This window comes from Brienomyrus brachyistius, chromosome 20, assembly GCF_023856365.1.
Source record: "Brienomyrus brachyistius isolate T26 chromosome 20, BBRACH_0.4, whole genome shotgun sequence".
NCBI lineage: Eukaryota > Metazoa > Chordata > Actinopteri > Osteoglossiformes > Mormyridae > Brienomyrus > Brienomyrus brachyistius.
Window position 1 is genome coordinate 12880347 of NC_064552.1, and position 72089 is coordinate 12952435.

A 72089-nucleotide genomic window follows, 5' to 3' on the forward strand; every position below is an offset into this window, starting at 1 on the left:
TTCGAGGCCAGTGCATTAGTGCATTTCTCTGTGCCCATTGTAAGCACTGACATTATTAGGCTCTGCCATATTCATACCGGCATTTTTTTAAATAGACGCACGATGAGAGAGCAGGGTCATGCGAAGAAAATGGACGGCTGCAGTTTCATCTTGGAGGTACAGTGCTGTGCCTTAGGCAGTCAAAGAAAACGATGTTTAAATGATCTTCATGTTGGTGTAAAACTGTGATAGTGAGTCTGTTAGTGTCTGTCAGCTTAAACATTTCAAAACCTCCTAAAATCACCCGTTTTTGCAGAAACCATCCAACACACACACATGTATTTTTTGACTCATCAACTATACCCCACCATGTTTGGGTATAATTAATACCTCATTGAGTTATTTAACTAATTACGTTCATTAATTAATTGAGTTAGTGGCGACGTTTAGGAAACACACTGAATGGCTGAGGTGCCCCTGAGGACAGGTTTGGGAACTGAAGCTAAGTGTTCATCTAAGCCATCCAACAAGATATCAGCAACATTTTGGAGGGCAGAAGATATTTCAGTAGTTCTTATTGTGTTCATTTTAATCTGCATATGTTCTAATTTTAAACTGTGTTTTGTTTGAGCAAATATGCACTTATTACCCAGATAAATAGCCTTAAACATTTTCTTTGACTGCCTAAGACTTTTGCACAGTGCTGTATAAAACAGGATGTTCCAAAATGCTAAACCGTGGCTGGGCAGTGTTGATTCAGATCACTTCTGAATCGGCTTCAAAATCTCACAAAATCATTTTAAGGCAGCTGTGCGGCTTATACTGTAATAAAAATAGACACCGGACAAAGTGTTTCTCCTGATAACATAGCAGCCATATCGTAACCACCATAGCTCATGTCTGTCTCGGCAAAGCAACTGCAGATTTTAATTTCCCAGAATCCTTCTGTATTACATATTTAAATTGCTCACAGACAAATTTAGAACGAAAGAAAAAAAAAAAAACTAATTCTTCGAGACAGAGAAGTTATCTCGATCCCATCATGTCAAACCTGGCTTATCAGATTGTTTGGAGCAACACATTCTCCACACTTCCACTGAGGGAACGGAATAAACTAAGGTGGTGATCAAATGGGCTCCAAAATCGATCTGCTTCCCATTGGAGGTTAAGTGAGGATCCACACCCTAGCTTTCAATAATAATCCTCCTTCGTTCTTTCTCTGCAAGGGAGCTGTTACTTTATGTGAAATTTCTGCCAAAGGACCAGTTTCAAGGAAATGTGTAAAAGTACCCCGAGCTATAGATAAGACTCGCAAGGCCGCTGCTCTCCAATGGAAGATCCATCCTAGCATCTGTCAAACCCATCTGTCCTGTCGCAGCACAACTGACCCACTCCTGTCCCATCAGCCAGGCTCAGTGTAATCACCGACAAAATGGGCTGGCAGTTTTTCTGACAACTTAATCAACTAAGTCATTGTGATTTTGCTGTGTGTAAAAATGACAGGTTTTTTGGCAAAAGAATCACACTGACTTCAAAGCCATGTTTTACAGCTCAAACAAAAAAAACAACAATCTAGAATTCCGTTGAATTAATCCTAGCATTTAACACAGAGTCTCAGTAATTAATTATATTCTATCTTTTACTTGGGTTTGTGGCCTTTACATGTGCTTAAATTCATTATGTATATTTTTCCAGATTGGAGAGATGTGCTTAAAATAAATGTTGCATATAAAAACTACTACTTTGTATTATTATTATTTAATTGGTTTAGTTCTACTTATATGATTGGGTGATATTATAGTCGTACATTAAAAAGATCACCCTGCAGTCGTTTGCAGTTTGACCGCGACTGATGCGCGCTCGCCTGCCCGCACGCGGAGCTGCCCACGCTGCAGACCCGGCGCCGGCGCCTCACGTGTCACCCCTTCGGTGCTCGTACGGTGCCAGCGAGGGAGAGCACGTGACGGTGCGGTCTACCTCCGCCTTCTTCTGCAGGCAACTAGGCGCTGGAGGCTGAGGACACAATTAAAGTTGCATCTCATGAGCATATTAACATTATTTTTTAAAGTCGATTTACGGATGTCAGAAAATATGTGTCTATATCAACGACGTCGCCGGAGCGCTATTTACCACCACCCTCTCAAACAAATATACACTAATTAAATAGTGATTAATTTGAACGAAAATCAGACCCCTTTAGTAAAGGATGAGTCTTTTCTATATGTACAGGGACGCGCCTGGTGAGTGTATACGCATATATTCTAGCATATGTTTATGCTATGTATGACAAATGGGAAGTATGTAATTATGTATTGAATGTAGCCATTCCTATGTAGTTCTGTGACAGAAAAATTTGTAGGACTTTAAATACACCAGTTCTTGTAAAACGGCCAAATGCGGCACGCAATATAAGCACCTTCACCCATGATTTCCTTTCAGTCCCATATAAAACAAACGAATGTTACCGTGTGTAATGGAGTGACATTAGCACACTGAATTCCCACGCCGGCAGACCAAATAAATAATGCAGTGTGTTTCCCACTCGTTAGTATGTGACGTATTTTTGCAAGAGAGGGGAGTGCGGGATCCCATTTTCCTTGGCTCACTTTCAGGGGAAGAGGACCCCATGCACTCAAGTGCCATGTACTTCACCTTTGGCAATTTCCAGCATTAATTACTGGACTTTCGTTTTATTATACTTGTGAACGTTTGTGCTTTTATGCGTGACTTTCAAATATTTATAATAGTTTTTAAATAGGCTGCATTTTTCGCGAGGACATATAAAGACAAAGAAAAAAAATACTCTGAATTCAGTTCGACAACTGATAAACGTAATGAAGAATTAAGATAGCCTAAGTAAAATCATTTGAAATGTAGTGCATCCGTTATTTATTTGGAATATCCGGATCTATGCTGTATATGAAAGCAATGCAGTATGCAGCGATTTCATAGAGGCGATCGCAGAGTATGCCGTGCCAAAAGGATTTGGAGAAGACTCCGCTGATCCACTTTTGGGAACAGACTGGTAGCTTCCGTTCCCTATTCATGCATCCACTCACGCCTTAGCTGATTAAGCCTGATTTCTCGTAGCTGTGACGGACATTCCCGCTGTTTAGTCTACTCATCTGAAAGTAGTGACGTGGGATGGAGAATATCTTCTCTTTGGGATATAACTGGGCTTTCTAGCCACGCAGGCTGATGGATATAACCCGCAGTTAACACCATGTCATTTTTTAGCTGCCGGTGGTTGGATACAATTACCGAAACTCCGGATATCTGAGCGGAGCGCATCATGGACACGGCGGAGGTAATTGTCTCTCTCCTGGTAGTCCTGATCATTATCGTGTCGTTGCTGTCCAACGTGCTGGTGCTGATCTGCTTTCTGTATAACCCGGAGATACGGAAGCAAGTGCCGGGTTTATTTACCCTCAACCTCACCTTCTGCAACTTGTTGCTAACTGTGTCTAACATGCCACTGACTTTGGTGGGGCTTGTCAACAAGGTTCAGCCTGGCGGGGAAGGTTTCTGCCACATAATCGGATTCTTGGACACCTTTTTAACCACAAATTCCATGCTCAGCATGGCAGCGCTGAGCATCGACAGGTGGATCGCAGTGGTTTTCCCGCTGAGTTACCACTCCAAGATGCGCCACAGAGATGCCGCGATCGTGCTGGTCTACACGTGGGCGCACTCCATGTCTTTCTCGACCGTAGCCGCCTGTCTGTCGTGGACGGGATACCACGAACTTTACGCCTCTTGCACTCTCTGCAATGCCAGGGCGAATAACAGTCGGACTCAGTTCGTTGCTTTTACTGTGGTTTTTCATTCCCTTACTTTTCTCATGTCTCTGATAGTACTGTGCGTTACTTACCTTAAAGTGCTCAAAGTGGCACGGTTCCACTGTAAGAGGATAGAAGTTATTACAATGCAGACTTTAGTGCTACTTGTGGACATTCACCCAAGGTAAGTCGATTTCGCCGCGACCCTGTCTATACATGTACGTTTTTGTCTCAAGAGGCCACTCTACCAAAATCCGTCCGACTTTCTCCAGTATAAAAATTGACCAATATTTGTTATATAATGGATGAAGGGATGTATGATTTCATAAATGTTAGATTTAATGAAAATGTGTGCAATTAGTTGACTGGTGCTACGAGATGCATGTATCTGTGAGCCGCATTTCCGTGCCATGGTCAAATTCACTAAGCTCTTCATAGGGAACTTTTATCAGCGTCACTCCTGCACATTCCTTAAATAATACTTAAAGGTGAAATATAAAATCTATTATATTTAGATGATGGTGCCTGAATAACCTGCGTACTTATCGGGGACCCACGTAAGTCGACATCGCACAAATCACTAGACTATCTCATATGTATATGCAGATATTACAGTCGAAACGCATTTATTTTAATACACACTGCGTAAAAATGTTCCTAATGTTACAGACTTTGTTTTAGATATTTCGTTTTAAAACGTCATTTTATATTCAAGAGAGAACGGCAAAATGACTGTGTTTCAAAACAATGCTGTTTTGGCATAGAAGGAAAAAATATGATCCAAAAACTAAATCTGTACATCAAATACACTTGCGGGACATTAATAGGCCTACTTAGTTCAACATTTCACAGTTCACTGACATAAGTATTACAAGATATTTTTAAAATGAAAGATAACGGCTATTTTTCCAACCATCTAAACAGATTGCCCAGTATATTCCTGGTTTACGCATTCTTTGGCATGTAGCCTAATATTCACGTGGTAACTCTCGGTCAGCTTTGCGTTTAAACCAGCCGCTTTCGCTTGGGGTATAGGACACGTTCGAAGTCGCTGAATAAATAACCATGTGTTTATAAATGTAACTAACCAGCAGATTTACTCAGCTTTTTGCAGCCTTGTCTTATCTTTGTCACTTTCAGCATAAGTGTGGACAGGCACCAGTGTAATAATGAAATTAAAAACGGTACTTTGGAAATTACAGTACAACTTTAACTTAGGTGGATCTGCATGTTTAACATGCGGCCCCACGCTCTGATTTCCAGAACAGTGACCCACCAGGCATGTTCATGAGCAGCCGCCTTGCCATCTGCCCTCACAGTAGCCTTGCATGGTGTGACGGCCGCGTCCCTGCCCTGACACAGCCTTCTCCTGCCCCCCCCCCCCCCCCCCCGCCCCCCCCCCACAGTGTTCGGCAGCAGTGTCTAGAGGAACAGCGGCGGCGGCGGCAGAGAGCCACCAAGAAGATCAGCACCTTCATCGGCACCTTCGTGCTCTGCTTCGCTCCGTACGTCATTACAAGGTGGGGACAAGCCCATCACACGTGGTGGTCGGGGGGGTGCAGCGATGATGTCATATTCAAACCCTCAAACCCCTGTGTCCTAACAAACCAGTGTTTGGCGTCCCCACTTCCCATTCTATCCCTCGCCATCCCCCACCCTGGTCACCGATACTTCAGACCTACGCAATGCAGTAATCTGACCTCCTGATAATGAATACCCTGGCACTTGCATTTGCACTTTTCCCCCATTCCGGAATCTTTCACAGTGTGTGGGTCATAGCTGCCGACTCCCTCTGGGCCCCATGTTTTTTGGAGGTGGGGTCCCTGTCAGCTCATATGACCCAACATGGGATTATGGGCCTTCTAGTCCTGGATGTGGATCATGCCTCCTGATTGGCCCGATTTGACTCTGGATGCCTCAGTGCTAAGGAGCATTCATGCAGTACCAGATCAGATCAGGCACAAATAAACACAGATAAATTACGGATTTGAACCCCTCTCAGAATCTGCTGTACCCTCCCCCTCAAAAAAAAAAAAACATTTATGGCTACTGGTCAGGTTCAGATACAGTATATCCCGAGCTTAATTTTCATTTGGTTGATTGGTAAAGTAACTTTGACTCCTTGCCCAATAAACTGCAGGAAATAACCTTGTTAATTATTTAAAAAGCAATAAACTCAGGCACTGGGCTAATGTAGAGTTACATGAATGTAGCTGTAAAATCTTTTCTGTTATTTTTGTAAGCCGTATGAAAAGATCACTGAGCCAAAGATCCATATTACGGTTGTTTTTTCACACAATGTTAATCTTTTTGACCTTGGAAACTAAACTGCGATTTAAAAAATCTCTTTAATGAGATATTGGGCAGTTGGCTTATAAATGGGTTACATAGAGCATTAAGCAAGGATAGGAATGTTTCACACTAAAATCCCTTCATGACAAAACCACTTATACTCAGAAAGTCTTATCTCAACACACAGAAAATAATCCTTTTCCACTCCTTGAAATGTTGTGTATTGTTACGAAGCCCAGCTATCATGGTCAGGATCATTTCACAACAACGCGAGGAAATTCTGCGCAAAAAATATTTAAATCACACAAACAGAGGTTGATGTGAATTCATATAAACACACCTGTAGGCTTGACAGCAGGTGGCTGAATCTAAAAAGAAGTTGAGGTGAGTTCGCTTCAGTAAAATCAGCTCTCACGGATAATCAGAATCAGAATCATCAGCGACTCGCTGGAGGGGGCGGAGTCTTGGTGGTCAGGCCCACAGTGACGCAGATGTCCTATTGGCCGCACAACACAGATGGATGTTTATATTACAAACAGACTGACCAGTCAGCATCTAGAGGTCACACAGCACAGAGTGTCTACTTAAGCTTTTGTGTCGAGACTACTCTGCAGCAGAACTCAGCATGGCATTAGCGACCGCTTCTCCGGTTACGTACATTAGTATGATTTTTCACACTTCCTGCATAAGTGCATCCATCTATGAGGAGTAGTGGTGGTCTTGTGTGGGTGCATGTTTGCATGCAGCCCATTCCTTAGCGATATACCACGTAGCAGACATTTATATTCGTGGTGATCTGCGCAGCTTACTGCAAGAACATTCCTGAAACTGAACAGTGAAGCCATTCGGGTGAAGCTGCCTTGTTGATTCTTGAAGCAACAGCAAGAATCAGGAACAGGAGCATGCAGGGAAACGTCGTGATGTTCTCACCAAGGCCTGATCAAGGCTAATTAAGGATCTGAGTCCATATTTGTGAGCAAAACTGTCGCTTTGTGTAGCGGAGATGGTCCATTTTTTCGCTCCCTCTCAGCTGCCTGCCAGACAGTCCACATTTCTCCCAGCTAGACAGTCCCTGGTAGGGAGCTGGGGGGCAGAAAAACATGGACTGTCTGGGGGTCCCTATGGGCCGTGTTGAGAAACTGCCTTAGTGTAACCTGAGTATTTAATTTACTAATTCGAAGAATATGGGAAGACCTATTTTTTCACATTCATCATTAGTGAATTTCTTTTAATATATATTTGTTTTTTTTCCAAAAAAAAAGAAAAAAGGAAAAAAAAGAAAGAAAAAAAAGGAAAAAAAGAAAAAAGGGGAAAAAAAGAAAAAAAGGGAAAAAAAGGGAAAAAAAAGAATATATATTTGTGATGTATGTGCCATTGTATTACAGGTGAATTCTAAGCAGGAGAATGCACTGTGAAGCTTAACAAGAGAGTATGAATCCATCAGCTTTGTTAAATGACATCTATTAGTGCAATTTTTTTCTTTTTATATCGGTAACAGATTATAGTTATTTGTGATATTTAAATGTAAAGGGAGACTAAAAGGTATTTGTTTTACCTACTATAGTACAATAGAGTTGAATGCTTACATTGATATTTCTTTGAGATTAATGTACCATTAGATTTCCATCCATCCATTTTCCAAACCGCTTATCCTATTGGGTCGCGGGGGGTCCGGAGCCTATCCCGGTAGCAAAGGGCACTAGGCAGGGAACAACCCAGGATGGGGGGCCAGCCCATCGCAGGGCACACTCACACACCATTCACTCACACATGCACACCTATGGGCAATTTAGCGACTCCAATTAGCCTCAGCATGTTTTTGGACTGTGGGGGGAAACCGGAGTACCTGGAGGAAACCCCACGACGACATGGGGAGAACATGCAAACTCCACACACATGTGACCCAGGCGGAGACTCGAACCCGGGTCCCAGAGGTGTGAGGCAACAGTGCTAACCACTGCACCACCATGCCGCCCCACCATTAGATTTGTTCCACCATTTCATTTCTTGTCCTTTGCTTCTTGAAATGCAGCCTTTTCTTCAACAGTAAAACTGATGGCAGTAGCAAATGTAACAGTAAACTCCCAGGGCGCATGATGCACAGTCTGATAAGCATTAAAGAGAAAAAAGCAGGAAAAGGCAATTTCTTTTTCATACGGACAGCAGTTTGCTGCTGTCATGAAAATTATTTATTAGTGCAGAAGAGACTTTTATTGAAAAGGCCTAAGTTTTAGACATGAATAGATATGGATATAGATGGAAGCACCAAACTCAAGGATTAAACAGTGACGCCTCTCCTAAGGATTGACCTGGAAGTTAATTGGTCAGCGATCACATTTTGCTTGCCATGACCTGGAAGTGATCTCAGGCGTGCATGTGGAGCCCCGCCCTCCACTTCCTGCACACTCTCAGTCTGTGTGTCTTGGCAGGATTCTGGAGCTGTTCCCGGCAGTGCCTATCAACCCTCACTGGGGACTCCTGTCCAAGTGCTTGGCCTACAGCAAGGCCGCCTGCGACCCATTCGCCTACTCCCTGCTCCGGCACCAGTACCGGAAGACCTGCGCCGACATCGTCAACCGGATGCTGAAGAGGAGCGCCCTGAACGCGTCGGGGCAGGGGAGGGGGAACCACGTGGTGCAGACGGTAGACTGAGGTCGACCTGCAATGGGTAGGGGGGCGGTTTCGGAATGACAGGATGCTGAAGCGAGCGTGTCTCGGAGACATGTGTACCAGGGTCTGCTGGAACAGGCCTGTGTAATGGATCAAGTACCGGCCCCCCCCCACCCCCTCGTTGCCTGCACCCTGCACCATCAGCACCCCATGTCCGCTTGCTTGTGCATTTCCATACTTTCCCTGTGCTGAACACTTATCCCTTAGTCAACAGTGGTCATTTCTGGAGGTCATAAAGCAGACTGGATCTGGGTGTCGGGGACAGGATATCACTGCTGCAGGTGACGACTGGCTCTTCAGAGGACGACACACAACCTGAGGAGTGTGTGATGTCCTTGTGGATCAACGTAACGGAGAGTCCAGAGAAGCGAACCGCTCTATCTTCACACCTCCTCATTATATTTGCTTGGGTGTGTCTGTGTTGGTATGTGTTTCGGTGGGACGCAGGGATGCAACCTGGTTGGTTTCCAATTGAAACGTTTGTCTGCAGGGATGTCAGCATGTAGCCTCTATGTCAGTTAACTACATGGTCATCAGTAGTTTAGCCACAAACCTATGCAAGAACAAAAAATCATCCCTTGGATTTGGTGAAACGTTCTGCCATTTAACCAACCCAAAAATTTAACTGATTTCAGCAGTTTAAAGTCACATAGAATCACAATGTGAACCTGTCCCGGATGCATATGATACAGAAAGTAAACTTGTCTTAAAGCAGTACGTCATTGGTTATCGCCTGTGTTCATGAAGGGGTGTTTTTACGGCGTGACAAAGTTATGTTCGCTAATAATGTTCATTAGTCGCCCAAGTGTTTTATCCAGTGAGACATCTGACTTACACAAGCGTCTGCAGAACTCTTTTGAAATGTCGTGGTTTATTGGCAATCTGTGCAGACAATGTGCATCTTATGTCTTCGAAGAGCTTTTTTGTGTTTTGATAGGTAGCGAAATCGAGGGTTGCCTGGGTTTGCTCTTGTGGCAGAGAGCATGTGTCTCACTATCTGCAGACCTAACTGGTGTTATGGACAGGCATATAGCTATGTAATAAAATTACAGGTTCCAATCACCCCCGTCGCAAAAAAAAAAAAGTATTTGCTATGTTCAAACACAAAGCCAGTCGTGAAAAACTACTAATTTGAACCCCCTTCGAAATCTGATCGCCCTGATTTACCAAGGCAGCCCCTCAACAGTCATCAAAATCGACCCATCCAAATTTACTTCTGCCTCTGGGTATGGTTGAGGTGAGAGCATAACGAAGGGCATCTTAACACAAATCTGGCTGCACTTTTCTCATCCACCTAGCTCTGGTTTATGGGTTTCTGCACACACCTTAATGGAACATCCTGCTAATTAAATAATTACCGAGTGGAGCTTTGCTTTGATGAGAGATGGAGAGGGTTACTCACATTTACACACGAAAGTGTTGCCAATGCCGCTTTCTTCCAGTTTAATCAAGTATTTTTAGACCAACTTTTAGTGTTTTCAGCAAGAAATATACTTTTCCTTATGTTGCAGGACTTACTGTCACACTCATTAAGGATGTAAACGTACAAAAACACAACTGAGAGCCACCGATACAGCAGTTTCAAACATTCACACCCTGCAGTCACTCTTTTTTACTTAGTTTTCGGTGTCAGGATCGTACCCTATATGAGACGAAGCTGCATGTTTTACATTTTACAGCTCGTTTTCTCTTGTCAATTTTAATCTTTTATTTGTATTAAATATACAGTAAGCGATTGCCGCCGCTGTGTCAGGCAGATTTGCTTCTCGCAGTGCATATTGTGCAATTGCACATGAAAGAAGGTCTCAGTAGACGGGTAGGAACTGCTGGTACAGTGCGGACGACCCGGATATCCGTCTGGGACGCGCAGATCGGGTTGCAATACGGGGGGGCTGAGTCATTGAATGAACAGCACTGTTTGACAGATATAATAGCAGAGATAATTAGAAAGTGGCTGCCGGTGCGCAGTCATTGTGCTACCGGCTGCTTTTCGGGTCGCACGGATAACCGAAGCGATCGGTGTGGGTGTCCGGTTAGACCTGGACAAGTGTAGGACTTCACTAGCTTTGCTGCTGGGCGTGACACATCTGAACCCCCGATCATTTTTTATGGGGTGCAGTTGTTGCTTCTAAGTGCATAAGGACACCTACGCATACACTGGGCGGCAATTATGTAATTAATCCTAGAACGTGTTATAAGATTAAGCGATTACTGTGTGATTAATCGCGTGATTCATTAGTGAAGTTGAACTGCTATATAAGGATCACAGGCATATGGATAAACTTTGATCTTTTGATTTGAGAAGAACTGTGATAACAAATACATGCTGTATTATCAGCATTCATTTTGAAATTAAAGTTCCTCTTCAAATGTTTATTCAGCCAAGAATTGAAGAAATGAAAGTCTCTAGTTATATAAATCGTGTTAATCTGTCTATTTTTATAATGCATTGTTCGCGTAATTATCCATAACAAAGACATGACACGCAGAGAGAAAACTGTCAATGATCTGAAAGCTTATTTACTGAAAAGGGCTACAGAAGCCATTGTGCTGTACGTTTCAGATAAGGTTGTTTTGAAGTTAATTACTGCATATGCCATTTTGATAATCTTAATCATTTACCACACGTGGCCGCCAAGACAATGGCGTAGAAATCATTCACAATTACAATGGCAACCACCGTAACCTTTAACAAAATGGAGTTGTAGTTATGAGGCAAAAAAAGTGAATACGAGTCGCGAAAAGGAACATAAATCACTTTCATTTTGCTATAAAATGAACATAGTTTTGTTAGCCGATCTGAGAAGAGTTTAAAGGTAACATCTTCCATTCTACCTTGAATATAATTTCTATACTGCTACCCCTATGTACGTATGGGAGCGTGGGAACTATTTTCGGTTTCATTCCCTATGTGTTTAATGTTACATGCATCTAGCAACGTAGCTGCACTTAAGAACAAACTTTTTAGTTTTTGGAGTTATATGCACAAATGTGGGGGCTGGTAAACTATAGTCTGTATCCCTTTACTTCAAAAAACCTACACAAATTCTATACTCATAAGTCATTTGCTTGTGCATGGTATGTTCCAGGGAAGCTTCACTCTGTCTCAGTCACTATGACCATTAAACTGTCACCAGACTCTAGAAACAATCTCTTTCAGTGCTACCTGGGAATGTTCTCAGCCTTAGACGACCTTAACATGTGTTTACCCGGGCATTCTGCGCACTGCCAAGTGTCCATCTGACTGTTTAACACAACGCAAATATGTGAAGATGAACTGTCATGTTTGAAAATGTAGCATATTTCCAGAGCAGGAGTCACGAATTAATTACCAGCAAGAGGAAGCAGCCCATCACGTGCATGATGTAGCAAGTAGGCCTAGCTGGGTTACCAATTTCCGATTTTTTTTTATTTTTTTTTTAAAAAGGCAAAAGAGAGACTTTTGAACAGTGCAAATGATACTGGACATCGTCCGTCATTGACATTTCCTCACCTTTTTAGTTTCATTAATTTAAATGTTTGTGCTGATCTCTGTATGGATATTGTTAAATACTCAGCAGTGTCCAATACGCAGAATAAGGCGCATAGCTGCCATTCTGCTCACCTAATGATTTCTGCATCACAACTACCAAGGGAAAGAACAATACCTCAGATGCTATCACGAAACAGACATATACCTCCTGTACGACGTGATCGGGATTTCGGAACGCGAGCTACCCAACCAGAACATCTAGGACAATGAAGCTAAGCACAGTGACTTACGAGTAACATGGCCTTATCAGCGCTTATCTGTCTGTAAACTGCAGGATCGGGTGTCTGCATCCGTCGGACTCCGCACAGTTGGTGCCTGCTGAGGATTTCATACATCATTTGCACTAAAAGAGCATTTGTGGACACTCGTGCTTTGTACAAACTAAGTCGTGACTTGTTGCTTTATTAGTCAAAAAGTAGAATAAAATTAATTGGCAGTTATGTATAAAATATATAGAAAGTAACGACAACATAGACTGTGTTTGTTTGTCGGTAATTTGATTACAATGTGATTCAACGATACATACTTTGTACAGAGTGTTCTAGAATGTGGTTTACTATTGTAATTACAGGTTTTTATACATTTTCACAACTTCAATAGTACAGTGACGACTGGTTTTAGCTCTATAATGTGTTGGTTTATGGAAGCTGAAATATGTGGTTTATATTATTACCCTCTGTGAAGAAGGTAAGCTACAGCACCAAAATCATTGTTTATGGACAAAATATTTTTTAGATTAATGCATTTATCCGACCGCAAGCATTTAAAATATGGTTTAAGTTATACTAAACAAAAAAGCATACATATAATGCTCAGTTGTTCATAGTGCATATTTGACATAGAGTTAGATTTAATATTGAACAAATACTTAATAACCAATATAACTTTTCTATTTATTGAAAAACCCACACGTTATTTCGCTGCATCAGCTATACAAAAGGTATTATTTCTGTTTTAAATTATTATTCTTATTGCATTACTGAATTTGTGCTGCCAAAATTATACAATGTTTATTTTTTCCCTTGTATTTAGGTGTCGATGTAAAACATGTTGGTTTATATTTTTGTTAAAAGCAGGTATTGTTCGATTTTCCTAACATATATTTATTGTATATTGTAAATTTGTCAGAATAAATAATGTAATGTTGAAAGAACATCCATTTGTTTCATGGACTGTTTTGAACACTTTCGTCTGATAGGCCTAATTATGCATATTATTTGACGGTAATAATACTACGTTATCTGTTCTGAGGCTTTACTGCATGCGAATTTTTAACATATTTACGGTAATACTGACGGGAAATGCCACGAGCGCTATTTTACGGTGAGCAGAACAGGCGCACGAGGCCGTCACGATGTCACGATGACGTGTCCTTGGCTGCAATAAAAGACGCTGACATTCAGCAAATCCCTTAACAATCTGACCACTAAAGACCCCTGCGATCAAATCACTCTCGCCGTCCTTGTTGACATTTTCTTCCAATTGGCCAGTTCATGGTTGTATAGCAAATGTTTTAAAAGGTATTTAGCTGGTGAGAATATGGGCGGCATGCTCGGGAATGACTCAAGAGTTCAAGAGAGGTTGTGCTTTTTAACAGGCTGGAACGCCAAACGATACTCGGGTATTAAATATACAGTCTTGTACACAGTTGCATGTCACAGTATGGATTATGCAACTGCGCAGTGATAAATGGCCACTTGTGGATCGTCTGCCTTCTGCTTCAGGGATATCTCTCCCGCTCACTCCATGCTGCTCTCTGTAATGGAATGACAGCACAGGCCCCACGATTTGCAGCTGTGATTGCGATCCCGTTCTCTAATGCCAGCCCTTGGCACCCCACCTTTGGGTGGGGTTAAGCAGAGAGGCTAATCGTGGCCGAGAGACAAATCTGTCACCCTCCTCGGAGGCTGCCGCAGCGGCCTGCAAATCGCTGGGATGAATTCAGTCATCCTGTTCGTTTTGACTTTGGGGTCAGAATGTTTACCCTTAACTGCCTGCGAGATATTATACAGATAAAAGGAAAGATGATGCGTTTTCACATGCCTGTTTACATTTAATCGGTACTGTACCTTAAAGCACGAGTTTCACACCATGCCTCTCGCAGAATGATAATCCGGACCTCTTCTTAAAAAGGGCGAACAGTGTTGATGAACCTGACATCAAAAAGCTTTATGTGAATTTAATCATGCCTGTTTAGGTAATCAGTGGTCCATTGGTGTGTCCAGACACAGTCCTCCAAACTTTGGCTGATCATGGGTGCAGAAACATATGCAGTGTAGCAGAAAATGATCTGTACATTGTGAAAAAAATGGACGATGATGAAATTACATCGTTTGAAAACCACTGCGAAATAAGTTTTGAATAAAAGTTTATTTTGTTTCTTTACATGACGCACACACATAATTGCAACGTTTTAGACAGTTTTTAAAGTTTGTTCTTCAATATCCTCAATATCATTTCCATTTTTGACCATTTTTTCACAGTGTACAAATCATTTTTGGCTACACCGTAGCTATTTTCGAGGTTAACAGATGCCGCCCCTCTCCCCCTTCCCCCACCAACAGTGCTCCAGTTATCGAGCGGCCCCACCCGCTTCCTGACCCTGAGCCCTGCAATCCGGTCAATTTTCATTTTTAATTTTTCATTAGGAATCGGGGAACCGCGAGGGGGAATGTCAAGGAAAAGGTGTGATCTATTCGGGACACTGATCCACAAACAAAAAAATTTTTATCAGAAATATTCAGTCCATCCCTTGTATATATTTATTGACAGCATGTTTCTCTAGTATTGCGTGTAGTATAGGGAACATCTGAAATTGCTGTCACCCTCCTGGTAATAAAGGATCCTATCTCATCTGGCTCCATCTCTCCTAGTCATTTTCAGTCTATAGTTCAAGCCCACTAGCTTGACCTACTATCATATATACCTAGATCCAGGCTTACTGTCTTAGGCCCACAAGTTCTCACAACTTCCCCAGGCCGAGGGGGGGCTGGGGGTGAAAGGGGTTGCACAACAGGGGGGCCCTTTTGAAGAAATTTTGTCCCAGGCCTGGGATTTATGCACTGCCTGGAGCAGACCCCCCCCTCCCACCCCCACCCCCAGACACACACCTGTTTATTAACATATTCAGTGCTTTTCATTCTAATGTAGCAATAATTAAATAAAATGACTTGCACATGGGAAAGTGGGCAAAATGTAAGGTACTGATTATTCTGCCACCTATATTTGACTTGTAGACTGGTTTCGAAAACCTCGCAAACCGAGATCATCAGCCTGTTGTTCCTGAGGTCACATCAATTCTAGTGAAAAAATATACATACATGTATTTCGAAGGATTCGAACTGGGCATCTGACTGGTATTATTAGATTCCAAGAAGTGGTATTTCATTTAGCTTTTTGTACGCTCTACCCATGCCTGTTATTTATTCACGTTTTGTCGAATTACTTTCTGGAAATGATTTATCTCGTTTCATCTGCTGGTGCGTGGCGAGATCTTCCTTCTTGTTTGATGTCCATTGACTCATCTGCGTGTCTAATCTGTTTCCCCGACGCGAGTGGAGCAGTCGTGTCCGAGGGCGGCCGCCTGTTTAAGCGTATGTGATGCTGGCGGACCGGTGTCCGTTTCAAAAGCTGGACAAGCTTCTGAGGAGCAGTCGTCCTTTGAACCTCTTTCGGGGGGGGGGGGGGGTCGCTCAGGTTCTCTGCTCTGTCTTACTGCACATCTGCATGGCATTAGAGTGGCAAGGGTGGGAAAGATAGCATAACCCTCCCCCGAGCCTCTTTTGGGGGGGCAAATTTGTCAGTATCCTTTCTATCGCTGAACACGAACGTGTAAATAATTAGATACATTTAGTGAAAACTGCCATGTATATCTGAAGCTACCTATAGGAGGCGCTGTGACGGGGGTCCACACGGCCTCCTGGCCCATCTTCAGAGTGCGGAATCTCCTGGTTGGTTTTCACAAAAAGCAAAGAACAAAGGACCCAAATAAAAAAAAAAAAAGGATAGCCGCTATGAGCAGAAACGGCAGCGCCTCGGAAGGAGATGATGGAAATCAGCGTTGCAGAAAAAAAGACACGGCGCCCCCTGATGGGAAGCCCCAGGAAGAGCACGTCCGCGGCTGGTTCTCCAACAGGCAGAAGTAGCACATGTGGGATCACCATGATTACACTTGGCGTTCATAAAAAGCAGGACCGGATCGCCGCCACGCCCCACTCAAGCTCCCTCTCAGAAATGTCCCGCTTTCCAAAATTAAACCCCGATTCCCCTTTAAAAACCACCCTCCCATGACTCAACAAAGCCAAGAAAAGATAATTGGTAACCAATTACCATTTTTTCTTGATAGGAGTATGGGGTGTTTCTTATTTTTGAATTCCCGGGGGGGGGATACGGAGACGTCGCTCCGGAACGGAGGCCTTCCAGTAATTGTGGGGCTGTGTGACTCGGAGTATGTGGGCGATTCTCTGCTTTTTATTCCTCTTCCCTTCAGCGAGCAGGCAACCATGACAGCTCGCCGGAGCCTGAGCAATTAGGCTCTCCTGCCTCCGGCAGCGTGGTACTCGGGGCCCTGTGGAAGCCGCCGAGCGGGTAGAAAATAGACAACTACAGAGCAACGTATATGAGCCAGGACCCCGAGTCTCCGGCGCAAACGGGAATGAGAGTGGGGACATCCACTGAGTCAGCTTGCATTTCTCTACCCGAGGGAACAATAGCAAACATCACACAGAAAGCGGAGAGAAAGATGGAAGGATCAGTTACAGTCTTCTGGATTTTGTTGATGTGTATAAAATGTTTATTGCATATAACACGTAGAATTGTATAGTACTGCTCAGTATGACAATAAGATGATCATTCATCAAGCCTCTCTGTCGCTTATATCTTAGACCAACTTCAGAATAAATGATTTCCCCTCTGAAAAATGAGACGTATCTGAGAACTAATGCCACAGTTGAATGCTCTAGGATGCATTTCCCATTTTTTTTCCTTTTTATATATATATTTTTCTACATACACATTAATTTTCGGCATTTTTCTTGAATTTACCGTTAACCGTCTGTACCGTCTGTATCTTGGAGATACGGTCGAGGATATTCTAGGACTCAAGACGAATCGTCCGTTAGAGTCCTGAAGCTAATGGAGCAAACCCCAGACAGTTAATACCATACAGCCATCTTAGCTACAACAAGACAAGCTGCTGCTAATTTATGCTCAGATTTGTTAAAGATTTGAAAACAGTAACATTATAGACAATACATATTTTACATAATGAATACATCATACCATTTATACTGTGGATATAAATTAAGTTGTGAACAACATACGTAATAAACTGACACAAATGAGAACAATTAACCCTCAAATGAGAAGGACATTTCAGTACAAAGACACGCCTTTGTACAGAAGTACGACATGTCTGAAATCTTAACTTAGACTTAAAGATACGTCTCTGGTCTCTGTAAGTATAATTCTGATAAATAATCTCAGGGAGAGGGGTCAAGAGGGGCTAATACTTTTGTAAAAAATGATACACGCTGGCAGTTACCTCGTTATAACTCACAAGGTGCTACATGAAACATACGAGACAATCACAAGGAAACCGGATGCTGCAGAATGTAGCTTTTCTGTTCAGCGTTTCAACTGATGTCACCTCAGTGCAGCGGCTGTATATGAACTAATTTTCACGATGACAACAGGGCTTGCATTTCAGCAAACGCCAAACTAGGGTCAGATTCAGTGTGTGGCAGTTACTGGACAGGAGCATCAGCCACTGTCTGACTCTTCTTCAAGCATTCAATCCCGTACATCGCCTTATTATAATTAATAAGTTCTATAAATGCTTAGAGTAAGCTTTGTGTGAGACAATGTATCCGTCAGACTGAAGGGATTATAACTTTTCTGGAAGAATGGACAAGGAACCACAAAAGACGGACTAGCATTCAGCATAACTGTCATTCGGTTACCATAACAGCCAATTGTTATACGAATGTGTATTTTAGAGTTGAAGGGTAGAAACTGTCTCTTTTTAAAGATGCATTTCACCTGTTTGAACGAAACAGCTCTCACATGTGGATTTCTCTGTTTTTTCATTGCTTCCATTTTTTTCCACAGGTCTCACCATAATTTGCATAAAATCATTGAGAAATCCAGTCAGGGAGGGGTGGGACATTTGGTGTCAGCTTCCCAGTCCTTTATATGATGGGTCCAGTCTGTCCCAGTAAGCGCGGCATGCCCCCATGCCTATGTTCCGCGCCGTCGTTGTGGGCGGGGCTGCCGGGGCCGCCTGACAGGCAGGTGGCTGTCACCGTGCTGCTTGTTAAATTTATCCATGATCTCTTTGATGCGTGACAGGTTGGTGCGGGTGATGACGAAGTCGCATCGCGTGGCCCCGATTTCGTAGCCAACCTCGCACACTTTGCTGGTGGAGGTGTAGCCGTCGGCCCTGACAATTACCTTGTACTCCCCGGGGTTCAGCAAACGCCAGTAGTCTCCGTCGGCCACTGGTCAGGCAAAAGACAAACCGACACAATGATTTAACTATAAATGTCAACACTGAGAACACAAGGGACCACTTATCAATTAATGTCCATGTGTTACACGTAGAAACAACGTCTATGAAGTCTAGTGGTTTCCAATGGATGTATTAGCATGTTAGGACATTAGCACGAAACAGTAATATTAGCATGTTAGCACATTAGCACAAAAGAGTAATGTTAGCATGTTAGCACAAAAACAATAATATTAGCATGTTAGTATATTGCAAAAAGTAATTTAACTTGCGAATCCTACTGTGACTATTCAATATGAGTTCCAATGTCATTTTGTGGATGGTGTGTTCCTCTGTGGGTTAATAATCTCTGTGCCCATGAGCAGGAGTTTGCTGTTAAAATCCCATGGCTGTAGCTTGACTGATATCATCACCGGCCATTCAGCAAAACATTTAATCTCAACATATCCAGTGACCCTGCTCTCTGATCCTCAGTTGTATGTTGCTTTGGAAAACGTGTCTACTAAATACATGTAAGTAATACATTTTTTGATTCTACTAACAAAGGTTTTACATATCTTGGTGAGTCCCGTCAGAGCCGGCAAAGTGAGATTAAAAAGATGCTAGGAATAAATGGCAGGGGGAATGCTATTCATGTTACGACTGCACATTACCAAAGAGTTTCAAAACTAAATCGAAATCAAGCCTGGTCACGTTTCCTGGTCCAAACTGCACAATTAGTTGATCAGCCTGGCCTGTATACTCATGCACCACTGCGAGTCTTGTTTAGTTATGGTATTTTCATAAGCTTTCAAAAAACGGGGATAAAAATACATTCTAATCATTTTAGATTCTGCTTCCCAAAGGCGGCTGTGCGAGAGACTAATACAGCCAAGGAGAGGGGTGCAGATTTTAAAGGTTTTCTGTCGCTATTTGAAAGCCCATTTGGAGAGGCTGTCAAGTTACCGTACGCTGTTATTACGGCCGTAAAAGCATCGCTTGGGCGGCTTCTCGCCTTCCCGGAGGAAAGGCAGGTGTGGAAGTGGCAGTTTGGTTTGTTCTTTTTTATTTTATAAATGTTTGTAAGAGAATAATTACAGCACCGCTCAGTGGGAGCACTGCCCTTCACAGACCTCCTACACACCAGGGCTCTTCATTTCTGTGCGGCAACCAGGGCGAGAGATGGACGTGGCGTTTTTCTGCAGGGGCGAGGTGGGAATCCTGGTCCCCGACAGCCAAGAGAAGCCCCACGGCTCAAGTTCCGACGGAACGTAAAGCACACAAAATGAGCACCTCCCACGAAAGTTATTTGGGGCCCTATCTAGCTGGGGTTAAGAAAACGGACGGTAACTAGTCAAGTCTAACGAAGTCCCCAGGCAACCCCACCCCTCCCCCAATCACTCATCACGGCCGGTGACAGGACTGTCGCCCCCCAATGGCTAATTAGTGCAAATGCGGTAGCTGCTGTGAAACTGTCAGCTACTCGGGTAAAGAAACAGCTAACACGAGAAGGATTCCCCCCACAAAAAAAGATTAAAAATAAAATCCAGGGACCAGAAGGTCACATCTGACTCCCTAATGATGACAAAACAGTGTCTCAACGTGACAAATAGCAGAGCGTTAATAAAACTGCAAAGGTTCAGGTGCACTGCGTGTGTTCCCTGGATGTTAAAAATAGCACAGCGTGTCGTCATACTGCATTCACCCGCCTCGCGCCCCCTGAGGGATGGCATCGCATGTAGGGGGAGCTGAAGTCAAACGTGAACATCCCGCGAGCACTGTCGCTGTGTTCCAGTGGGGGAGGGGGTGGCTAATCTCACACTGACTAGCTGCAAATTAGCATTTTCTGGATAGGGTGTGGTACTTCCTGGACAGCCAAGAATCCTAACCGCCGACGCGGCGAGTTCAGTGTCCACGCTGGAGTAAATATTAAACGATCACCATGGTGAAGCATGGCGGTCGTGCGAACAGGGCTTGAAGTTCCATCTGAAGCAGATGAGCAGATGTTACCTCGACAATGAAGCAGACCGATGGGGAACAAGCAGCGTTCACTCTGTCTGCCTCCCTAAAGGAAAATTCTGTGTTTTGATACATCAGTGTACAGACCGTTCTAAATGAAATATAATTTTCCACATAAAAATTGCTATTGGGAAAATTAACAAGCGAAGACAGACAGACAGATGGATAAGCATAGATAGATAAGCACACATGCGCACACACACACATATATAAACTTGAGTCATGTGAGCTATAACTCATATTCTAGACAATGGTACTGTAAATATTGGAGGTTTGTAAAAGTAACGATTGAGACTTCCAACAAGGTCTTTTAAAAATTGCGCTGACTGTTCCTTAGTCAAAGAGTCAAATCTAAGGCACAAGTCAAAGCGATCAACCTTTATCTTGCAGTAATCAAATTTTTCAATTAAAAAACAGTACAGTCAGGCTTCACCACAGTTTCCCCTTTTTCTCTCGAGTTGTTATTATTAATGTCGTTAGCCTGAGTGACAGACCGCGTAAAAATGGAGACTGTCATTAAGGTGGCTGGAGACTGGGCTCTCTCATTCACCCCGCACGTCTGCATTTCAGATCTGATGTGCGCCTGGACACTTTCGTGCGAGTTCTCACGAGACAGAGACCGGCAGGGAGGAACTCTGACTTCACTGCAGTTGCTCCCCGGGTGACATCTTAAGGCGAAGTTGGGTTTTAATAGTCACGATAGAGCGACTATTTACCAAGTATCCTTTACTGACGCCAGACGTTATGAATCGTCATTTATCATTAACGTCACTTTCCTCGTTACGCCACACAGGGCCAGACAGATGTTCCGTGCTCATGGCCACGACCGTGACACGCAGAGAACGGTAACTCCTGCCTCGGAATATCCTATTCAATCATCTAATCCGTGTCACCAGAACTTCTCTGGCACTCGATGAATCATTTTCTTCTTCTCCCTGCCTCCTTCGCTTTCTTGGACTCTCAAGGAAAACTCAGTGTACCTGGCCGAGTCGGGTCGTCGCCTCTACCGGAGCAGGAGAGCCTGCTACACGCAGGAACGCCAATAGGTGAAGAGTCGCTCGGAACGTTCCGGCTTCCAAGGCACTGTCATTACCGGCATCACTTTACGGAAGCCATAACCAGCTCTGACATCTAATCACACTGGCGGGGACATAAAAAACAGGACATACAACAGCGATCCGGGCTAAATGAATGTGCTCTCCAAAAGTTATTTTGAGATCTCGGATCATTGTGGAAAATGGCTGCTAACGTCAATTCTACGCCATAAAAAGGCATTTAACTCAAATATATGCTGGACGACAAATTATTTTAGGGAACCGGTGAGACTCACTCGATACGCAAATGCACATCACAGAATGATTTTATTCCATATTTAATATTGAAAATGGTACATTGTTAAATGCATATCTAAAAGCCTGATAACAAACAGCTGTCTGGGCCGCTTAATCCACCCTGCTTGCCCAGTATAATCACGGTTCATTTATTTACTTCCTTTTCTCTTCTGTTAAACGAAAAAAATTCCACACTAAGATCACGCGCCCGCAGGCAGCCCCGGGGCACGAGGACACACCGGGGCCAGGCGCCTCACTGGTGCCGCCGCTTTCTGACACGCGTGGCGTCATGTGACCAGAGTCATGTGACTTTCAGGGGCGTCCACTGACGGAAGCGTAAGGCACTCCATTCGAGAGGAAGGCATGAAACCGACGTGGGAGTGCACAGTAAGATGTTTACCGTCAAATTTCATTGCATTTGACCGTTTTGCACACGGATCATTCCACGAAACCTCCGCGAATTTCAAATCCTTCAAGTGTAATAATGAAGACAAGTCTTTAAATTACATATCTCTCATCCATCTGGGGTTTGTTGACTCAATTGTCCATTAAAGCTGGTTGAGCGGTGGGATTTCTGCATACTGCAAGTTGCCTTTTTCCTTCCCGTTCCTGACATTGGTAATACTTCTGTTCCTGTGATTACAATGAATACATAGTCATCCCTCTGGGTTCTTAAACACTTGCAAAAAGGCTTCCTGTGCCCCTCCAGAATGTACAATGGGCGAGTGGAGTTCTGTGAAACTCAATGTCCTGTTTCACGGCGTTGTAATGGGATCAAAGCTCAAGGCCAAGCGGGGAAATTCTGGTCTTAAAGTTGCGTTTCACAAGCCGAGCGTGGTTCATTAGCTTTAAACCGGTACTTTGTGTTCTCGGTACAAAATAAGTCAAACCGAGAAATTTCGCAAACCGGCACGTTGACGTGGGCCCGGCTGGCATGATGGCTGCTGCTTTTCGCTTTGTTCTTGGCCTCAGTTTGCGAGAAACTCGTCGCCGAGGAGCTAATAATAGTGATTCCAAATTAGGTGCGAATTGGCCGCGCGTCCCGAATCTGTGAGAGGACAGCGACCCCTCGTTAAATCTGGAGCTGGAAGCCGCATCCACGGCTTGCAGAGATTCGCATTTCGGTGCCCACGTGTCTCCTCGGCGTGTGGGTGCGTCACGCGCTCATGTTGCGTGCATGCAGGGCATTCCAGCGGTCGACATCGCGCCTCGTTGCCACCGTCAGTTTTGCGAGCCCTTTTATTGCGCTGCACAGAGCTTGGCCCGTTTGTGAGTCACACCCCTGATTTCTGTGTCCTCCTTGTTCTCGTACTCAAACATTTACTCACTCCAGTAAACAGTGATGTTAAAGTGTGAAAACCTCACTTCAGATTACAACTGGGAAGGTGAAATCAGCTTTAATGAGGCGTTACCTGAATAAACAGAGCCTTGTGTGACTGGATATCCATGGCATATAAACACTAGTATTGTATTTTTGGGATAATAATATGAGGAAGGATCTAGGCATTTACATCATTATCATTATGTTATTGTAGCTTATTGCTAGCGGGAAGCGAATAAACAATTTTATACTGGCTAAATATTTATCTGTGAATACTCTGATGACAAACGAAGGCCACAGGAAAGAGCACGGAGGTGGAAAGTTCAGGAGCACCAAGTACAAATCCAGACCAAGATTTTGTTCCAACCACCCAGTTGAGTACCCTGTGAATGTGACTCTTTATATTAGATTGGTTGATTGAAACAAAATCTTAGTCTGGATTTGTACTTTCTGAACCTGAACTTTCTACCTCTGAAGGAGCTATGATGCATCTACAGTGTATCTGTGCGGCCGTGTCTGTGGCTGACCTGTAAGGTCGTGTCTGTGCCTGACCTGTGCGACCGTGTCTGTGGCTGACCTGTGCGGACGTCGTGGTTGATTCCCTCCACGGAGACGACGGCGTTGGCGACGCCCCGGCCTTGCGTGTCCCTCACCACGCCTTTAATCCCACGATGCACCTGGACAAGAGAGGTACCGTTTAACGCCAATGGGCTGCATCACTGCCTCGGCTGGGCTACCGTAGCTCGATCCTCCCTGCACCTCATCAATCGTCGGCTGACTCATTCACATGGAGACGGCTCTGCGGTTTAAGCACATGACTCAGTCTTGGCTCACTAGGAACGCAACCTGAAATCACTCTCGTGTGATTAGCAGCACACAACAGCAGTTTGTTCTTTAAGAGTAATGATTACGCTATAGCTCCCCACTTGCCAATCACGTCACTACTTTTAAGACCATAAATTATAATGACTGGTGGTGCAAACAGGACTCAGCAGGTACCTCCGTCGGCTTGCACCTCTACGATTCTCCTGTGTTGTGTTGGTTCCTTTTTTTGATTCCCTCCTGCAATCTAAAGCTATGCAGCCTGGCTAACTGGTGCCTTCAAGTTGCCTATAGCATGTGGGCATGTGTGTACATGCACCAGGGTGGATTGGCATCGTGCCCCGAGGTGGACTGGCATGCAGTCCGTAGTGCCCTGCTGCCTTGTGCTCCATGCTGCCTGGGACAGACCCTGGACTGCGTAAGTGGCTAGAAGATGGAATATTAATAATGCTAATAAATAATAATAATACACTTTGAATGAGGTGTTATTTAAAAGCTGACAAACACCAACCCCATCAGTCCCTGATGTCTTTTTACTCGGCTGTGACCCCGTCAGCTGGTCTCCTGATTTTGGTCAGCGTGAGGTTGTTGTTTTTCCACGCCGAACGTGCAGGGAGGGCAATTCGAAACCACATGCGATGAAACCAAATAACACAAGGAGCTTCCGTGAAGTCGCCCGGATGGCTCCCCACGCCCCCGGACCTTTCTGTGTTCCGTGGCACTGCATTCCGCGGCACTGCATTCCGCGTCGCGCGGCGAGCGGCTGAACGTTTTCACAGCTAAGCCACATTTCAAGTCCCTCGGCGTGAAACCAGGCTGCTGTCCACCTCAATGTTTCATCCCTCCCCTGCTGAACTCCTCACATCCCAAAAGGATTTTTAATGAAAACGAGGTCTTGTTCAAAAGGCCAAAAGCCCTAAAAGGCCAATGGAATAAACAGCCACTCCAAATCAAAGCATCAACACCTCTCCTGTTCCTCTCCATTTTTTGTTCATTTTCCATGTTAATTTCCAAGTCCAAGTACACATTCTCCTTTTATTTTCAGTTCTCAGCATGTAAATCCTTGGGGGTATTTTTATTCTGTTTATTTAATAATAATTATACAAGCATTCGAGGCTCAAAGATTTCTTCTCCAACGGGAAACGCAAAAGCCAGACTCTCTGTCTGCTCTCATCTCAAATACACTTGCGGCCTGCTGGTTACCGCTCAACACACGTTACATTTCGCTGACTGGCAGACAAGCCAGACAGCCCACAGGCAGATGCAGCACATTTATTTAAAACAAGCATTTTATCCTTGTTGATCCGCACACCTGCATGTACTAAAAACCAACGTCGTTATGACTCATCAGAATTAAGGCAGACAGTGAGTCGGATTCTGTCTTGCCGCACATGTGCACATCTGAAATGCAAATTAAAGATTCTTAGGAAGAGATTCTACACTTTATTTCACCCCACTGAGTCTCTGACAGCCTGCAGTACTGACAGCGCTCCACCGGGGGTGGGAATGTGGTGTGTGTGTGTGTGGGGGGGGATTTACGGCTCAGAAACCCCAAAGAGCTGAACAATTTATGTCTTAAACTGTGAATTTGTGGTTCCTATACTTAACAATAAGACATTAAACCTGTAACTGAAGAAATAACTAGTGAAATAAGTACAATACAGGTGTATGATGCATGTACATCTCTGACAAAGAAGTACCTTAACAATGTGATGCGATTCATTTTTATTGTTATAATCGTTAACAATTGCCACCCCCCCCCCTCCAGTTTTTTAGCTACATGGGCTGGGTGTCACTAATGACCCCTAGAATCCACAGGAGGGAAAAGCTGTATAAGGTGTTAGATCGAGACGCCTGGAAAAAAATCCATTTCGCATACTGGATATCAAAGGAAACCACTGTGAGTCCTATAAGCCACTGGGAATGAGGGACTGTCGGCCATTCCAGTGGCACAAGGCTAACATTCTGCTCTCAGATGATGCGAAACGTCACTCCCCCTGTCTCCCGTGCTCAAGCCCCCACCCGACGTCTCTTTCACTGTCCCCCTCCCAAGAGAAAAACCCTGACCCCCCCCACAGTGAATCATGCTCTGGAAGCCCACCGTGTCACCTGTGCCTAGCGTCATCGTTTACAATGGAATGTGCCGGAAGGTCAGACAAGGAGCACAGGAGACGACCGACATACAAAAATCTACGCGCCACACGATCCAAGAGTGAGTGTGATTTGTGCCGTTTTGTGCTTTGATATTAAGACGCCTGATTAGCTTCGACAAATCCACAAGCTCAATCAGAGAAACTACAGTAACTATTTACGGTACCCTCTGCCTCCAGTGTCATTTTAAATAAATCATTTCATTTAGTCTATTATTGTTGACGTGACAAGTCTAATTAGGACCCCCGACTAAGAAAATAACTGTGCGATAACATTTTCTTTGTGCACGAGAAGCACGGGCTTAAATAAACATTATTCCATGTGGTCCTATTGACTTCCAGAGCCGATTAAACTGCTGAATTATATTTATATTTTCACATCTTGTTGGCAGACAGACTAATTACATTTGAACAGAGATGGAAGCGAGGATTTCACATAGACATATTCGTTCAGGAGTATCCCTGTCTGTAATCGCAGTGTAAAATGTAAACTAGCTCAGCATGGTGTTCCAGTGCTCAACATCCATAGTGGCCTTACAGCTGTTTCAGCAAACTATATATATCATGTTAGGGCTGCGACAAGCCAGAGTCTATCACAGCATAGACAGGTTGTACCTTAAACATGACACCAGCCAATCACAGGTTCCTAACCATACAGTACAATATACAAATTATGCTACTAGACCAGCGAATCAGAGGATCCCTTTGAAGGGGACCGGGGCTTCCCACAAGAATGTGGCGAAATCACGGACAGAACATGGAAACTCTAGGTCCGGATTTAAACCCGCAAACCTGGAGCCTAGAGAACCTTAAACAGCCTGTCTCTACGTTATTTATAAACATTTAAAACTTGTCAATCATGCTGTCATTATAAGAGCGAGACTTTAATAATAATAACTGAAATGTTCCCAAACAAGCATATACAATTGCTTTCTTATAGTGGTGTCAAAATGAGCCTAAATCACGTTCTTCTATAATCTCTCCCACGTCTGAAATTAAACTCCCTGCACCGGTGTTTCTCTCACCAAAAACATTTCCTTTAAATGTTTTGTTTACTTGGTGCTGAGCTGGTTTACCTCTCACGTCTATCAGGTAGCACTAGGACATCTCCAGCCTGGGAATGTTGTGCATTTCATGAGTGCGACTTGAATAAAAGAGCGAGGTAATTCATGCGGAGGAACATCAACCCGTCACATTCGCTTAATGCTTTCATCAAGCGAGGATTCGGCGGGGGTCGGGGGCATGTGGGCGGGCGTGTGGATCGGCAGGGGCACGCGGGGGAGGGGCTGTTTTTGGGTTTGTCTGTGTGTGCAGTTCTGTGGGTGTGCGCAAATAGATATGTCTATGACTGAATGCGGAAAGTACTTTTTTTTATTCTTAATTTCACTGTATGTTTGCAACACTTGTTTTTCAGGTCAAATAGGGTTCAGGAGGAATTACATTTATCTATTAATAGAGGCTTTATTTACTATTAGATGCCATTTCATGCTTTTATGCAAAGTGATGTATATTTTTGAGAACCCATGGAGCGACTGAGGACTAAGGATCTTACTCACGGGTCCAACAGTGAAATCGCTCTGCTGACAATGGGATTGGAACTGACAACCTTCCGATCAATGCCTGTGAAAGGGGACAGGCGGCCACACACGCCGCCCTGTTCCCCTGTCGAGAGAGCGCCCCCTACCTGCTCCATGAAGACGAGCAAGGATTCGCGGTTGTTCTCCCACTCGTCGGGGAGCTCGCTCTGGTGGGGGAATTTGTCGCAGCCCACGAACATGGACATCTCGAAGCAGTTGGTGTGCAAGTAGCTGAAATCATTCATACCTGTCAGAAACACAAAGAGTTACCTCCCAGCCGGTGGCTTAATTAGCTCTTTGAGCAGAGGTTTTACGGCCCTCGTTCTGCCCTTCCGTGTTCAGCTCTGAAAGAAAGGCATGCCTCGGAAATAAGCAGCAAGGATCCCTCCCCACCTAATTCCACACTATTCCCCCCCTACTTTGGAAAAAGGACAAATCTCAAACAGAGTTTATTATGTGTTCTGGATACAGAGTAAGAACTCAAGTATTTGAAAATGGGATGATACAGGGGCTGGCCCAAGCTGAAAGCTGATTGGCCTCCTGAGTGCCCCCTCCCGTCACTCACCGATTCAAAACATATTATTGGCTAATGATAAAATTGCCTCCCCCCCCCATATAAGTTATGGCTGCTTTTTGCCCTTCGCCATAAAAAATGCCAAAAAACGGCCCTGGAGGGGGTAGAAATGGAGCTGCCACAAGTGAGTTAAAAACTTCCACGGGCTTAGAAGTTTGAACTGAAAAATGCAGAGACGACCTGTGCTATTGTACTGTCACTGATTTAGGTACCACACCTGATTTTCCTTGGCAAAAGTATTTCTACGTAACCATGTAACTACAACTGCAAAATACATGTGGTTTGAAGAAAAGCTTAAGGAACAATAAACATGATAGCTATTATTTTCTAGGCTTCATTCCAGACAGTCCACATTTTCGCTCCTTCCCAGCTACCAGCCAATCCATCCATCCATCCATCCATCTTCCAAACCGCTTATCCTATTGGGTCGCGGGGGGTCCGGAGCCTATCCCGGAATCAATGGGCACGAGGCAGGGAACAACCCAGGATGGGGGGCCAGCCCATCGCAGGGCACACTCACACACCATTCACACCTACGGGCAATTCAGCAACTCCAATTAGCCTCAGCATGTTTTTGGACTGTGGGGGGAAACCGGAGTACCCGGAGGAAACCCCACGACGACACGGGGAGAACATGCAAACTCCGCACACATGTGACCCAGGCGGAGACTCGAACCCGGGTTACCAGCCAATCAAAAACACCAAATTCCTGGTACAGGCAGGTTGTGAGCTGGGAGGGAGCAAAAACATGAGCTGTCTGGGGATCCCAAAAAACCGAGTTGAGAAACGCTGATATTACAGCAAGTTATAGTATTACAGTATTAGTATTATAGTACAGTATTGTTATTACAGTATTATATTAGAGTATTATAGAATTACAATAAGTTATTATAGAGGAATATATACAGACTCCCTGCAGCCGTGTGCCAGAAGGCCCCGTTGACGGTCCCGTCCTCCTTTGCGAAATCCACCGTGTGACAAACTCGCCGGCTGGCGTCCGTCATCAGGCGATGCGTGGAGGCGTACGAGAAGGCCAGCCAGCGGAAAACGAGGTCGTCCGGGGTGGGCGTGGCCTCCCGCGTCTTGCTGCGGAAGCGTGTCCGGTCGTAGGGGTAGGTCACCACCAGCTCGCCGCCCTGCAGGTTGCCCCCGAGCACGAAGGGGATCTTCTCCATCCAGGCGATCAGCGCCCGCGTCTCCACGGCAACCTGATAATCGAAAACGCCCGGAGTGGGGGACGGGGGGGGGGCGGCGGAGCGATCGTTACGCAGCTACAACGTGTGTCCGGTCCTCGGAATAACGGGCGTCTCTGTGGCTTGGTGTAGGTGGAATTCAAACCCCCCCAAAATGCGAGGGTGGACCGGTGTTTCCTCGAGGCTTTTAGTCGGCTTTACGCTCTATTTCAGTCCCCATTTCCGAGTGGGTGTTTGGTCGTTTCCGTCTGATCGGTCGCTGTCATTACGACTCAAAGCATCCCACACGGCCCCTTGGAGCAGATCTGGGGCAACCTTTTCAAGTGAGTTTATTTCACGATGCAAACAGGCTTGAGCTGAATCCCGCATGCAACCTACAAATAAAAGCTTTCTCAAGTATCTAAGCCACACTACGATCTTTACAGAGAATTTCTGAATAACCAATTCTTGGGATACTTTATATTTCAAAAGTTTTTGGACGGTTTTTCTTTTTCTTGAATTTTAATCTGTATTTTATGATTTTATTTTTCAAACAATATGTAGGAATATAACGATACTGGATTTGCGAAAGGGGTTGCATGTATAATACTAGTTATACACATGAAAAACGTGACACAGGTCATGTGACCATGTGATGTCCCACCAAATCCCTTCTCATCCCCACACTTACCGTGGCATTCTTTGCCAGGTACCAGTCTGGGATGGGGATGTGATGGTTGAGGACTTTCCGCAAGGGCAGCTTCCTCACTTCGGCCTCCCAGAGGATGGAGTTCAGGTCCGGAAAGTTGTGATGGATGTCCAGGCCATCCTGACTCCAACGGCCCAGAGACCAGCCACCCAGTTCCGAGCCCTGATCAACAGGGAAGCATGGCAGCCCATGGACAGGGAAGGGTTAACGGCAAACATGTAGGTGAAGGTTCAAAAGGGGATTTAATTAAGCACATTTTAAGAAAGAACTTAACTGATCAGACCCCCCAAAACCCTGTACTGGGTAGGCAGTTTTAGATGACTGATTGATAGAAGAGCTTATTATCAACAAAAGTCAATTTAGTACGTGAGGCTGTACAGCATCTTTCACAAGGATGACAGTGGAGGGTTGAGCTGATTCCTTGCAGTTCCTGACCTGCTCCCTGCCACTTTGTATGTGTGGTCGAAAATGCACGGAGACCAGACAGACCCAGTGATCTGCTTTAATATGCATGCATTTTTCTCAAGGGAAAAAAAACGCCATGTTCTATATATTATTTATTGTTGTCACACGTCGCAATATTTTGAAGCATTCCTGATGACTCGCGTGTTGAAATTTTTCAGCCTTCTACTTCTACGAAAGTACTACAGAACAGCTAAACGGAATACATTCATAATGCAAATTGACGCAAGCGAATGCTAATTCCACTAGCGTTTGATGCTAGCATAACACAGCAACTCTCACAGACGCGCTAGTGGAAATTAGCGCATAGAAAATCATGATGAACACCGTGTGAACAGTAAATTAGCGTCGCTTCGGTTTCACGTCACTGTCGCTCCCTAAACCCGGCGCCTTTACCGAGCCGACCCTCCTGCAGTGGAAAACCGAAGCGAGCTGGAACCGTGCTGGAACTAGTCTCTCTTGGCAGTAGGGCTTGGGTCGGATCCTGTATGCCAGTGGAAAAGCAGCATATATGTCACTGCAATACAGACACAATATAACGCAAGATGACGGCACTCTATAACTAAAAAGCAAACTCTCAGCTGGGATTTTCCACTGTATTCTCATCAAATCCCTATCATAATTCACAGCTCCTTCTGTCTAAGACCAGCAAAGTCAGATAAGAACGACTTGACTTCACCTCCTCAATCTAGCTTATCAGCCCTGTTGCGTGGCAGCGACCTCCATCCACAAACTCGCATTTCCAAACTACACGCACATCCTCCCTGCTCTGCCTACACACCAAAGGCACTCGTGTTGCACGCAGTCATGATTACCTGCAGATAAATGACCGTGTTTCCCAAATAGTTCATCATAAATGCAGGCGGTGCGGTGAGTATTTCATCAAAGTGTCACTTTACTAGCTCTTTTCAGTAATGCTCTTCCCGTTTGGAACCTGCCCCAGGAAGCACAAGGCAGAAGGCGAGGGACGGCCGATGTGGGATGGCGGTAATTACGGCCTTTTACGAACCGAAAACGACTTCTGTAATTAAACCAAAAGTAATACTAAACACACTTTGGTTTGAATATGAAGGGGAAAAGAAGACAAGACACCAAGCAAAGTGAATAAAAGTGAAAACAAGGAGCCCCCTGAGCGCCCGGTGATTAAGCTGAGCGTTGCGTCCGTTTGCCCGTGCGGCGCGATGTTGTTTCCACGGGGACAGAAACCCTGGGAGGTCCGGAACAAACGGAGCAGCGTGGCGCTGATTCATCCTGATCGCGTCAGCAGGGTGCTGCGTCTGCAGGTAGCTGCCTCCCGCACGGGCTACGCTTTTATTCCACTGGATAGGCACTGGATCTGCCAATCCACTGCGCCACCCGATGTTGTCGACTTTAGCCAGACCTCCTTCCTAACCCGCCTCGGAGCATCCCAGACCCACCACTTCGAAGGCCTTCTCGTAGCCGTCGGGGTTGACGGAGGGGAGCAGGTGGATGCGCGTCTCCTCCACTAGGTGGCGTATGCGTGGGTTTCCAGCCAGGTACTCCTGGCACATGAACTGCATCAGTAGCAGCAGCAGCTCCCGACCCAGCACCTCGTTGCCATGGGAACCGGCAGTGTAGCGGAATTCCGGCTCACCTGACCGAAAGATAGTCCGATCAGTTCGGAACAACACTCGGGAGCCCCGGTAGAGACGTAAACAGCACTGCAAATGGGTCGGCCCTGTCGCATATCGACAAAAACGAATGTGAACTTGTGGCTAAATGGACACTCCTTGATATCGTTTATTCCTCACCCAGCTCGTGCTCCCCTGGGTTGTCAGATATCTCGATGGCGTAAAGTTTAAGGCCATTGAAGCTCTTGCCAATGTTGTAGATCCTTGTGATGTTTGGGCACATTTCATTGACGATCTTCATCAGCTGTAGTGGATGAAAACGTAACTATTTCACTGGGACAATGGATAACAAAATAAATGAAACGGCATTCTTAGCTCCAGCTTACAGCTACCCGGAATCATTTTATATAAATTGGGAAACCACACTGCAATAACGATGCATCGCAAAGAGACTGAGAGGAAGGACAGGTACTGGACAAAGCATTTCTGTCATTTGATGTCTGGTTGAACAGGGCATTAGTTCACATTAGACACAGTAGTTCTGAGAGAGTTTTCCCACAATCTAGATCAGTGGTTCTCAAACTCGGCCCTCGGGCCCCACCGCTCCCGCTTATTTCCCTGCTATCCCTGCCCTACACACAAGTCCCAGCTGTCTTTCAGCTTCTGATTGACTGAACACACCTGATCCAAGTAATCAGCAGTGTGCAGGGCAGGGATAGCTGGAAAACAAGCAGGGCAGTGGGGCCCGAGGACCTAGTTTGAGAACCACTGATCTAGACATAGTCATAATTATGATCTTGTCTTTGGGAAACCTGGATGGAAGATTGGACAGAAGACCGAATGGAAGAGGGGATGGAAGACTAGACAGGAGAGGTGACAGAAGACTGAATAGAAGAGGGGACGGAAGATGACATTTTAGAGGAAAGCTATCAAAAGCAATTGTAGGGCAGCAAGAACATGAAGCACAACATACTATCCTTCTCTTAAAAGCAACCAAACACACTACAGACAATCAAAAAAACACAGGCAACAAACTGTACTCCCTGTTCCATTTCAAAATGGCACTAAACTGCTAGACAAACCACTGACTGCTGCTGAATGGAGGGAGAGTTACTTAATGCATTCCTTTTGGGAACATAATCAAACGGCATAAATTACAGCTCAGACGTCCGTTTGCCTTCAAGAAACCGTGATACGGGGAGAGACTCAGCCACTGTGTGCCAATACCTGGAACATATTAAGGCCGACGCTCAGCGAAAATAGACAAATTCTGCACAGTGCTGGGTAATGTTCAGCCAAATTCGTGCTGACGATTCAGGAGTGAATGTCATTCGGGGCCTGGAATTTCCCCCAGAAAAGTAGGCTTCTGTCATCACTGTTTTAAGTGTTCTAAGGGTCAGTGGAAAAGACCAATGACTATCATAACGTCCCCGACAGATTCTGGGGAATGCAGGGGCACTCTTTTCTCTTCCAGAAGAGCATTCACTGCATAAACACGGCAAGTCTATTCAAGGTAAAACAGTATCACACCATGCAGCTAGTCTAGTTTGCACGCTAGAGAGGACAGCATTATAGACAAAAAAAGAAATACACATTCGTATATCTTATCTGAGAAATGGCTTTGGATTAGTGCTGTTTTTTGTGTTGAAAGTCAAGCAGGACAAGCATGACAAAGAGCTACTGAGATATATTTTATGTATTTCCTCGACTCACACGTTTATCCAAAGAAAACTATCGCACGCAGCTTTCAATGTTGAACACCCACATACCGACGACTCCAGTGGCTGTTATTTAAGAAATTAAAGATCAAGTAAAGTACAACGGTTCAATCGCAGGGATCGGGGCACGTGACAAATCAGCTGACCGCAAGCGGAAAAGCTGCGAGCCGGACGCAGGCACGTCGGGGAAGCTGAACGGGGACAGCGGGACTTGGCCCGAAATTCAGCTCTACCACAGCGCCGTTTTAATCAGCCACAGGCTCCGTCTGCGATGGCGGCTTCACGGATCATGATCCGCCAGACGAAGAGCAGCCCCACCGTCGTGAAATGAGACCAGCAGACCATTACTTAGTAAAGCTGGGTCGGAGGCGCTCCAAAAAAAATCAAGACCCCGGCGTAGTGGTTTGTTCAGAGCCCATATTCGAGTCCTTTTTCCCACCCACATTTTCAGCTGCATGGTCTGTTTTGAAAGGCAAACATTTAATTTTATATTTGTCTGGGGCTTAGCCTACATGTGACGTATGGGGTATTCATAGTGAATTGATGCAGGGGGAAGTGAAGCCTAAAACTGTACCTCCCTGTGACTGTAGAATTTTCCTGAAATTACCATGCTTTTACGCCACGGTAAACCTCAAGCATGCTGAAAAAAGGAGAAAAATACCGGCCAGCGGGTCAGGAAGCGAGTTTCAGCACTCTCTCCAAAACCGGATGGATAAAAAAATGATCCGGAAAAGGCTGACCTGAAATGATTCGTTTTATAGCTTTGGATATAAAAATACGAGCACGCTTTTGAACATAATGTTAAGTGCGAGTAGCCTGAACTGATCCCCATATAATTTTTCTAGTTTTGTGTGAACTGTGTGTCACCGACTGAAAAACATTCTCAGTAAGTCTTGGCGTTCCGTCTTATTTCTGAACGTGTGACTGAAGCTATTTCTCAAAAAAAAAAAACTGGCTCTTAAAATGAGCAACACAACGCGGCAAAGTGAAACGCGGAGAAGCCAATCCGAGTAGCTGTGAAAGGAAGCAAAACACGTTAAAATGATAGAATAGCAACATAAACGGCTTCTCTGGATCACACCAGATGCTGTTGTCCTGGACTGTTTCCATATAACTGAATGGCGGGACGAATCGTATATTCAGGAGTCAGTATGTCTAAATGGGAACCCAAGTAGTGCCAGAAGACAATGATTTAACTGCCACTGCTGAAGGAAAATTCCTAAATGACACGAACACTAGAAACTGGTGACATACAGAAAATAAAAGTTCCCAGGACTGATACATGAAATCACAGGGTTGCCAGCTCTCAGGCATCCGGCGTGACAATCACGCATTCAGACTCTCGTGCTCACGCAAGAAATCTTATAGCAAATCTATGTTATTCCATTATAAACCTAAAATTTGATATATTTAAAACGTTGGGGTTGTTTGCAAACCATACAGACTATTTTCAAGGTAATAAAACTGTTACATACATGTAAGTATGTGTGCAGACTTGTCTCGAACTGGAAATATAACTCCAGCCAGCTGACCAAAGCTGGCAACCCTGAATCATATGTTGATTTTAGAGGCGCCCGTCTAACCTACCTGCCGCATCTCTTTGTAACTGTGATGTTTGAAGTCCAGATTATCTGTGGTTGTTATTTCATTTCTCCTGCGATAATAATTATTGGGGTCTGCAAAGAATTGGAAGAGAGATACTGGGTTGTCAAGAGAAAATCATTAACATCTTGCACTATTCTGCAAACTGTGGACTGAGCGGCAGCAGCGATTATACAGATATAGCCGATTATTTTGGCACCCCAGCCCTCACCTGGCATGGGACACCCCAGGATCTCCACCCGCATGCAGACGCTGCCGCCACTGAACCACGATCGCGGGTTCACGCGTATATAGCGCGCCATCACCGGCGCCGGGAACTCGCACAGCACCGGGATCTCCTTCTCCCTGTTCCCTGTGAAAATCTGCAGGGCATCTCCGCCATCAGTGCCAAAGGCCGTCAAAGACGAAGAACAGAAAAATTTAAACTGTTTGTATTTCATTATTATTGTTTTTTTTTTTTTGTATTTTGTTTGCAAGGGAAAAAAACCTAATTCGATAATAATTTGCTTATTAAATCTGGCAGTGCACTAAAAGAAAATAGAAGTTGGCCAGTCTGCTGCTTTGGCGCTAGGAAGTCTGGAAGAAGCTTGTCCGTCTGGGGAGAATCAATACTCAAAATTAAACAAATGTGTGTGATTTCCACGAAACAAGGGTACTGGTGCATGACCAAAGAATCTCTAATTAAAAGACAACAAACCGTTACGAAATATAATTGGACGCAGCGCTGCGGCATAAATACAGCATATCCGACGTCTCTGCAGCGCATGCCTTAAAAGAGAGCCGCTAAGGAATCAATTACATAAAACCTGGCCAGAAACAAAAAGTAATATCGAAATCTTTTCAACTTCTTTTCAAAAAGCAACGCAAACTTACTTCATGTTAAATGAATGTATATTTCACATACAATGATATTGAGTTTCTCACTTGGTCGGTCTCATTAGGTCATATTGAGTACTTTAAAATGTACTGAAATTTCAGAACTCAGGCCAGTTTCCTCTGATTCTTGGCGCATTATTTCACTGTAGGCCTCATTCTTACGCAACACTGCTCAGATGCTGCATTTCATAGACGGTATATTCAAATACATCACCGTTATTTAAAGTTTTAGTTGTGCTGGATTTCAGCACTGTCTACCTCATGTATGGCCTTATATCTGGTGAAAATATGCCTGTACTTTTTCTTCTTCTGTGGAACATGATCAGTGATGCTGTGTTGGGTCAGAGCTGAGCTCCCTTATGCCAATCGGACCCGACAGCCCCGTTTCAGACGCAGCGCTTCTGCTGCGTGGCAGAAACTGTCAAGCTCACCAAGTCCTGGGATCCGTTCTTCAGGGTGACCCACGTGTGGCTGTCATTGCTGACCAGCACTCGGTACGATGTCACCCAGTCACTTCTGGAAAGGACAGAAAAAGGACAGAGTAAGGCAGCTGATAGAGAGCCTATTTCAGCCAGGTCCGCTGGGTATATCATTTTCCCAAGTATTCTAACGCAGTTTATTATGAGTACTTCAAAAGCTCTTTTGTCCGGAATTATATTAACCGGCACAATTATAAAATGTGAGTATAAAAAGATTTACGTTCACGAACGGACTACCACGAAGCCTATTATGTTAAAAATTAATTTTAAGTACAATGGATCGTAATAACAAAGGCGCACGCTGCTTCGTGACGCTCCTGAAAACATTACACGGTTTAAGCGGTTAGTCGATTTGAGATGCATATATTACACTTCCGAATGTAGTTCTGGTTATTTATACGGTATAATTATTACTATGTACTGTATTATTATTTTTCCAACTTACCTACAAACTTGATTTAAAGACAGACTTAGGGAACGGATGACTGCCCGGGCACTGCCTGTGATAAGTAGTAACACTATTCTATTAAAAATGTACCCAAAACAAACTAAAAATAAGAAAGAACAGGATTGCGTGATATAAATGACAGTTCCTGTGCGTGCTTATAGAGCGGAAGGGCTTGTACCACCGTAAATTACCTTGCTGTCCCTGAGTCGTATTAAATATCCGACTTAAAATAACTCCAGTAATCATTAATGAGTTGCAATTCAGTGTTTTTCGCGAGAAAAATTTTCCTGTATATTAAAAACTGCACAAAATATACAATGGAAGGGAAATTAAACTGAAATCTGATAATTAAGCATGCCTGCTTTATTAAATTGTAACACTGAACATTACATATTTTGTTTGCAAAAGTAATAAATATGGATTTGTGTGGGGGTGGAGCTTATGGCCAGCAGGATTGTGTGATTCTCAGAAGACTGCTTCAGCCATTTCAACACCAAGAGTACATGACAAGCTGATGACTGGAGGAACGACAGCTCCGTCTATCGCCATAAAGATCACCTATCGGGGTGTCGTTCTGAAATGTTAAGCATATAAGTACAAAAATGACAACGAAGATCACATGCATCACGAGTTGACATTTACATCATAGAAATTGCAGAGTGTGAAACTGTTCCACGTGTTAAGGACTCGAGCGGGTTTGGTGTGAAGTCGTAGCATGATACAGGCAGATCTTCTAGTAGCATTCAGACTTTACTGACATCCAGCAATCAACAAACCACTTGCGAACTAAACAGAGGCAGGGACTTAAATACAGAGGGGTAATAAGACTAACAAAGGGCAGGTGAGATCAATCAACAAGGGTTTGGAAAACAGGCCAAAGGTGAAACTAAGAACTAATCAAGAAAGAGGGGAAACAGAATGTAACACTGGGAATAACAAAAATCAATAAAACACAACTAAGGCTCAAAAGCAAGAAACCAAAACTGAAAAGAAAATCACAGGACTAAACTGATACAAAAGAAACCCTATAGTAACAAAACACAAGAACAGAGGGGTTTAGAGGCAGGTGTATGTTCAACGAGTTGAGCCATGTGGCCATCAAAGAGCAGGAGAAAACACAAAGACTAACAACAGGAGGGACGGGACGACCAGCAACACCTGCTGGCCAAACGGGGAAGGTACACAGAGTGGAATAACAGGAGCTGACCCTGACACCATATAAACCAAAGTGTTTCTGTTCATTGCATACAGGGGCCCCGTAAATGGAGTGGAATGAATTAGGAGCCAAAACATGCCAGTAGAGGTTGTGTTTCACCCAAGGTGAGCTACTGCTAGGGGGTCCGGATTTCTAGCTATATGTTGGCAGTTTGCTTTATATTCAGACGACGCAGCCTGGAAGTAACCAGAATTAAATGATTATCATTATTTTGGCTAAAATTCCCCTGTACAATTCAGTTCACTCTACAACCATTTTCGGTGCTATTATCCTGGTGACTCAGAAGATTGATAGCTAACTGTGTTTTAATCTTCAAATATTTTCCTTAGAAAATGATCCACAGGAACACAAAGAAGTCACAATGAATGGATTGTCTAGAGCAACGATTAGCAGGATATTAACGGGCTACTGATTTAGTGAAAGAAAAATATTACAAGCTAAGAAGGCATACGGGATTAGCCGTAAGAAACAGGCAGACAGCTTGTTTTAATTAGCTTTACTTCATACACTGACACGACACCTGGTTCTGCTTTGGAGTCATTGAGAATAACACATGCAAGCAGGCCTGTCTTCACGACCGTGGGGCCTGAGGTATTTGGACGTTCCTCGCAACATAAATCCCTACACAATAAGAGTGAAAAACGGGGCCTATTCAGTGACTGTCCAGGACAGATGTGAGCAGATGAAGACAAATGTACGCTTCTGCTCTTCAGTTTTATTTTCATTTACAGCTCGTTGGCTGCAGGAAAATAGCTCTAGTTCGTGAATCCAGGCTCTACTAGGAGAAATGATGGGGAATCTGCCGTTTTCACATACAATAGGTGGCTGTTCTTCTTATGCACCAAAGCTTCTCCACAAATAATGCAGCATGGTCCACAGTCACCCGCCCTGGACGCTGTTAATGGGACACGAGGTCTGGTGTGGTCCAGTTCCTGTTAATTAGCTCAATGCGCTAATGAGTATTCCTTTGGCAGAAGTGGCATTTCCAGATAATTGTTCAGTGACCCTGAAGATTCACTCTACCTTGATGGCTGGGAATTGAAGTGCATGTTTGTGGGGGTGAGGGTGCGGGTATGTGGGGGGGGGGGGGGCAGAAACAGGAAATTGAGTAGATGCGTGATCCATGTAGGGGGACAGGCCTGAAGAAGATCATCTGGGCCACGAAACAGCCAAGTTTCTCTAACCATCTCACAAATATTGAAACCTACAGCTCATATTCCAGTTATGGGGGTTTCTTAAGCTGAAGGTGAACAGTTACAACACTTGTTTACAACAGCGTTCCCCAGACTTAATCCCCCAAGCCCAGACGCAGGCTGGTTTTAAGGAATTTTCCATTAGGATCACGTCTGAAACTCCAGCCAGTTGGACTTACCATCCAAATCACTGCTACGACGTCACAATTAAGCGCTGAGATTAAGCAGAAAGTCGCAGCTGAGCGAAAGCAGAAGCGAGAACTTTGGTAGATGGTGAGATGGTTCACTGGGTAATACACGGCCCAGTTAATGAAATTAACTGTGAGGTTTTCCATTTGGATTTTCTTACATGTTATTGCAATAGCACTAGCAAGCACCCCCTCTGGTTGTTGGTGGTAATTGCAGTGTCAGAATGCTGTATGGCTGCACCGCACCAATGCATATATATTAACATAACATATTGTTATGTTAATTATCTCACAATGGCTCAGAAACAATGTCATAATTATTTCTCCAAAATGAATGACTACAGTTAGCTGTCGATAGCTACCAATGATTGAAAAGAACTTCGGTAAATTCTATTAGCCATTGCAACTTTCAGCATCTTAAGCTCTCATTGCATCTTCCCGCGCCTGTGCCTTACTTAAACGTGACGGCGGACCTCGCTGGCAGCCGTTCGGCCCTCTGATGATGCTTAAATCGACTTAACACCATTTATCACACCTGCCTTTTGAGCAGATGACTTAAAGACGAGAGGCGGCTCTGGAAGTGGCATTAAGCTCGTAAATAATTCATACTGAAGGGATGTAACTAATCCGCCTCCCCCCCCACCCAGAGTGCCCCCCCCCACCCCCCCATGCCAGCAAGCAGAGCCTTGGTGAAGGAGCCGTGGATGGGTCACTCACATGGGTGCCATTCGCTAATCAGGGCAGGCTTGTGTTGTTTGGGGGAGGGGGGGGTGACAGAATGGGGGGGTGTCACACATGGCCTGGGGGAAGCCCCCTCCCCCCAAATCAGAGACAACAACATGACTCTGTGATATACTTTGTGCGTTGCTATGGTTTCCTGCAGTTTCATAATTTTTCGGCCACGACGGCAGGAGCCGCGGAAAAGCAGAGAGACGTGGAAGGAGAACAGCGTTAAGTGCAAGGAATTCATGTCACGATACTGGTCTAAAAACGACGACTCTAACTCAGACCTATAACGATGACCTTTCCGGAAACATCCTGCGCTAACGGGGTTAACGAGGTGCACCGCTGCGGTGGAGTGGACCTGGGGTGGCGTTCGGCCGTGCGGGTTGCTCCTTGGCTTGTTTGTTGAGGTGGAAAACCAACCCCACAGCAGCTGAGGCTAAATTGGCTTGGTCCATTGTCATGTCGCTAAAGCCCGTCCTTACAGGTCTTTGCCAAGGTGACAACTAATTTAAAGTACAATACCGTGTGAGAAGAGAGAAACACGACCACCTAAGGGGATGAGTCAGATGATTCAATTGTATTCTGTTCCTCATAATCGGTCGGTAAACCCAACTAGACCATTATGCCCAACCCAGTGGTTAGTTTGGGTTTTCCCTCCAAATCCTGGAAAAGGGATGTTTCCTTTCTGCCCCAATGTATCGCCCTGAGATATATTTTTCTCTCTCACCTATTAATTTGGGTTCCTTTTGCTGTATTGCCCCGTCACATTCTGTGCAAATTCCAGAAAGGAAAACTCCATGTCTCATGAACCGGTTATTCTCTGTCAAGTCGCCACCTTGACTCGAGGGATCTTTTCAGACCCCGTTGTAGCAGAATAGATGATGCCAGACAAGCCCACACGTCGCCATGGAAACGAGGGGATCTCCAGGCACAAATTCTTCCAAAGAAAAAGCTCCGGCTGATTAATGAATGAGCAATGGCTGACCCCATCCTCACAATGAAAATTTCAATTTGAAAAAGTACATGTGGTCTGCTGAGGATCCTCTGCTCCCATTTCAGATAGTCTAAGATGAATGTCATGTGAGGCAGTTATGGAAAGTAAGCAGGCGGCTACCCCTCCAACACGAGGCATGTCAATCACCGGCAGAAATAAACCGAGATGAAAGACTCCCTTCATCATTCTGTCTGCAGCTCAGCGACCTTTCCGTTTCAAAGAGGGAGAGGAATTCTCGTGTAGCTAAATGCATTCATTAGCAAGCCCCAGATCAATTAACCTTCTCGCCACACCTACAGCGCCTCCACTCGGATTAACTTTGATCATACTTACCTTTTCTGCTATTAATAAATTGCTTGGTCTAAATTCAGTTTCCATGCATTTTTTTTCTGTGGGACAGCTGTACAAGATTCCTGCCGTTTGCTCGAAAACTTCAGGTTCCGAGAACATTTTTCAAACGAGCGGAAAAAGGAAAGTTTGAAAAGCCCCCCCACAGCTGTTATATCGTAGCTCAGCCCGGTTGTTTTATTAAAAAACATATGTAAATTAACGTAAACCTTGTTTTACAGATATGAATATCAAACGTTCATAGTTCTTTATTTTAATTAGGGGGTTTTCCTTATCAAAGCGAGGACAAAATCAAAGGATATCTGGTGGCTTATGAATCAGCGGGATATCACTGAAACTACGAACAAAGTAGTTACATTTACATCTGATGTGTTTGTTCCCGATGCAAACCTTCTTACTGCTGTACCGACTTACTGTCAGTACACATTTGAAATGGCACTGGTACATTTCGTCAAGTGAAAAAAAAAAGACTTGTTACTCTGCAAGGAATTCCGTGTACTCGTGACCGGAAGGTTGCTGGTTCGAACGCCATGGCCAGCAATATAACTGCGTCACTTCAGCTTCCTAACCGCACACACTGCTGCAGTATAAAAGGCTGGCTGTCACCTGAATATGTGTGTTTCATAGGACCGTAAGATGGAACAATAATCAATAGGTTATTAATCCCCTAGGGGAAATTGTCTTTACACCTCCCTCAACTTGCTCTTTGTGGAGTAAGCCGTCCGCGAAGAGCAGCCACCCATAGCGGCACCCAGGGAGCTGTGGGTTAAGGGCCTTGCTCAAGGAGCTGCAGACGTGCTGAGGTTGGGTTTGAACCAGCAACCTTCTGATCACAGGCACCTATGCTTAGCCCATTGAGCCACACACTGCAAAGGCTCTATCTGTACAATGGCAGTCTATTCTATTATCTAATCCACAAAATGTGGACCGTCTGGGGGGGGGGGGAGAGAGAAACAATTATAATGTACACTAATGAATACTAGGATTACTCGACCGCCTCTACCTGTTCTACATGTGAGTGGTTGCATTGCTGTTTTACACGTTACACTCTTCCACTGCAGCACTAGATCCTAGAGCTGGTATTTCCAAAGCATACATGATAAAGTCTGGCTGCCATGTGCCGATGTCACATGTGATCAATTAATTGGACAGAGAGAGGATGTTAGAACAATGACACTGTGAAAAGGCGTCTCCCTACAAAATCCCATTAGAACTGCACCTCAGCTTTCAACAGGTTGCTGAAAATCAGGAAACATAATTATGACATTCCTTACAAATGAACCGTTCAGCTTAATTAGATTTTGTTCAAGTTATTTGACAAATAAAGCACCTGAGTGTTTTATCGGATGTGTAAGAAGTTCCTGTTCAGAAGCCTACACAGGCTAATTTTTAATTGCCATTGTCTTAGATAATTAACAACATATCAGTGATCGCTAGGTGAATAGGTATTAAAAATGTCTAGATTGCGGCTGATTTAAAACACTTTTTCTCACCACGCTACATCACAGCTGAATCACTGGGTCACTTTAATGAGCGGGGCCAGCAGCCGGGAAGTTGTTGGTTCTAGGCCTTCGCATTACATTTCTTTGTTCAGCAGATACCTTTGTCCAAAGCAACCAATGCCCCAGGATGAGTTGGGGTTAAAGGCCTTGCTGAGGGACCCAACAGTAGTGTGGATTCTTTGATATACATCCTGCTGAACAATACACCCTTAAAGCAGAGCTGGCATGTTTTACTTACAATAATTTACCATTTTTCCCAATTACATATTCAATACACTGATTTAAACCCAGGATTGCAATCAAAAGCAAAAATGAACCATTAACGACCACTACATTATGACCATATGTTGGCAAGATTCTTCCCATTCACGTCTTTTGGTCATGCAAGGCTATCACACCTAATTATAATCTCTCAATAATTTCTATCAACATTACACCAATAGGTAGCACAGTGGTTAAGGAGCTGATGTTATGGAAAAGACATTGCTGAATAAAATCCTTGGTGAGTCTCTGCAGAGTGTTTAAAAAATATATTTGACCCCAAGGACTTCGGTAACGTTCAAGATTGCGTTAATAAAATTATATACAGTTTATATATTTTGAGAAGCCTGTGCACTGAGTAATGCTAAATTGTATAGAATGTTTTGCCAATTAAATTAAAATGTACTTGTGTTGGATCTACAATAGGGCTGCCTGCTCTGGGTGTACTGGGGAGGGCATGGTAGCCATGACGACGGTGTACTCACGACCAGAGGGAACTCCTGCCCTGCGTGATGACACCTGTGAACTTTGTGAGCCTCCTGGCGTCCACCTCGAACCACTGCATGGGGTCGTTCCTGCCCGCACACCAGCCGCCTTCGTAGAACTCGTCTTCATAGATCCCGGCCTGTAGGGGGCGACAGAGGGCAGTCTCTGAGTAGGAGGCAGCACCGGGGCAAGACATATGTGGCTGAACAGCGGTGGAACGAGCCAAGTGTGGGGGCCAAGATCTTCCCCACACGCGGCTGATATTAGCCACACCCAACAATGACCGGGAGGCTGGCAGAGGTGTGAATTATAGCTGCATATGCCGCAGTGATCCTACCGAGCGGGAAAGTTACATCAGTTTGTTTTTGGCCCGTGTTGGCCAGTCCATTAACACTTGTTATTGGCTCCTCAAGAGCCTGCAGGTTGCCAAGGAAAAGACTAAACTGGCAAGATCTAAATTAGGAGACAAAACAGGTGCTTTCCTATAAGCTTCCATAAATTTTGAGAGAAGATGGATGTGTAACAATTCAGCGCAGGGGAAAATGAAAAAGAGGGGCTCTGAGCAGGCTGAGGAACAGCACAAAGGCAGCCCACAGATCTGTCTGGGTCTTTGAGGCCTTGCGATTGTTCCTTGATGAATGAGGCGTGACGATTCAGAACCTCAGTAAAAAAGGTAGACTGCCACACACCTACATGTTATCTCTGGAAGCTTCCTTTTTGGGTTTAACTTCAACAAAAAAAAAATTCATTACAACGACAATACGGCGTAGTCCTACTTGAATCTGCAGAACCAACCTATTGGCCTGTGATTCTTTAAATAGCCTAAAACATGTGTGAAGAGTCTCTATCTGACGCCGACAGTCACATTCTGAAACACACATCTGCATTAATGGTTTGAGTTCTTATTTTTACTGTTCAGTTCCTTTCAGTTTAAGACCTCAGCTCTATGACGCAGCGCAGGCACGTTCCAGACGAAGGCAAACACGTGACGTTGAAAGCTGTGTTTGTTTGGTTGTCTGTGGAAACTGCACATTACAGTGTGTGGAACTAGTTAGCTTAATCTGTTCCAGGAGCTTTGATTCCAAAAGATGAGACAAGTGGTACAAGCTTATATCCTGATGTAGACTTTTCTCACAAAGAATCTTTCTTCCCACGAACGTTGCCCCATTTTATTACAGCAGGGCCTATTCCATCTTTTTTAAACAACGGAGCAATAATTTCTTTGCTCTCTACTCAGCATAATGTGCTTTAAGGCATTTTTTTCCAGCAACAGATTTCACAGAAATACATCTTAAAAATGTAGAACAGAAATTTGGATTTAGATTTCGGGAAAAAAAAGCTTGAGATGCTTATTTTCCATACAGTAACGTTCCTGTTTACGTTGTCACAGTGCACCTAAATATCCAATAATGAACAAGCAAAACAAATATGCCTTATTTCTCCCACCTTTAGATGAATTCTCCAGCTATTTTAATGCCATTAGTAAATTAATTTGCTGTTAAAATTTTCCCAGACGATGAGATAATTAATGCAAAGTGTGGAAAATACTGCGGTTCCATCACACAGACGTAATGTGAGGCGGCCAGGTAAATTCAGAGTGACATCATCAAAACGAGACACAAGGAGCCAAAACTATTCTTAGCTCATAGTTACTTAATCCAATCCATCAAGAAATCCCTAAGAAGAAAACTTAATATGGAACGTTTCATGTTGTTTTTTCTATGCCAGAGAATACTGATGGTAATTAAATTTTCATTCGTTCTTTCCCTTTACTTAAATAGGCATGTCATTGTTTCGGTTTCTATTTATCATTTGTTTAGCAAGAAAAGTGAAAATCTCCTTCAGAATACAGGTAGATTTGAAAATAAATTCAAAGCCTCAACATTAGACAGTTTTTTTTCCAAAGTGTTTGCTAATGGAATAACGACATCATATATATATACTTTTGCATACTGGTTTGATCTTACTTAACAACTATATAAAACAATTTCTAAAGAGAAAATTACGTTGTACCAGTAGCTTAGCCATGGAAGCTTAATGAGGAGAGAGGTACACAGTGCTTCTTGAAATTAAAGCACAGGAGTGCAGCACGTCTTCCGAACGGAACCAAATAACACGTCGAGCGTGTTCTGATCCATAATACGGACACGAGATGGGATATTTGTCAGATCGATACGGCCCGTTAATGTGCAGCCAAACCACCCACAATATGAAGTTTCCATGGCGACGCAGACTTGAAAGCAATCAATCTCCAAAAATGAAAACTCGTTTGAGCAGGTCCCCCCGTTCAGTTCCTGTTAGTAAGGATGCCTGCTAATGTGCGATTCTCTGTGTTTTTTCAATGGTAGCCCTGTAAGATGCTTTAGTGCTGCGATACCTATGACAAACAGGCAGAAATATGGGCTGCTTCGCACTTATTTATAGACATGGCAAGTAAAATAATTAAAGACTGTAAAATATTGCATCTGTGCAATGTGTAATAGGTGTTGTTAGCTTTGGTTTTACGCAGAATAACAAACAGATGGCAGAACGGGGGATTCTTTATTTTCTTTATAACGAAATTAAATGCGGGAAAGTAATTTTCGTCATTTTGCGCAAATGTCAAAACAAGTGGGCCGGTACACCGTTCTGATTAATCGATACATCAGCTATTACACGTGACGTCTCATTCTAGAGCTCACAGGAAGTTGAAAGCAGCAGGCTGGCCGCAACCATGCCTGTACACACCTGGATGTTGAGGCGTCCTCGATGCGGTCCCAAGCTGTAGCGGCTCATCGTGGAGGCATGAAGCTGAAAGTCATCTATTTTCAGGGTTTCCAGTCCCATGGGGGGACATTCTAGAGAAACGAAGTCGAGGGTTAGGTCACAAAAAAGGCACGCGTGCGCCCACTCTATCATTCTCCCAATTTCCATCCCACAAACGTGATTGTCGCTTTGCAGACTGTACAGGGTATCATCAAAGACGATTTCAGAAGATCCATATTTGCAAACGTCCCAAAAGTGCAATGAATCTCTCACAGGGCAGTTTAAATTTGTTTCAGTGCCATGGAGGACATGTGCAGATGCTGTAAAATCGAAGGCAGATTACAGTGCAACTCTTCCCACAGAAAGGGTGTGTGTCCGGATGAAAAAAGAGAGGAGTGAGTCTTTAAAGAGACAATAATTATGCCCACAAGCAGAGCAACTTTCTGCATATTTCTGCAGCAACTCAACATGTGACAATACCGGGAAATAACAATAAAATTGTGTGTGTGTGTGTGTGTGTGTGTGTTACAACAATATATATACGCACACATAACTGGAGACTAAACCTACATGATTACAACTCCCTGGAAATCAACTCTGAGTGTCATCTTCCATAGCAGAAGGCTGTGAGTTGTGCAACACATTCACTTCTTCATAAGTTGATGCTAAAAAGCCATTGAAAGCCGCTTGCCAGTCAGCATTACGCTGACACCTTGCTACCACTTTACGAGGAACGAGGCTTGGACACCCACCGTGCTCTGCCAATCACCTCCCGGTTCAACCTGACGCCAGCCAATCAGAAATGGACTAGACTGGCTGATGATTCATAGCATTAATCCCAAGGGTTGCACAACATCAGTTCTCCCATAAGTACCATTGGCTCCAGCATTAAGGTTTTTGAAATTGTTGTCACTCAAAAAAAAAAAACAGCATGGTGATAACCGGAAACGAGAAAGTTTGCACTTACAGTGAATATTTTTAACTGGGCACCATTCTGAAACAACTACAGCTACTAGAGTAAAATTGAGCTTTTCCCTCCGGTGCCATTTCAGTCAATGGGGGGCGGGAGGGGAGGCTGACTCCACACTTCGCTTTACTTCCATTAATAAGCAGATGATCTATGAAGCTTTACTCGCCTCGTTGTGGCACCATTACAAAAGTGTTCGTGTTGGCGTCCTAGTACAGCAACTCCCCTCCAGTTCTCCCGCTGTTTACTCTCATCCGACTCTGCAAAGTCATTATTGCGCTACGCAGATGGCTCCCGAAAGGGACGGCACACGAGTCATCCCTTCGCGATTGGGAAGCGTCTTAGAGAAGACAGGCCTGCTAGTAGAGGACTCAAGAAGGTAGCAAGCATACAAAAATATGCTAGTTGGCCCAACGGGTCGAAGAGAATAGGGCAAACATTGCACCCTATTCATTGTTTATTTTGGGAAAGCAGTAAATTAAACAGTAATATAACATGTGCCGGTTAGCCTTGAAAATGGTCAAATATAATAAAAATGAAAATGCTTCATTCTGTTATTTAAAAAAGATGTTGTTTTTATGAATGGGGTACAATGCTTCATAAACACAGCTACGTCTACAGCGGCAGGATGCTTGGCACTCCTAGAGAAAGAAAACAGAATAAGAGCACTAATGAATAAAAATAATTAAATAATGTGGCTGTTTACTGGTGTAACTTTGCCGGGGGTGGACATACTGGACATCACCTTCAGTGGCTGACAGCGGCTGTACAAATAACCAGTGTGACCAGCATGTATCGTTGCTATAAAAAAAACATGCTGAGTTTCTTTTTCCATTATGTAGGGACCTTGTCACGTCTGCGGGTCTCATTCAGCTAGCTGAGGTTCCACAAGCAAGGGAGGATGTTGCTGATTTACTTGGCAGTAGTGAAGTTAATGCAGTGGGGGATTTAAGTCATAGCGTTTGTTTATCGACTTTGCATAGATTTATGAGTTGCAGCTGGACGTTTTATTGATGCCGAAGTTCCTCCGACATTGACTCAGCTTCACTTATTCATGTCCTAATTTTCCGTGGGGGTCCAGCCCGCCTGCTTTCCACTTTAAGTATTGTGAAAACCCTCCCCTTGTAATTTGCTATCTGTGAGTCGCACCACAGTCTTGGCAAAGTAATTTCATGCTATGTCATACCTGCATATGGAATATGCACTTGACTTGATTATAAAAAGTTTCCGTTCGAGGTTTAATGATTAATTAAAAAACACACATGAAATGTTCTGCATCTAGCACAGCAAAAACTCTGATGCTCGCCATTTCGGGATCTGTGGTAATGGGCAGGGCTGCCTGAAAGTGACTCCGTGTTCCTGCAGTAACGCGAAACCTGTGAGGAGCGCTATTCTCCTCCCAGTGCCGGCTCCCGTTTCGCTGTGGTGGCACACTTGCAATTAACGCATTTAGCCGAAGAAGCTACCGCCAGCTGTCTGTCTGTGGACGTTTGGTTCTCCTCTGATATAAAAATATCATAACAGCAATCAGGGAGAAACAGATGTGAGAAGTTTCCTGCACTTTTTAAATTCATCATGGATACAAAGTTAAAAAAAAAATGAATAGATGATTAGACGTTTGATTGGATTAGCTGGTCCTGAGATGTTCAGAGGCAGAGTTACGCGTCAGTAATGTTAGCTTCCGTTTGGCCAATAGGAAAAGCCTTCGTTTCTCCTTTAAGAATAACTCAGCAGCTGTTTAAGGAGAACGAGCAATTATGGCCCACGGAGGCGTAAAATGCGGCATTAAAACGTCATTGTTTAATTGTTTAATTGTGACACAGATTGATCTAAAATGGAGCACAATCAAGCAATTATTCAATCTCCAGCAGCGGGGAAAAAGGGGTAAATTGTGTTGTTGTCAAGGTTACACTGGAGTATACAAGCATTTGAGCTCCTAAACGAATGGGTGATTTTTTTTAGCAGCCTTCACACAATGATAAACCAAAGACCAGGCACATGAACACATGAACATAATCAATAATAATATAATGTCGTACTTTCTGCCAGGTTATCTTGGCCAGTTACTCATTACTTATCACCCCCCATGATGGATATAGATGATCTCATTTCCCCCCAATATGTGTGTGCTGTCAGCGTCCCGTTTCTCACTGCACAACCTGCAGGTTCTGTCGAGCAGAACTCGCACAGTCCAGTGGGCCCTCCGTCTGATAACGGGTGACACCGCAGAACAGTGACAGTGACAAGGCAGAGGGACCCAGCCATTAATCTCAGAAAATAAGGAAGCTTGCCTTTCTTGGGCCAATCCAAGTAGGGCACACTTCCCAGTCAATTAGAGTCACTTCCCAGTCAATTAGAGTCACTTCCCAGTCAATTAGGGCACACTTCCCAGTCAATTAGAGTCACTTCCCAGTCAATTAGGGCACACTTCCCAGTCAATTAGAGTCACTTCCCAGTCAATTAGGGCACACTTCCCAGTCAATTAGGACACACCCTCTAGTAAATTAGGACACACATCCCAGTCAATTAGGGCACACTTCCCAGTCAATTAGGGCACACTTTCTAGTAAATTAGGGCACACTTCCCAACCAATTAGGACACACTTCCCAGTCAATTAGAGTCACTTCCCAGTCAATTAGAGTCACTTCCCAGTCAATTAGGACACACCCTCTAGTAAATTAGGGCACACTTCCCAGTCAATTAGGGCACACTTCCCAGTCAATTAGGGCACACTTTGCATATTTGAAGCAGCCTCAACACATCTGCCAGGCAAAATCATGATGGCAGTTAAACATGTCAGTCTAGTGACTGTTCTAGCTTGGACTCAACGCTAGAAAGGAGTAACGAATAACCTGCATCAGCTCCTCAATCGGAATCGATTCATACTACACTCATGCCACTGTTTGCCTGGCCATGACTCTGCATCTTACCCTAATGCCAGCCTGGTATGTCTTAGATGCAAGAAGATGAGAAGCAGCCAAGTTTCTAAAGAGTCTTTTGTTTCTCATGAAACATGTCAGCGAGTTCCTGTCCATATATCCACAGTTCCTCTTTGCACATGGGATTCCACGTCATTATGGCAGAAAGTCTTCGAAAGGTTGCTAATTTTTCCAATATGTCACAAAGGCGCTTCAACCCAAACAAATTATTAACTCATCGCCAGTGGAAAGTACAGCCAGCTGCCAGCTCTCATTCACCTCATGGTTTTGTTGGCAACGTCGCATAGAACTCCCCATCTTCTGATTGATTATGGGAAGTGTAACCCTTGCTTATTAGCGACGAAGCCGTTCTGGAATTTTCCTTGATTTCCCTGCAAATTGAGCCTTTTTATCGAAGGAAGCCTGATAGCTAACAGCTTTGCTTTCAGCTCCATCACCGCTCTGCTCCAGGCTGCTGTAGATGACAGTTAAGGGCGACGAGAGCAGGTATTCCTGCCTCGGAGTAGGTCGGTCTGCAGGGACACTGTGTGATGCACGTGGTTTCCATTGCTGCGCCGTCATGGGGCCAAGGCTGCCGATCTCACCAGCTCGGCAGAACCGAAAACACAGAAGAAGCTACTGCAGGATGACACATGGCGTAAAGGAATTTAACTCCCAAGATGTGCGATCCCCACAAAAGATGCATCTGATCCAAATTACGGAATTTGAAATTAAAGCTAATTAAGCTGTGACGAGACAAGTTAGGTCACATCACCCTAAAACACACTTGGCCCCTCAGTTGGGACACAGTTAAGCCTAGCTCAGTCTTCAGAGAAGGAAGTTAACTTCAGCATCAATAAAATGTCCAGCTGTAACTCATAAATCGACAGCATGCTCGGGTTCGGGTCAAAGCATTCAGCGTTTAATCCTAATGATGTCGTCGATGCAAAGCGACAAGTTCGTGCAGAAGCTAACATATTAGATTTACCCTGGGTTGGCAGAGTCAAACCCTGAGAAAAACTGAGTCATTTGCCATATGGGATGGAATAAGGAGAGAGGATGGCCCAGCAAAGCCTTGCGCTGTGTTGTGGGTCCGCTAAAACCATGTATTAAAGACACCTCCCTAATTAACTATTGCCGCTCAAAGCTTTAATGGAGCTCTAGGTAAGCCACACCAACAGCACCCCCTCCCCCCGCCCCCGACACACGTTACCACCCAGTTTCACTCTGGGCCCCAGTCTATGTCACTTAATGGGTCCATTTTAATCCAAGTTAGCATCAGTTATAATATCAGCAGAGTCGACATTATATTAAACACCGGTGAACTTTTACTTAATGTACAGATATAAAATAAAAAAAAATTATGCATGGCTCCCTCATTAAATCTCTGCAGCCAAAATAACAATGCTTGCAATTAAACTCCAGCCTGAAAAGACTAGAGGTACTGAATTTACCATGTGTTTTACCGTGATGCTACACGGTAGGCACACAGAATGACACACACGCATGCAGGGCTGCCACTAGTGATTTTAGGTCCCTTTGAACAACCTCATATTGGAGCCCCATCCCAGACCAATCCAATTATGTTCTACATTTATTAGAACCTCTCTCAGGGGCCTTTGGGATCTTCCTGACTTTCCTAGTTTTTAGAACATCCCATAAGGTGTCAACAACGTGCAGAGCAATCTGTACGCCACTGTCTGCTTAGAAATCGGGGCGCTGGCTTCTCCTTTATCGTTTCCGTTCGCCTTTGAAGACGATGAATCGAAATCAGAGGGAAAGCTTTTCTCATCCCAGCCTCACCTCCCGATTTTCATGCCGTCAATAAATCTCCCATTGTTGTCGTTGTCTAATTATGCCTCTGCTGACATGATTAGCCCAGCCTGTGATTCCCTGGTCTGGCACTCCTGAATCCAGAGGCATCCTAGTTCAAGATACTTGGATCTAATGAAATGTACATCTGATACCTTATATTTTTATTGATTTTTTTTTTCCTCTTCAAATGGCATTTGAGGGCAGGACAGCATAATGTAGTTTTTTAAATGAATTGGGTTTTACGTAATCAGCAGCTCGGTCTAATTTTTTACCTTAAAGGCTCTTTAAGCTACGAGTGTCCGCAAGATGAATCAGCTGACCCACACCTCTATGACATCAGCTCTACCCTGAATCACTGTTACCACGATAAAAGCCTCTGGATTCCTCCACCAAATGTGTGCTCTAAAACAACAAAATTTACCGGAATCCATTAACATTTGCTTGGAAAACCCAAAGGCCTTTGGCTTGCATGCTTAATTTGAATAACCCTTTTTAGTATTTTTTTTGTGATAATCTTAAAAGGTGATACTGTATGTTTGTTAGAGATCTGTAATTGCTCTGTAAATAAGAAGTTCCCTTCCAGCCTTGTTAACGAGATCTGTTCAATTAGTGCTGTGATGCGGCTGGGAAATCATTAAAAGTGGCAATTAAGTTAATCCCCCGTAACACCCCATACAAGTTTTATCGATGTTTGCTGCCTTCGTGGATGCGTGGTGATTCGAGATGTGTGTGTTTATATCTATTAGTATTCCTGCCTGTTCTCCTTTTGTCCGTGTGAGTTTCCTGTAGTCTGTCCAGATTCCTTCCAAAGTTGGGTTAAATTTGAGTGTGTGCCCTGTGACTGGTGTCCCCTGCCTCGTGCCCTTTGCCTCCTGGCACAGGCTTCAAGGTCACGGTGACCTGCACTGGAAAAGTGATCATGAAAAATGTACAAAGCAATGAAAACTCCACATGAAAAGGATTTTAACTTTCATGTGACTAAATCACAATTACAAATGCAGCTACAAAGGTGACTCATATTAGGTCGAATGAAAATTAGCAGTATAAAAGAGGTCTGTCAGCACTTTGATAGGTACCTGAACACCACAAAAGACCTCAAAAATTACGACAGAACTGAATCAGCACGCCAGTGACCGCTGCGAGCTTCAAAAGCTGGAATTTATAATAGGCTTGCCATTTGGAAACTGCTTGTAACCAAAGCAAATTCAAAAAGATGCATATTCTGGTATAAAGAACACAAAACTGGAAGCCCTGAGCTATGGAATAAAGTCAAACGGTCTGATTAGAGTCATTTTTCACACTTTTTCCCTACATCCAGATGGGCTTACTGGAGACCAAAGAATGCCTTCGACCCACAAAGCCAGTCAACGCTAGCAGCCATATTGCGGGAGTCACTAGGTCACATGATCACTCTGCATGCTTTTATACCGGCCAAGGTATAAGCAGCCGTGTTGCAGCACCCTATGGTACAAACATCACTTCACTATGATATCCCCATTTTCCTGGATAGTAATGCACCTGTACACACCGCTAAACAAAATCAGGGCTTCATGAATTTTATATAGAGTCAAATGCTGTTGTACTTTTCCCCATCATCAGATCAGAACATGACTGAACCTTTATAGAAAGTTCTGGAGCACAGAGTACAGCGTAGATTACCAGCACTTTCCTTCTCAAAGAATGGTCTAAAATCCCAGTGTACAGCTCAGGACTAGCATGACAGAGAGCAACATGCACTATCTGAAGTGAAAAAGAGACTCTTCTCCTTATTACACGCTTGATATTAACACGTTGTTAAGTGCTTCCACCGTTTTGTCTACTTCTCGTTTGCATGTGTATATGAAACCTGCATGGCCTGAATTATCCCAGTAAATGAGTATATGGGCTCCAGTGCTGATGTTTATATGCTTCGTAATGCAATAAATATGTTGCAGCTGTTGCACTTTTATTGCAACGTCAATTATCATTACCATGACTTCCATTACCAGTCGCTCACATCAGCCACTGACTAAAACAAATTTGAAAAAAAAGAATGAAAAAACACACACAGACTTATTCTCACCCAGCCGAGATGGATAAAATTTCGGACCTTTGGGTCAAGTTTCATATCGGAAAGAGCCTCCCTGCGAGCCCCAGTGACCCTGTGTAGACCTGCTGATTACAGCCCTTTCTTCTGATGTCAGACTGCCTAAATTTGACGGGTCATACTGGACCGCTTTGATATTCCTCCAGGATTGCTTGTGACTTTCATTTCAGCAGGAATCCTATTCTGACCCGAATGCCGGCGCCGACGTCCTGCCGAACTGTCCGTGATCCTAACGGTGTGTCGCGGATCACAGCACCACCTGAGGCCGTCACCAGTCACACTAACATCTGTATCCCAGCTCAAGTGTTCCCCGTTTTTAAGCCGATGCCAAGCTGTCCGCTCGAGCTCACTTCGTTTCCTAATTTTATCCGAGGAACGAGATGTCTTGTTTTACCGAAATGACATTTTTATCTCTTTAGATATCTAGATCGTAACATTTCAGGTTCCCCTTTTTAACACCGCTGGCCCGAGACATCTTTATGCTCGATTTATTTTTACCATGGCAACAATACTGAAGCTGTGACCCCCGTTTTTCCAAAAGATATTACACTGCTGACAAATTTCATTTGTGTCATCTGAAACTGCACCTCGCAGCTGATGGAAAGAAAACTGGATAGCCATCACTGCTTAGAATCACAAGAGACACATAATCTCTACTGGCTAATGGACAAGCGGCCTTTTCTTCCACTGCGTTCTGCATTCTGGATAACAGTTACATCACGAGCCAGGGCAGCCAGACAAAACATTTAATCTTTAAACAGAAGGGGATGCGTCTGTCACGTCATTTATTTGAAATATATGTCTCTTCGTCGGGTGCTACGTTTCCTCTAAGGAAACATTCGTTTTAAAAAATCTTGCCCTTGACACGACTGCTTGATGTAATGGCTTTACCTGTTTGGCTCCACCCATACAGAGATTCTTCCAGTGCATCTGAGAGGGGTGGTTATAATCGCAGGAATGACTGCCCCCCCCCACTGGGAAGTCCACTTAAACTTTCATACTTGATATTACTATTTTCAGATGTTTTATTTAAGCAAACAGAGTCCAAACGGAGGCTTCTCACTTACCCTCCTTGACAGGCTTGAAGTGGTTCTCTCCTTCATTGATGCTGTTTTTCATCCCGCCTTTTTTGTTTTTCTCAACCTTATTGTTTCCATTCTTTCCTAGAAAACATTTTTTTTATGTGAATAGCAGACAGATGGTTGTATTTTCACCGTCAACCACTGGGCCACAAGCTGTCGCCCAATCAAGAAGGTCGTACTGCCAGGAGGCTGGGCCTGTTCCTCAGATGGTCCTCAGCAGAGGAAACCTCGCTTCAGACATAGCTGAGGAAGCCCTAACCCGCCTGCAGCCAACCGTTATCACGTCTTCAGCACCCCAGCACTTACCCAGATGGACTGAAATACTGGTGATTCATCCTGTCCCATATGCAGCCCAACCGGTTTTGGTGCCTTGTAGTGGACGGAAGATGCGACATAACAAAATAACAGAAGAGGAGTGACATCCACACAAATGCCAACGCTGCCCGGTTATGGAGATGCTCCTCTGACCAGAAGGTTCGCACCCCAAGGGACGATCTGCTGTCATAACACTGAATGCAATCTGTACTTAAGGGTCCCTCACTGGGTGCTGGTCGTGTAAACACTGCAGATTCCTGAGGATATCTGTGCATTATATATATATATATATATCTGTGCATTATATATATATATATATATATATATATATATATATATATATATATATATATATATATATATATATATATATATCACAGATAGCATCTCTACTATAAGAGTTGCTCCTCCGTATTTCATTTCATTTATATATTTAGCAGTGCTTTTATAATAATTGGGGATTAAGGACTTTGCTCAAGGGCCCAACGACTCTGGGATTCAAACCAGCAACCTTCCCCGGCACTGGAGCCTAACCTGTTTAGCCACCAACAACCCACCTCCAACTCTAAGTGCCTGATGTGCATAGAGGTAAAACAGCCCCTTCAAACGGGCTCCGAACCCAGTTCAGAAAAGCACGCCAAGCAATACATAATCAGCCCCACGTCTGCCTCGAAGGCCTCCTCTTAACGAATCAGCTATCGCCCTCAGCTCTCCTCACACCCTGTCTCGCCAAATGCGTTTTCCCTGCAACGCTCGTGAATAAGAGTGTCAGCTAAAGGAATAAAATGTTACGTGACGCGTGTGATGTGCCTGTTAGAGATGTGATGCAGTGCCGGTAATTACGAGGGCGGAGGATAATCGATCAGGGAGCTTAACAAAAAGCAAGCGGAGGACCCCTTACCACCAAAAGAAAAGTGATGTGGAATTAGAATCATACAGTAATGAGTATTAATCTGGGAGGAGTGAAGCTGAATTCTGCGGCCGAGTGATCTGTAATAAATATAAGGACTTAATGAAGGGGGAAAAGTCATAACGTAGCTGTAGCTCTCAGAGGAAATGCACTTTATTCCATCTCTGAGGAAGGGCAGGATGGAGAGAAGCAGGACGAGACAGCCTTCCAGCGGGCGATGGTTTTAAGAGGCGACTGGGGAAGCATTTTACGATGCAGATGGAGGATCCAGGGAAGATGAATATCAGAGCAGATAGCAGGAAAGCCAGCCCAACGGAGCGCAGCAGCTGATGGGAGGGGCGGGGCCATAAAGGGAGCACGGGACCGGCTGTTTGTGTGGGGGTGTGGTTAAACGGGAAAGCCTAAAGTCGGCGGTCAATAGGAAGGTCAGAATCGCCATGGCAGCGAGGTTGCTGTGGGCTCATCCTGCCCTTATAGGCATTTTGCTGTTCATCTCCCCAGATCCAGCAAACTCACTTCACATTCCTATTTAATTTCGTATGGGAAAAACAAACGCTCTTAATTTGCTTAGAAACACCATAAACCACACTTCAAAATAGGTGTTCAGCAACTGACCACTGAATCGCGCTCAGGTAACCTCCCAATCTCCGTCCTGCAAAATGCTTATTTTTTTCCCATATCTCTCAGGCTCAGCTGTGTGCGGCTGAATGATCTCATAAAAAATCTCCTCTGAGCCCCCCCCACAAAGTCCACCTGCACCACGAAGCGAAAGCAGAGGTGGCCGCATGACGGAAGACCATCCGCCCAGGTCTGTCACCAGTACAGTGGCTACTACCAAGCTTCTCGCACCCCCCAGAAATGAGTGTGAAGTTATTATGGCCGAATCAGCCCCCCTTTATCGCTAATTCGGCATAAGACATGCATCAGGAACGGCGGCTGCCACGACGACGCCTGCGAGCCGGTTGGTTCTGGGGCACCGCGACGTGTTCACGTTGACAGCTGACAGGAAATGATGCGCTTCTCATCCTCCCTCAATCAAGATGCACCTCAGGTGTGCGGTAAATGCTAAGAGGTTCTTCACTTTGATGTGCGCGATCCTCCTGGGGGGTGCATCCCGATTATTGGCCGGTAACGGGTTCCTATGGCCTCTCAGACGGCGTCCTCAGATCCTGCTCGTCAACCCTGCCAGTCGCAGAAATCCCCGAACATCAAACCAACATTCCCAGGTGGACCTTTATCTCATTTCGAATGTTCCCTTTGATGGGAGCGTAAACGGAAAGCCGCGATTTGTTGCCATCAACCACATTTGTGGTCCATACACGCCTCCCACAAGCAGGCCCTCTCTTCCACATTTTATTTCTCACTCGTCTATCATTTGATTATGCTCTTATGAACCCCTTAGATTTTTATCATGGTTACTCCATCCTTTATAAGGGTTTCATTTCCCGATCTCCCTGTTAATTAATCAATCTACCTCTGACAAGTGTTTTCTCTAGGCGTGACAGGTTTAATTTACCTAAGAGACGCGTAAGTGTGTATTTCATAGGCGCATAATGACATCTTACACCTTTGAAAAATGACAGCGTGTCACACTAATGATGGCGTAATTATACTGTAATCTGACGAGTTACAGCAGCCGTCGGTCTATAGGGGGTGTATGAAGCCAGTGAGAATCGTGATTATAAAAGTACGTACGACTAGCTCTGCTCACATCTGCCCCTGGTAATAATTTGGAACTTTATGGTGTGTTAGACAGATCCGAGAAGCTGCCCCGGTTCTGTGGATCCCATCGTCACACGTACTTAAGCACTGATCATTCTCAGGAGCTTTTTTAAGGCTTTCGCACGAGTTCAAAGAATTTATGTCCCGTCATAGTAACTGCAAACTGTTTATCACGATCTCTCGCTGTACAGAGGATTACCCGCGATGGAGAATTCATCACAATTTTGTGATAATGCCGATCCGGCCTCTCTGCTGCCCCCTGCTGGTGGCAATACTGCAGAGGGTGCAAAAGTGTGCAGTAGCAACAGAAGGGTCTATCCGGGGCAGAAAGAAAAGCGACGGCTAACCCAGTTAGCCACTAGCTACAATCCGGGAGTAAACAGCTTACGATTTCTGATGTGCTGCTAGTGTTTCACTGTAACTTTTTAAGAGTAATTCCGTCATGAGTAAATGTTCTACACAATAAAGTTTTATAGCACAGGTGTCGCAATACGGTAAGAAGCGCTGGGTGGACGGCAGAGTTCTGCCTACCTGCTGCCGCTTTGTTGGGCCGGTTCTCCTTCTCCCTGTTCTTTGGCTCCTTCTTGGCCGCTCTGAGGTTCACGCGGTCGTCTGCCCCCCGGTCCGGAGCCTCTGGGGTGGCCACGGGCTCCTCAGGGGCATGGTAGTAATGCTCCCGCGAAAGCAGCTCCTGCATGTAGTAATCCTCATCCTCAAAAGGCCGGCCGTGAGCTCCATCCACAACCAGCAGGACCAGCAGTCCCAGCAGGCAGAGGGCGAGGAGAGCACAGGGGCTCCCCTTCTCTCCCAAGGGGGTCATCGCCACCAGGGGGGGTGGTGGTCAGGGGGCGGGCGGATTTGTGTGTGGGCGAGGGGGGGGAGCGGGGGAGGGAAGGGGGGGTCCCCAATTCCTGAAGAAGCCACTCAAAATCCGTATCCCACCACTGCCGTCCTGGACCTCCTCCCCGGCAGCGGAGTTTACAAACTTCTCAGAGATGGAGGCTGTGGAGCCAGAAGTCCATGCAAATTCCTGCCTGGGAGGAAAAAAAAAAGAAAGAAGGAAGAGGGAGAGAGCAAGGGAAAGAAAGAGAGAGAGTAAAAGACGGACAGAGGAAGAGGGAGAAAGAGAGAGAGAGAGGGAGACGGGCTCGCTGCTCGGGACGCTGGCAGGTGGAGCGTACTCGGGAGTTCAGGGAGTCACAGAGGACTTTTGTTGCCATTTCTCTGGCCAGACGCAGCTTCGGCGAATACAAGGTAATGAAAAGTGTGTCTCCGCAGAACACAGGCACGGTTACTTTATTTTCCCAGGACAAACAAGAAAAAGTCAGTTTGGCAAGTTTTACTGCGAATACCCCCCCCCCCCCCCTGAGTCTCGTGCCACTGTAATCCGAGGAAAATTTATTTTCATCACAAGTATCTTTTTTTTTTTTCCTTCAGAATCCAGTTACTGTCCGACGTTGCATCCAAGGGATTCTGGAATCCCGTTTTTCCTTGAAAGTTTGTATCAAGAAGAAGGAGACTTTGTCCGATTATGTGTTGTTAGTCCTTCCCATGTGAGCTGGCTGACATCTGTTCTTTCTGTTGGACCGGCTGTCTGTGACACAGGTGCTGCACACGTGTGCCTGACGATCTCTAACACGCTAAGGCGCTGTGTCATCGCGGCGCACGGACAGTCACACCGGAAAACTTTCCAGAAGAGAGTCTGGCCTCTCAGGAGTGCAGTGCAAAGCCAGTTGTGTTTTTTCCTGTCATGTTTAATTTGACTCGTTTAATAGCCTGATTGTCTCATTTGCTTCCCTGTTTTGTTTCCTGTTTCTTTATTGGCCGCGACTCCAATCCCTGATTTTGTCTGACAAGAACTTTTCTAAACCTGCTCAGACATAGACCAGCTCTGTGTGTCTGTGTGCTGAGGGGTAACGTGTCCCATGTCCCGGCACGTCTGAACACAGAGAATCTCTAGATGTCAGATCTGATCGGATCAATAGGTGCCCGCAGCCCACTGCCACTCAACAGGAACCCTAAGCCCAAGCACACACACATGCAGAGTCCTACACCACCAAACTGACACATTACCACCCACATGCAACCAAAAACTGCGAAAAATATGCCCACAGGAGCCCCTTCGTAGGCTAAACATGAGACATACGGGTTTCATTATTAATTATTTATCTCTCTCGATCACACAAAAATAACCCACTGCAATGTCACATGCAAACATGCACCCCTAAACCATACAGAAGGATTGTGTTTGAAGAAAGATACATTTTCTTATAGCCAGTCATTTGCCAAAGTGACCTGGTATAACCTTCTAGTGAATAGTCAGCCTGCTAGAGGTCTCATACTAACAGACGCAGTTTGCGGAGGCGGGGTTCACCATTGGACGGTACACTGAGCGGGGGGCGGGCCTTGTGGTGGCACGCAGCGAATGAAACCATCACTTGACATTTCAGCAGAACCTTAGGTGACTTCACTGAGTCTGATATGCGACATCATCCCCCAGAAAGGGATAGAGAGAGAAAGAGACAAAAGGCGAGAGAGAGGGAGGGAAGCCAGCCACACTCCCAGAAAACAAGCTATCCGTCACACTCGTGAAAGGTCAGAGGCAGAGCCGTGTCGTAAATGAAGGTACGATCGAAGAGGAGGAGGTGTGGGAGGACCAGGCTGCGGTGCAGAACTCGGAAAAAAATTGGGGGGTGGGGCTGGGAGGGGGGGCTTAGATTTCCATCACCAAGGGATTCCTCTTAAAGGGGATTCTAGATTCTTCCGATGCCCTCATGACTTCCTCCGAAATGCAAGAACTCGTCCGCAAACTCAGAAGTACCTCACAATCTGGAGGGCTCTCGCAGCCTTTTTCAAACCCCCCCGCCTCCCCCACAATATTCTGCCCTGGATATGTACAGCATGTACGGCAACTGCACCATGAAACAGGCGCTGTGTGCCTGGAGACTGTGGCAATGAGGAGCTTCTCACGGACGGCAGGAAGCCTTGGGATTGAGGAACTGAACTTTGGTTCGATTTCCGGGAGCCACTATTGGACCATTGAATATACTTACACATAAATGTTCTGAGGGCAGAACCAAATATGATTGCTTTGTGTCTGTGACCGGAAGGTCGTCAGTTCGAGCCCGTCCTTGGCAGGATAGTCACATGACTGTGGGCCCTTGAACAAGGCCCTTAATCCCCAGCTCTGTGGTAGCTGCCCTTTGCTGCCAAGCTTGCTCTCAGCTATATGTGTGTCACTGAGAGCAAGAGGGGGGAGGAAAAAAGAGAATTTCCTCATGGGGATCGATAAAGTATTATTATCATTAAACCACCAGAGAAGAAATTCTGATGTGAAAGGGTTAAGGTCCGTGCACCTCACCTTCCGGAAAAACGACACTCAAGTCTGCCCTGTCACTCCCAGCAAGATTGGCTTCTGCTCTCGCCTTCATGTGGAGAAATAAATAACACAGAAAGCATGCGTGTTAAATCAACCATGCCAGTGCCGTTCCTCCTCTGGCACAAAGCGGTCTGCCTCGCTCGCCTCGCAGAGATGACGAACCGCTGTCCTGATGGAGCACATTTACCCAAACGAAATTACCTCCCCTGCACAAGCAGGTTTTACAATAACGTCACATTAGTCAGGTGTCAGAGCCCGGAGTGACGGGTTAGAGGTGGAGAATGTTCCGGAAGACCTTTGCATCGCTCCATCCCCGTGATGCAAACCAGACAATCCTTTGCCAGGCATTCCGGCTTAAACCTGCACCGGCGGAGGTGGGGGTGAGCTAATTTGCATGAAAATGAAAAAGCAAATCGCTTCTTCGTGTAATAAAAACAAAAGAAGGGAATACAAAGGCAGCAAGAGAGAGGAGAATCCGCTTATTTTCTGGAGACTTCTGTGCACGCTCCAAAGGGAACCTCGAATGAACCGCGGCGGCCAACCCAATTTAGGAAGCGGTCATTGCAGAAAAGCAAAAGCCGCTGCCAAGGCCAGACTGTACTCTTCATCAATCGCAACGAAGGACCGGTTTAAATACCTCCATTGTTTATTTAAAAGGGCTTTCGGCTTCAATAGAAGCTAAGGTGACCATATTTTGCTTTGGTCACTGGGGGCAGGACGCAAAGAGAGGCATCAAAGCAACACAAATATGCACACAGAGCGTATTCTGACCCTAGAAAGCAAACGTCAACATGAAAAAAACCAAATCGAGGCTTCAGCCATTTTAGGTCCAATAAAAGAGAACAATTCCAAGGACAAGATGACAGATGGAAGCTCTTTTTCGGTCATTGAACTTTTCACATTTCCCTCCTCCCTTCATTTTACGGTTCTCCTAAGACCCAAACTATCCTTCCAAAGGATGATGCTGCCTTCAAGATCCCCCTTGTTTTACTTAAAGATCCCTGTACTTGTTTTTCACTGTAATTTTAATTACTGGCACAGGCTCAAGAAATCAGTTCTATAGGCTTAGTGATTCTTATTGGCTGTTCCTATTATTTACTCATTGGTTGTCGTTTTACCACTGGTTGTGCTGTCTGACATGTGTGTGTGAGTCAATAATGCTCTCTTGAATCTTTAACTATCTAAGCAATCGGGATGAATTGCCTCATTTGATTACTTTTCTCCACACACTTACACTCTCAGACATCCTACCTTTGGCATATTGAATTAAGGGACAACCAAAGTGGGTGGGCAGGGGGGCTGGCTAGGCAGTATTATGGTAATACCGTATATTTATTTAGTGTGGGGTTCTGCTGGTAAAATTTGCCAACCAGGGCTAGCGGATGGCAGGGTTATGGCAGGGAGACCTCTTGCTGGCTAATTTTACCGCCGCTGAACAGCAGAGCAACAGATTTCTGGGACATTACGCATCGTTTGCAGGTGCCAGGGAACCGCTGTCAATTTGTGGGAGACTCCCGGAACTTCCTGGAAAGGTGGGATGCCCGTGTGAGGCACAGTACAAATATTGACTCGACACCCGTACTCGTTACGAGTCGGTTTGTCTTCTTGTGCAGGAAGGAGTCGATTGGTCTCTGGGGGCACGCTTATGAGTAACGTTGGGGTGTGTAAGCACCGTGTGGCTTGTGCGACAACATTTAAGCAATGAAACGCTCAAGAAGAAACATCACTAGTATGTACTGGGAGTCAGCATCACCATGAGTTCTTAGGTCGCAGGTATTTTCCCATAAATGCAGCAAGTGTGAAAAATGAAGTATTCATATTGGAAGAATTCTAAATAGTTCAGGCATAACTTTCCATCTGGGTTAGTTTCTCCTTTTTGCCAATTAAGGAAACATTCTTAATCTATGCATATTCATGGCGGATTGAAAGAAATATGCTAACATCTTGCAGCTCAGCGGGTTAGAGTGCCACGTCTGTGATTGGAAGATTGCTGGTTCAAGGAGCCACAATTGCTCCAGGCGCTGTCAAACCCAGCCTTCTCAATAGCACGTCACTTTGGATAAGAGCATCTGCTAAGTAGGTAAAATGAAATGTAAACCACGAGCCTTTGATCTAGTCACAAACTGAAAGTCACGGTGGCTGGTTTTGAAGAATCCCGTCCTGGCCTGTAGGTTGACAGTCTGTCACGGCGTAGGTGCCTGACTGCTACGGACCACTAGGGGGCACAGTGTCAGCAGCACCAGCCGTAAAGACAAGATATCGATGGGTTACCTAGCCGTTTGGAAAACACAGCAAGGATGGCCAGATTGGGTACCAGGCAAAGACTGGGGTGTTGCAGGTGCAAATAAATGAAACCTGAAGTCACAAGAAGTGCAAGATACATTTACATATTAAGCAGACGCTTTTGTCCAAAGCAAGTAAGAAGCCAGAAGAACTGGGATTAAAGGCCTTGCTTAACAGCCCAACTGAAATCACTGTAACAATCACAGGATATGAACAAGGAACCTTCCAATCATGGGCACAGATCCGAACCCGCAGAACCACAAGTGCTAGGCTTTTCATCAGTGGTGTCACTCCCCAACTGGTTTGTCGATGGTTGTTGGTAACTTCATTGCTGCCCTTTGATTCAAGTCAGGGAATGGTATATAGCTCAAGGAAATTCCCATACGTCAGGAGCAGTATTGCAGGGTACGAACAATCAGCCATGTCCTGGCACTCAAGCACCTGTGTGGAATAAGGCAGCTCCCGTCTGCTTCCAGCCCACGCGTGATTACTTTGTCATGCAGTTCCATCTCTAAATCGCCACCCAACAACAACCTATCACCGCATCTGAAGAAAAAAACACAGCGGTCATGATGATGTCACAATCTTCTCCGATCGACGATGAGAGGAAAAGAACAGTGGGAACGTTTCTTAGCTCACGTCGATGCTTTGTGGACCCGGACCGCAAACCCGTGGCGGATCCCAAGCCGATTCAGAGCTGCTAACCTCCGAAAACAAAACCACAGCACAGCACTTACCGGCTTCCTGTACGCTCCCAGAGGCAGAACTTAATTAAGTATGAATTAATATCGCACAGCAGCTCATTTCATCGCTGTCGGTTAGTGTTTTCCTGCAGTTTGTCGCCATAATTTGTCAGTACGAAACATACTGTTATTAATTGCTGTGGTATCTGTAAGTGGCTTGATCTCAAAATGTTATTAATGGTGTTATTTATCTTACACTGCCAAGAACAGCAGAATCTAAAGACTAGATGCCCTTGAGTAGTTACCTAAAGAAAACAAATCTCTGAAGTATTATTGTTACTCTTAATTTGTTTTTATTTCCTTTTTATTAATTTTTTCAAACTTTATGACTAACAGATACTGAATTGGAAACACATGAGGCATAATATAGATATGGAACTACACTGGAAACACGGAAGTAATGTAATGACGTTCGTATTTTGGGGCAAACTCAGGGGCCTTGACATTTTGCAACCGCACATCAAATTTTTGCAGCCCTTTACAAAATAAGTGACATGTTCATGAAGGCAGCTGAACCATCCAAAGCCTTCAACTCGGATAAGCGTTCCATAAAACATGATCATCATCCGCCAGGAAAAAGCAGCGCAACACGCCCTAACATTTGCACCGGAAGAGCGAAAGGTCGCCGCCGTTTGCTGAAATTGTGCCATGAATTATTCAGAGAGTTTTGGGATTTTGTGGCGACTGCAAGCAGATTTGCGTTTCTCTATCTCCTGTCAGCAGAAAGGAAGCACTGGAGATCGCACCCACTGGACAGGAAAAGAAGGAGTGATTTGTCAAATTTACGAGGAAACTTAAACTACTGCTTCACATGTAAGTTAGATTCGACAAAATATGCAACCGAAATTCACAAGTAGAAAACAAGAAAAAACTGTGAATAAAACAAAAAACAAAGGCGTATATTCACATTGGGGACCTTTGTGCTCTTGTGACCTGGAGCCTGTATCATGAAGCTGGGTTTCTTTGTTATCAAGATAACTTGTCGGATTTAAGGTAGTCCGGGCGAAATATAAGTGAACATAGATAACGAGGCTAACTTCGATCCGGTACTTATCCAGCTAACCAACAAATCTCACTTCACGATATCTCAGAAGATTGCTAAACACATATTTACCTTCAAACTCACATGCCAGTTATCAAAAACTAAATAAATCTTGGAATGCCTCCTGTGTATTCCCTTTGGGTAACTCTTACAGCACGTCCTCATAGGGAATTTCCGAAGACAGATACAGGCAGTACTTTTGAGATGGTACTTTTAACCAGGACATTCACTAGCCATTTACCACCTGCCAGTCAGCAGGCTAATTAACTACAAATCAATTACAGTCAATCCCGGAACACCCCTATGCAGTCTAATTGAGTAAACGGCACGTTAATTTGCATTTGAAATCGACTGATGCGACATTTAAGAACGGTCTCTTAAAGGCACGGGAGACGCGGTGTGATATGTGTTGAAAGCATCTTTTCTCTCCAAGTGACAAAAGAGACGGTATAAATGCTGCGACTCGCTTATTTGTTTTTCTCCAGGGAGGCTGTGGCGGTGTGACCAGCGCGGCGGAGGCACGTGAGCACGGCAGACACTGGTGATGAGTCACGGGGGCGCCGGCCAAACAGCACTGACGCTAAAATGTCAGCAGGCTTCTAGCGACCTGGCGAGAGTCATCGCTCTTTTACCGTGGCTGCTGTGAAAGGCATTTGGACCACAAACAAAGACCAGGCGTAAATCAGCCCTCGGAGAAAAGGTGCTGCAAATTAATCTGGCGGAGCGCGGCTGTGACCGAGAGAGAGCGGAGGTGGCGGAGGGCCGGTGATAATCACCCCCCCTGCCATTCGGATTAGATGGGGAAAAGAATCCAGACTAACCTGGTTAGTGCATTTAAGAAGCCTGATCTTTTCTATCTGGTACTCGAACTTTTCTAAATGCACTTTAGTTCCTCGCAGAGTGTCAGGGAGCCGTACGTAGTCTAAAACAATCACGAACACCGAATGTCTGGTTCAAATGTGCTGGGAGCCGAGAGAGAACAAAAATATGAACTGTCTGGGGGGTTCCTGAAGATTAGGTCGAGAAACACTGATTTATCTCATAGGTGGCCGACTACAGAACACTGCTGTAATGATTTACAGCTTTTCTAACACGAAAAAAAAAAAAAACACAATCCTGATAATGAGAAAAGCGTTGTTGGGATGATCACTAAAGATTCAGTCGCTGAGAAAGATCGAGTTCCTGGAGTGGGCCAGACTCAGATGACGATGCTTCAAAGGCACAGCTCAGAGACTGAAATGGAAAGTCACGCCTGGACGCCTTTATCCTTGCGTGATTAGATCCAATAATGTATCCCGCAAAATCTTGAAAAAAAGTGAGCGGTCGTCCTTTTGAAAAATCAATCGCACGTATTTTTTCTGTCCATTACTGTAATGTTATTCACGCTCTGTAAATCTTTATTTGACATCAACTGTACTTGTATCGCTGTTAAAATTTGGGAAATCCTATGCATCTGCCTTTACAGCACATTTGTGTCATACAATTGTAAGAAAGCTAATTAAGCCATTTGGCTTAAATACCAGTAATTTAAATATCTGCCCTTGCTCACCTGACCTTCACCCAACTGAATTTTAGCTTCACGGCAGCTATTCACTTGTCATTACATCATTTGTGTGAGTCTGAAGTTGCTCCCAAATGAAGGTCAAGAGTTAATGAAAAGCTCAGGGCAGACAGCAGAGCTGCGCTTTCAGTGTCGACGCGGAAGAAAGACCAGTTAAAACCTGTAAAGCAGACGGATTTTAGGTGCTAGTCGAGAGCTCTCACAAGTGGCCAGTCTAATAGTGCAGGTCCTCAGTGCTGTAATTCCCGCAGTAATGAAGGGACCAGCAGTGCCTGGTTCACTGATAAGCCTGCGCTCACTCAACCAGGTCCGGATTCGAGGCCTTTTGTTGTGATATAATTGAACGTCCTCATTAAAGCTGGTGTCTGAATTTCAAGTGAGGTCACAGCCTTGTGATGTAACTGATAGTGAGGTCACAGCCTTGTGATGTCACTGATAGTGAGGTCACGGCCTTGTGATGTCACTGATAGTGAGGTCACGGCCTTGTGATGTCACTGACGACTGAGCCGCCACACCACCCTTAACACGTTTACTCTTCTTTTAATTCGAAAGGCTCTGAAATTACGCACATTTTGTGAAATACTCAGTTGATGCTTCCCAGCAAAAAAAAAACAACCCTGGTTATTTTAACATCAGTCCCTAACCTGCTGAGAACCTGAGGGGGAAGCCAATGTCCAAACGATCGTCTGGGCTGCGGCTTTGCTGGGTATGCAACAGCAAGTCCAGCAAACTATACATTTCCCAAACGGATTAGAAATATGGAGATTTATGAGAAGGCAAAGACAGAGACAGCCTGTCGAAACACACAGGACAAACTGGGGTCACATGGATACTCAAACAGGGACGTCTGCTCTTCTAATCAAGTGATGATTTCCTAGTCTGCTGCTGTCATTTAAAGTTCAGGGGCCGCTCTTTGTCGACATCAGGTATTTTATAAGACATATATTAAAGCTTTCAATTAAAACGTAAAAAAACAATGCCAGTTTGTTGTCAGCCTGGTAAAATGATGATTAAAAACGCATGTGGAGACTGGGGATGAATCAGACTTCTATTCAAAGAGTCTCACGTGACACTTTAACCTCTTTGAGTGGTAGGATAGTTACTGAATCCAAAACAAACCTCCAATGAGAGCTTTCAGGTTAAAAGCCAGTGTTCTTAACTGTCGTGGCTGCAGAACAAAAAAGAGGAGATGAATTGTAAGGAATCAGGGCCATACGACCTGAAACGACTTATCCAATCAAAACACACGAACCCAGGGAACAGGAGACGACACGCAAGGCTCATATTCACCGTTGTCAATCACTATTTGTTTAAATCCAAAAAGTAACTAGTGATAAGTAGTTTAACCTGGGTGTGACTGCACATAAAACTACGTGTTTTAAAGGTACATTTACCCTTTTATTAGATATCATAGAATCATGGGATGAGCTTCTGTATTGTGCCATTGAAATCATAAAAAAGGAAACATACTCATCTGTCTGCTTTATTCTGCTCCTTTATCCACAAATACCCTTGTTGCTAATTAAAGATATTGTTACAGTTCCTAATATATGCTTCATTAACGATATATATATATATATATATATATATATATTTCCTCGCTGTTTTGCACTAATAGGTTGGCATCCAGTTTCATTGTACATATGCAATGATAATAAAGATATTCAGATGAATTAAATTCAATTAATGCGTTGAGAGACATGGAGAGAAAGTATCTACTGGCAATTCCAGACGTCCAAAATCAGAAAGCTGGTATGAGATACTGTACATATTGACTTTCAGAGCTCTGCAGCGTGGCAGAGAATTTGGCTGCTGAATTTCACCTGATCATTTTTGCAGCAAAATTTCATCCCCAACCCATTTTCCTTCTCTTTTTTTGGGGGGGGGGGAGGGGTACAGTGTTAACCGGCAGTAACTCCAGCTTTCCTGAGATCCCAGAGCACATGGAAAACCTTCTTGCTCACCCTGGCAGTGGCTTCAGACCGAGGGCACAGAGTTACCAAACCCGCGGACAAGAGGAGACGGAAAGTCCCGTTAATGAGAGCTGACATCAGAGACGTTTCGCAGGAAGCAACAGCAAACAAACGACAGTTTCAGGAGACGCCCAAAAGTTACAACTTCTTGAATGACCCTCCTATTGAAGAAAAACAGCATGTTTTTTTTTAAAAAAATAGCTCAGTTAAGTTACACGCAGCTGTTATTTTTTCCATGCAAAATCGAAACTTTTATTTAGATCCAGTTTTCTACTTTAGATAAACTACCTTTCCGCAGAACTACTTCGAGTGCAATATATTTCTTTCTCTGGAGCTAAGACAGACAAATTACCCACAGAGCTAAAGGCTCGAAATCTTGACATATAAGGTAACATTTGATGCCTATTTATTATTATGGTTTGAATCCATCACATTTTCTTGCCTAAGATTTAACAAAACCCGGTGGTTGAACAATGCGTGAAAAATTTAAATATTTCTGCTTAAACTCACCGATCAAGCTGCATAAAACACTCGTGGGAGCTTCATGTCGCTCTGCAGGTCAACTCTCAGTGCCTGCAGTCATAAGGTCACTCCTTCAAATTCTGCAGTCAGCAGAATTATTTTTCCGTCAGGCCCTTGAATAAGGCCCCTAACCCCAAACGGTTTGTGGAGGACCCCACTCTCTCAAATGTTTTTCACTTTTAGGTTATATATTCTTCATAGATCTAATGGATTCACAGTGATATTTCTCTTTCTTTTCTGGTGGATTTCCGCTAGCTAACTGTTCCCTGTTACCTATCAATGTCTCCTGTACTTGGTCCAAAGCCACATGTACAGTATGCTTTGTTTATTTCCAGTGTTCAGTGGTCGCTTCATGGAGCTTTTCCCCTCAGAATTTCCCTTCCCCAGGCATACTGGAATCGCAGCCTCACTGCCTTTGGGAATCGCACCTTGAGACCCTGACAGCTTGGCCCAGCGACGCCAATCTGCTCTGACATCTGGAATGCAGGCCTACCTCATGAGTGCCAGGGTCTTTGCAAATATCCTCTTCAGGTCTGTATTTCTCTCTACCCCCCTACAGCCCCCATCTTTGTTCCACGACAGCATGTTATGGCAGGGATTAAGACCGGGATGATAAATGTAAACATCCTGAAAGGACTGATTGCGTTGTTGGCATTACATAGGAGGCTATCCTAGCCTACCTTCCACGATGACGAGCCTGCAAACTTCTGTAGGACTAGAATCAGCAGACTAAAGGTATAAGTCCTTACCTGCCAACAAGGGGCGCCAAAAATGCGGAGAAAGTTATGAAGATTTCAATTTACAAAGATAATTAGATTGGTTTGGGTTGAGGGCCCAAAATGGTACGGTTCCATAGGGCCCGAAATCCCTAGTACCACCCCTGCATCCCTCCGTCTTTTTTGCTCTTCAGTTCACTGTCATCCGCATGGATTGGATGTTTTTGCTCAAAAGGAGTTGCGCTTGATGGTTAATAAGTTACGTTAACAGCACGCTGACTGGTGTTCTCAAGGAAGTTGTGTTACGCGACAGTAGCTAATATATTTCAATCAGATGGCCAGTAGGTGATTAGTAAACTTAAATGGCCTCAGAAAGGCATAAAGCAATCCAGGTGAATGGGAATAATGAGCATGAATTCTCTGTCTAATGCCAGTTAGATCATGATCAGTGACCTATACTTTTGCTGACAAAAAATGTCCTCATATGGAAGCCATTTCTTTACCACGTCTTCACCATAAAGAGATTCTGTTTCTGTTGACATATTACTTTACTTACGAAATCCCTCTATACCACTTTCATTTATCATAGCTGATATAAATCACTCGAGTTACCTCAGGGCCTAGTCAACCCTTCCGTGTCTGAGATTCCCGTTGACTGATTTCAGCCGGAATGCCGTGCCAGGTTTTGTCCCTTTAAACGACTCCTAAACATTATAAAATGCTGTAGGAATTCAAAAACAATTTAACTCTGAAGAAATCTCGATCGCCCCGCGATCTTTTCTGCTATTTCTGAGAAGCATGAAGAGCA

General features: G+C 44.5%; 2 protein-coding genes across 3 annotated transcripts; one reads left to right on the forward strand and one right to left on the reverse strand.

The window, feature by feature from the left end:
- The first annotated feature begins 3178 nt into the window (after positions 1 to 3178).
- Positions 3179 to 8861, forward strand: gpr26 (G protein-coupled receptor 26). The gene is made up of 3 exons (XM_048987742.1): positions 3179 to 3942; positions 5165 to 5278; positions 8480 to 8861. Exons 1-3 carry the CDS (start codon positions 3272 to 3274, stop codon positions 8700 to 8702), a joined length of 1008 nt encoding a protein of 335 aa, XP_048843699.1. The 5' UTR covers positions 3179 to 3271; the 3' UTR covers positions 8703 to 8861.
- An 8160-nt stretch (positions 8862 to 17021) lies between these two features.
- Positions 17022 to 59917, reverse strand: cpxm2 (carboxypeptidase X (M14 family), member 2). Of its 2 annotated transcripts, XM_048988027.1 has the most exons (14): positions 59594 to 59917; positions 56101 to 56196; positions 47230 to 47339; positions 44502 to 44641; positions 37093 to 37177; positions 35997 to 36147; positions 35771 to 35859; positions 32646 to 32769; positions 32292 to 32488; positions 30394 to 30573; positions 29441 to 29738; positions 28064 to 28203; positions 23985 to 24084; positions 17022 to 18749 (listed from the first exon to the last, which is right to left on the reverse strand). In XM_048988027.1, exons 1-14 carry the CDS (start codon positions 59880 to 59882, stop codon positions 18490 to 18492), a joined length of 2259 nt encoding a protein of 752 aa, XP_048843984.1. In that variant the 5' UTR covers positions 59883 to 59917; the 3' UTR covers positions 17022 to 18489. The 2 variants fall into 2 exon arrangements, with proteins under 2 accessions (XP_048843984.1, XP_048843985.1); XM_048988028.1 differs by lacking the exons at positions 47230 to 47339; positions 56101 to 56196; positions 59594 to 59917 and adding an exon at positions 46516 to 46716.
- Between the last annotated feature and the right edge of the window lie 12172 nt (positions 59918 to 72089).

What these genes read in the sequence shown, in the direction of transcription:
- gpr26 (XM_048987742.1), top strand. Translation starts at nt 3,272, where the DNA reads ATGGACACGGCGGAGGTAATTGTCTCTCTCCTGGTAGTCCTGATCATT. An exon ending in CTTGTGGACATTCACCCAAG is followed by an intron (nt 3,943 to 5,164) that starts GTAAGTCGATTT and finishes CCCCCCCCACAG; the next exon opens with TGTTCGGCAGCAGTGTCTAG. An exon ending in GCTCCGTACGTCATTACAAG is followed by an intron (nt 5,279 to 8,479) that starts GTGGGGACAAGC and finishes GTGTCTTGGCAG; the next exon opens with GATTCTGGAGCTGTTCCCGG.
- cpxm2 (XM_048988027.1), bottom strand. Translation starts at nt 59,882, where the DNA reads ATGACCCCCTTGGGAGAGAAGGGGAGCCCCTGTGCTCTCCTCGCCCTC. An exon ending in GCCCAACAAAGCGGCAGCAG is followed by an intron (nt 56,197 to 59,593) that starts GTAGGCAGAACT and finishes AATGTTTTCTAG; the next exon opens with GAAAGAATGGAAACAATAAG. An exon ending in CTGGCACACGGCTGCAGGGA is followed by an intron (nt 28,204 to 29,440) that starts GTCTGTATATAT and finishes TGTTTCTGACAG; the next exon opens with GTATGAATGATTTCAGCTAC.